The 72,089-nt window shown below is 36.6% G+C and overlaps 1 protein-coding gene, 1 long non-coding RNA gene and 1 pseudogene across 2 annotated transcripts; 1 reads left to right on the top strand and 2 right to left on the bottom strand.

The window, feature by feature from the left end:
- Positions 1–5,469: 5,469 nt before the first annotated feature.
- LOC143682515 (eukaryotic translation initiation factor 2A pseudogene) lies at positions 5,470–7,055 on the bottom strand (annotated as a pseudogene).
- Positions 7,056–24,082: 17,027 nt separating this feature from the next.
- Positions 24,083–28,881, bottom strand: LOC143685144 (uncharacterized). Its single transcript, XR_013176402.1, has 3 exons — positions 28,516–28,881; positions 27,674–27,728; positions 24,083–25,816 (listed from the first exon to the last, which is right to left on the bottom strand). It is a non-coding gene; the product is annotated as an uncharacterized LOC143685144 (long non-coding RNA).
- A 14,607-nt stretch (positions 28,882–43,488) lies between these two features.
- On the top strand, positions 43,489–71,886 carry SERINC1 (serine incorporator 1). The gene is made up of 10 exons (XM_077162787.1): positions 43,489–43,628; positions 59,121–59,282; positions 63,870–64,039; positions 65,008–65,087; positions 65,297–65,434; positions 67,044–67,213; positions 67,322–67,412; positions 68,714–68,858; positions 68,976–69,206; positions 70,381–71,886. The coding sequence occupies exons 1-10, from the start codon at positions 43,590–43,592 to the stop codon at positions 70,514–70,516; spliced, it is 1,362 nt and encodes a 453-aa protein (XP_077018902.1). The 5' UTR covers positions 43,489–43,589; the 3' UTR covers positions 70,517–71,886.
- Positions 71,887–72,089: the final 203 nt, after the last annotated feature.

The raw sequence follows: 72,089 nt of genomic DNA, 5'->3' as shown, positions 1-72,089 counted from the left end.
ATTTATCAATTACATTTTCACATGTTTATAAATATGTTATTTGTAGAAAGAGATAATAAATTCATATCAGAGGTTGCCTCTGGGGAAAATAATTGTTTGGGAAATTGAAGGACAAAGGGGGAAGAGAGGCTTAATTTTTGGCAACCAACAATCAATGCAATTTTAAAGGATAAAGGCAAGATATATGGCAAGATCCAAAATGTTGTACTGAATCACAAGCTACTCAAGCACACTTATTATTATTCCACAATAAAGAAGACATCAACAGATGCAATTAACTATTCAATCCTCAGGCACTCTTCAATCTGCTAATAATTTCTATCACCAGCTTTCAGGCCTTAAACCTGAACTTCTCCATCTTCTGATCTTTCAGTGCCAGTGAAGTTTCTGCTGTTAAGCTGCCTGCCTAACCTTACCTGACTCTACTTTCTTTTTGCTTTGACTTGAAAATGAGTTTCCCACTCTCTGTTCTTTAATTTATTTCCTGTCTGCTATATGTGCATCCTTTGGATCCCATTTTCTGTATTCCAATCACAGTCTATGGAACTTATTGTTCCATCTGAGAAATTAGTGTTGCTTGTAGTGCATAATACATCTGCCATTCAGCTAAAAAATGATGCTAGCTTATTACATTACTTTGTTCTAGTATTTTAACGCCCAACCTCCCCCCAAAAAATCTGTTTTTAAAAAAGAGATTCTAACTCTCCTTTAGGTAATAATTTCAGTGTATAAATTCTTACTTAGCTATCTTATTTACAGCCCATGAAATAAATTAATTCAGTTTTCCTGTTTTGTCTTATTTTATTCTCAGTGAAAATGTTTACCACCCAGCTACCACATTCTGAATGAGTATATTTTAACAGTGTTTCCCCAAGTGTGATCCATGGGATGTGATATATGTCAATTGCTTTGTTTTATTTCAGGGGACAGAGAGTCTTGAGGTCATTTAAATTAATTAAACAATGTTCAATGTCTTTTTATCACTGGGTTTCTCAGAGACTTTAAAATGTAATATGTGTTGCACAGAAAAATAATGAAATGTGACCCCTACCATACAAAAAAAAAAAAGTAATATATGTTATGAATCTCTTATAGCGGAAATTCAAAAGTTATTTCAAAAAGATTCCTTCACTTTAAAGCTGCCCCTTTTTATTTCAGGATTCTCGTCATCAAACAGGGAAAAATAACACCTCTTGTAACAGGTTCTCACATAATATATTTTCCAAAATTTAGCCACACTTATTCTTTGTGGTTGCCTATGTCCCAAGAGCTGATGGGAATGATTCTCAGTTAATATATAAAACAGGTTTTGATTTCTAAGGCAAAATCCACGTCTTTCAATAAATACATAAACTGAGTACATAAAATGATCTTATATGATTTAGTTTGTGTTTTTATCATTTTATTCGCATTATGTTTTAGCTATTTGATAGAGGCAAATAATATTAGAAAATTATTTAAAAGTGCACATGTATATTTGCTGCTGCACATCATGTGGAAGGTTTGCAAGGCAGGAGCAAATGCAGAAATTTGTTCAGGAATTGTTCACTGAGCCCCTCCTTGTTCTCAGGCATTGGACTAGGAGATGGTAGTAAAACAGTGCACAAATTAATTTGGCTTCTACCCTCACAGATCTTCTTAGCAAATGCATTCTATGGTACCTAAATACCCAAAATTCATCTGAAGCATCAAGATATTTGGAAGATCATTACAAAAAAATGACTTTTCCATTTTCAGCCATGTTGAATCTAATGCATTCAGGGGTGTTTCAATTTGTATTTAAGCATTATTAACTTCCATAATTAAAACTTTAAAATATATTTATAGTTGTATAAATTACTTTCATCTAATTTTCATCTAAAGTTCTTTCAAATTATTTACAATTTGGGAGCTAAGCATAATCATCATAATTTGTAATTATATGATCATAAATGCTATGTGCTCAAAATTTTTCATCTGGTTTAATTTTAAAAATGAAGAAACTACAAACTAAAAATCTATAATACTGTAAATTTAATAATTCAGTCACAATCCTTTCATTCTTTTAAGTAATGTCTAAGTTCTGGTGTATCAGGAAGATTTGAAATAATTTAATTCACTTAATTATCATATTTTTTATACTAGTTGTCAGAGTTTTCTAGAGACTCAGAACCAACAGGAGATATCGCAAATATGAGATTTATGAAAGTGAAATATGAGATTTATGAAAGTGTATCAAGCAAATGTGGGGTGCAATAGTCCAAGATCCATTGAGCAGGCCTCAAGGCTGGCAACTCAAATGTAGTTCCTCAAAAAACTCTGCAGGAGAGGCTCGCTGGCTAAAGAAACAGTGACAATTCTCTCTTTTCCCTTAAAACTCCTTAACTGATTGGATCAAACCCAACTGATTGAATCAGGAAACACACCCTTAGTTGATCATAGATGTAATCAGCCACATATCACTGAATTTCACCTTTCCTGTAGTGGTTACCATCTCCCATTCCTCAGCCACATGGCACAGAATTTTGAAGACTGCAGTACACATTTCTGGTGGGGTTTGCTGGTGCCAGTACCTTGTCCTCCAAAAAACAAGGGTGTGTTGTCTGACTGCTGCTGATCACTGCTTTTGGTCACTGATTTGTATTTTGATTGCTGGGATCCAGCCCAAAGGGAAGCCATTATTTCAAACCCCAAAGACACAAGAAGCAGAGGAGTCTTATAAAGACAGTGCCTTTTTTCCTTTTCTTTCTTTTCCTTGTTTGGGAACAAAAATAGTTTGTAAAAGTTACAAAATGATGGCTCCCCTCCTCAACAAGAAAAAAAAAGGAATTCTAGAGAAATGGGAGCATTATGTTTCCTGAGCTAAAACAATGTAGTAATCAGAGTGTGCAATTCTCAATAAAAAATTACAAAACATGCAAACAAACAGGATCATATGGCCCATTCTCAGAAAAAAACAAGAATGATATATAACGATACAGCTTTTATAATGGGTATGATTGTGAAAACCTTGTATCTGATACTCCTTTTATCCAGGGTGTGCTGGTTTGAAAGGATTATGTACCCTAGAAAATCCATGTTTTAATCCTGATTCAATTTTGTGGGAGCAGCTGTTTCTTTTGTTTCCTATTCAGCACCTTAGGTTGGAGACTAGATTATCTCCATGGAGATGAGACTCACCCAATTGTGGGTAGTAATTAGAGGGAGATGTGTCTCTACCCATTCCAGGTGGGTTTTGATTAGTTTACTGGAATTCTTTAAAAGAGGAAGTATTTTGGAGAAAGCTACAGAATGATGGGAAAAAAACAGAGCAGAGTTATGAGAACCACGAGATCCCAGGTAGCCAGAGACCTCTGGAGATGAAGGAGGAAAACATGCCTGGGGGAGCTTCATAAAACAAGTAGTCTGAAGAGAGAGCTAACAAACATCACCATGTTTGCCATGTGCCTTTGCAGTTGAGAGAGACACCCTGAACTTCATCCACCTTTCTAGAGGGAAGGTAACTTCTTGTTGGTGCCTTAATTTGGACATTTTTATAGACTTGCTTTAATTTGTACATTCTCACAGCCTTAGAACTATAAATTTGCAATTTAATAAATTCTCCTTTATAAAAGCCATTCCATTTTTGGTATATCGCATTCCAGCAGCTAGCAAACTAGAACACAAGGTATAGACAGATCAGTAAAAAAAAAATGGATAAAAAGTAAATAGATAATAAGGTATTACGGGATAAAATAAATTGAATAGATTGAAATACTAGTGGTCAATGAGAGGGAAGTAAAGGATATGAGATGTATGACTTTTTCCTTTTTTCTTTTTATTTCTTTTCTGGAGTGATGTAAGGGTTCTAAAAATGACCATGGTGATGAATACACAACTATGTGGTGATTTTGTGAGCCACTGATTGTACACCATATGTGGAACGTATGTGTGTGAAGATTTGTCAATAAAAAATATTCTTTAACAAAAATTCCAGCAGCCCTTTTGCAGAAATGGAAAATCTAATCCTTAAATTCATATGGAAGGGGAAGGGGCCCTTAATACCCAGAACAATCTTGAAAAAGAAGAGCAAAGGACTCATACTTTCTGATTTCAAAACTTACCACAAATGGACAGTAATATAAGCAGCCAATGCAAGGACAAATAAAATGTGGTACATACACCAATGGAATATTACTCAACTGTATAAAGGATGAAGTTCTGATATATGCTACAGCTTGGTTGAATCATCACCAGAATGCTTGGTTTCAGGACCACTTTGTACCTACTAGAAGGCACCAGTGACGTGGATACCTTCCAGGCTCCACCTCCTCCCTTGCCACTTAGATGAAGGAAAATTCAGGGCCTTATCCCTGCAAGGCCATAACTTAGGAAACAGCTTTACTTTCCCAACCTTTGTAGTATAGGAAAACCCATCAGAAGGAAATGGACTTGATGGTGAGCAAAGCAATAAACTCTGCCCACTACAGCATCCTATAACCTAAAATAACACTAATTTAAAGATTTGGCAGGTGATATATAATAATGAAAATGATACTTATCTTTCCTTTTTCCTCAGATACGTATCATTATTTTAATTTCAGTTTCCTTCTCCAGGCCAGGACTGGCAGAGCTCCTGAGTGAGGCGTTTGGTCACATCGCTGGCACAGAGCGCTTTGTTACTACTCGGCCTCACCAGCAGCCCGGAGGCGACATCAGGATGGATAGAGCAAGCAAACCACGGTGTGGCTGCAGGTTCCCCAGAGAAGACCTTGTGCAACCCCAGGGGAGCTGGGAAGACTCATGCTGAAAGAGAAAGCCCCGGAGATTGCTCTTGCGCCCACAATGCATTTCCTAAAGACCATCAGCAAAACCAATTTTGTAATTCAGTTAACAGCACACACCAAGTCGTATGATTTCTGGAGCCATCAGCCCATATTTGTGAGGCCAAAAAGCCACTTAAAACTCCATCTTTTCAGGACTAGTTTTCATTCTACAATCACCAAAACTGGGTTTGGTGTTTTTCTTTGTTTTTGACTCTTCTACGGATGTCTTCCGAAGTGTCCCCCAAATCCCTCCTTCTCCCAGATCTTACTGGAAAAAGGAAATGAGGGCGTGTAAGCAACAGGTAACAGAATTGTTTGCGGCATTTTCCCTTCTCCCTAAGGATCTGGGAAGGCCCCATCGGGCCGCTTCATTCATCGTGACCACCCGGCCGCACCTTTGCCAGGTGGCCGCGCGGGGACCAGTCCCGCGCCCATCCGCCACCGCTGCTCCAAGGGCTGTTTTTTGTTTGTTTGTTGGGGGGAGGTGCATGTCAGGAAATCGAACCCGGGCTCAGGCACCGCAGGCGAGGATTCTGCCACTGAATCACCGTCGCACCGCCCCAAGGACTGTTTTTGTTTTTTGTTTTTTAAATTTTTTTATTAATTAAAAAATTTTTTTTACAAATATGACAAGAAAGAAACACAAACATTCGTATCATATGATCATTTTGTTTCACATATATAATCAGTAATTCACAATATCATCACATAGTTGCACATTCATCATCATGACAAGGGCTGTTTTTGATCACAGCATATCATTTCCTGGTTGTGGCTTCGTATTCTGAGGTGGTTCATCCTCATGCAGCTTGGTTTATTTCCTAAAGCTGGGGGTCCATAAGACGCTGTAACTTTAGGCTCTCACCAGGTACTTCACTTGGAACTGCTTGATAAGGTGTTTTTTTTTTGGCTGGAAATATTCCATACAAAAATGGCTTCCAGGAAACCTGCCAAAGTTCTGCATTTAATGGCATATCATATTGTGCAAGATAGAGCCAATATAATGCCATATCTTGTACCCATTATTAACACGTCACCTGGGAGCACACATGGCAATCAAAACATGATCACCACCTGGGCACCAAGAAAACCATGTAGAATCAGAGGCTGCTAGTTTGGAAATAAGTTTGTAGTTTTTGACATCCCACAGTTGCATTTGTTCCCTCAGATCTCCAAATCCAGCTAGTTTAATATATGTCCCTGAGGGTTATAGAAGGCTGCATTATGTGGACCAGTTCCAAAATCAAACACAGGATCACATTTCAAGTTGAAAATTGTCGTTTTGGCAGGCATAAAACTGTGAACAGCACAAAATTCAGTGGAACAAGAGTTTCAAACTACATAAAAAATGGGGCCATTTTTTGGTAATTGCATTACCGCACTTTCTCCATTTGTTGCAAAGTAATGCAGCATTTGTTTCCCCTAGTAGGACCCACCTGTGCTGTCAATATCTGTGCCACCTTCTACCAACACCGCAGTAGCTCTTTTGTTCCACAGCATTGAAACCTTTTCAGCCTTAAGACAACTTTGATTGGTTAAAGCTGCATGAGGTCTGCATGAGGATCACAGTAGTACCTCCACTGTAGGTACTAACATAATCTAACAAATGAAGGTGCACCCTTACTTCCTGGAACATAAACAGCCACCTTATATGGTAGAGGTCCAGGTAATAACACAAAACCATTAATTTTTTGCAAATGCAATTCATTTTAAATTGTACTAATTGTTGTTTTCAAAGAAGAAAACTTCATTGTTACCACTTTGGGCACAAACAGTTGCATCTTCTGACCAAGATGGACACCAACTTGGCATTTTTTTCTGGATGAAAGATTTCATACATGTCCCAGTTTTCACATCATGAAGTTGTAGACTGGGCACGTCAGCGGTGCCAGCTTTAGAGACTTGGAAACACAGTGCTTTGTGTAAAATGCAGGGGCCATTCACCATGTAGAGTCCTTCTCATCCTTGGCCAGCCAGAGGCAGCATGGATGGCACCTTCTTATCCTGGGAAGTCCATATTATTTTTTAGTCAATGCTTCTTTTTTTCATTTAATTTTGTAACTGTTTTCAAACAAATTTCAGTAAGATGGTGACTGTGTCCTTCAGGAACATCAGCTCTGTTTAGGAAAATATAAGTGATGCCATGACTGGCTAGCCTAGTAAGTTTTAGGCACTTAGCTTTGGAGCAGTAGGTCTCTATTAGTACTTTCACATTATATTCATTTAACAAAGACAGAAATAACACCCAATACATATACATTATTTTTCATAAACCCATGTGTCTACAAAGATAATATAAATGTGTGATGTGGCTTAGGCTTAAAAAAAAAATCAACTGCCAAAAAAGTAAAATCAAAATGTTTTATTTTACTGATATTTGGTCTAAGCATATAAACAATACAAATGTGTATGGTATGAAAAGGTTACATTTTAAATCTAAAACTCAAAAATGAAAAGTTAAATAATGGGAATTCTATGTTAATTTTTTTCTTTTAAAATGTGCTACTTCACTGATTTGGAACACTCATATGATACTTTTTCTTCTATATGAAGTTGCCAGTAACAGGTTGTGGTAGTTAGATTCAGATGTCAACTTGGCTAGGTGAAGGAGCCTAGTTCTAGTGCTGTGGACATGAGCCAATGGCATGTGACCCTCATCTGTTGCTGATTACATCTGCAGTCAGCTAGGAGGAGTGCCTGCTGCAATGAATGATGTTTGATTTAATTGGCTGGTACTTAAATGAGAGACAACATAGCACAGCCAAAGCAGCTCAGCATACCTCATCTCAGGACTAGCAGCTCAGCCCAGGCCTTTGGAGATGCAGAAAGGAATCACCCTGCGGAAAGCTGTTGCAACCCAGAGGCCTGGAGAGAAGGCCAGCAGAGATCGCCCTATGCCTTCCCATGTAAGAAAGCTGCCTTTTCTCTGAAGAACTATATGTTAACTAAATAAATCCCCTTTTATTGAAAGCCAATCTGTCCCTGGTGTGTTGCATTCCCGCAGTTAGCAAACTAGAACATAGGTCTTCACTTCTGTGTTATAAAATGAAGTACAAATTTAAATATGAATCCTTAAATATAGAAAGAGATTTGGTTTTATGTAGTTTCATAGAAGTAAACAGTTTACAAACGTAAGTACTTCCATGAATACATAGAATCCCTATACAGTCATTTTTTTTAGGCAAAGATATTTGCTAAATTCTAGTATTCTGATATACTCATATTTTGCTTTCACGTCTGATGCACTGTAGTTCAGCAGACGTCCATTTATAGCTTTTCAACATGCTATCATCAATTGAGAAAGACACCTGAACAATATTTATTTGAGAATCTTCTTTGGAATTCAATCAAACAATTTGGAAATTGTTTACAACACGGAAAAATGGGTCAGTTTATTTATTGTAAAATAAATTTAACAAAGGCTGTATCAAAATAGTTAACATGTGGAACTACTTGTGAATGTCTTTCCTTGGAAATATTTGAAGTGTTTGAGTGGGAAGCCAAGACAAGGCCAAAGAATGAAAATGAGTCAGTGCCAGTTTTAGCAAATAAAATGCAGACATATAGTTAAATTTGAATTTCAGATAAGCAATGAATTTTTTAATATTTATCAAATATTGCACAGGATATACTTACACCAAAAAATTAGTCACTGTTTATCTGAAGTTCAAATTTAACAGAGAATCCTGTATTTTATTTGGCAACACTACTCAGGAGGAGTAAAAAAGAAAGAATAACCAGAAAAAGGTTGTTAGGTCAGGGGAACGGGGAGGGCACTGCAGCTGGAGCTACGGAGGCTGTGTCTCCCCTCCCAACATGACTCCCGGAACCACCCCTTCTGGATGACATGACTTCCGGAACCGCCCCTTCCAGACACCTGACTTCCAGAGAACCGCCCCTTCCAGACGTCACCTGACCCGCTTGCTTAAAAACTACCCAAGCCATCACCCAGGCAGGGACTAACCTCTCTCCATCTTGGATTTGGTGAGCTCAGCCCGGGAGCACAGAAATAAACCCACCCACTTTAAATTTCCCAGTCTACCTTCCTTCTTTCTCACCCTTTCGCCTCCTAAACCTTTCAGAGGTGTGTTGGTGGCAGTTAGAGGAGGAAAGGAGATTGTATAATGAGTGAGAAATTGGAAAGATGATGTGCTGAGAAATTTAGGAATTGCTGCTTCAATGTCATTTTCCCTTTGCCATCTCCTCAAGAAAACTTGAGTAAAGCCTACACACGACTTTCAATGCCTTTTGAAGTTGAATTTGTACTTCTTTTGGATGGGTCATGTTTCTAAGATAGGAGGAACAATTCCCAATTTTAATAATATTATGCAGTCAACCTTTATTGAACACCTGTTATGTCAGACACCAGGGCTGCAATGTGATGATATGGTCACAAGCTCACTGAGCTTGTAGTTTGGAAAGAGGCATACAATAAGCAAATAACTGTGCAAACAATTATACAATTATCATTGTGACCTGAAACCAAGTCCAATAAAATATGTAACCCAAAACAGTCAAGGAGGAAAAGGTGTGTTTCGAGGAGAAGAGGAAAGGTCCTAGGCTGGAAAGGGCTCAGCATCTCACAAGAACTAAAAAATATCAATGAATAGTAAAGTGTCATGATCCGAGTGGGGTAGGGAGTTAAAAGGGTTAATGTGAAGGCATAAGTAATGGTACAGCCCATATCAATCATCATTTCTGTTTAAATCATATTTAAGTATTTACAACTTAACATAAGCACAGCAATATCCACAAGTCTTTTCACCTTTCGATCCTAAATGCCTGTATTAGAGCTCCTTGAAAACAGGGATCATTTCCTACCAATTTTTTAATTCCCCCATGTATGTGGTATACTTGAATCAGAGCCTTGGACATTCAGGACATTGTCTCAAACACATCCTCAACAGTCTAGGCACACACCTTTCTTAGCATATTCATCTGAGGAGAAGTCACCCACAGCTATGAATTTCAGTGGTAACAACAACTGATATACTATGTCTGCCATAAATAGTCATCCAGTACTACCACATCATTATGATGGCAGGAAAATATGTAATATCAAATTATCAAAACAATAACACAGGGTTTACTGACAGGCAGTGATAAGGAGTGGGGACTCTGGAGCCATGCTAACTGGAGTTCTACCACTAAGTGGCTGAGTAGCCTTCAAAAGTCATTTCATTTCTCCAGGCTTCAGATTCCTTATCTGTGAAATAGAAATGCTAATGATATTTTCCTTCCAGAATTGTTATGTGGATTGAATGAGTTAAAACATGTAAGCACTTGTAACAATGGCTGGCATATAGTACATGTGTTGGATTAATATTATCATAATAACGATTATGGAGGAAAGAGGGCTAGGTGATTACTTTCCCTACCCCAGAATGAATGTCTGGGCCTCCAAATTAAATACAAGACCAGGAGAGAGTTTTAAAAGCCAGATAAACAATCAATTAAAATTATCTCATTTGCTTTGCTTCTGAAAGGGAATATCATACAAGAGGGTCAGCTCTCTTAATTTGATACTCATGTTTCAAAACCAAAGATGCATTATGAAAGATGAAAGTCACTAATGAACAACAACAACAAAAAAGCCACCTTTATTAATTCAAGCACTGCCTAGAAAGAATGTTAAGAGAAAAGTCAAGCTGGTTATAATTTAAAGCCATAATTTATTCCAAACTTCTAAGATTTTTGAAAGAGCATCTATTCTAGAGTATGCTGTCCCTTTGCCTCAGGCAGAACTAAGCCTTGCTACCACAGAAGTAAGATATACATACTTTCCACAATCTCTTTTAAATTACAGAATTCTTAGGCTTATACATTCTGACCCAACCTCCAAATGTTTGAATGTATTGTTTCAAGATATAATTTAAACATCTATGTAGAATAAAATACTTATTTGGAACTGAACTACTTATTCAACGATAAAGACATACAGATTCAACTAGCTATTTTTAGGAGAGATAGTCAACTGTTCTGCTTTCTCAGAGAAAACATTGATTTTATTTGTACAAAAGCTACCATATTTATTGGTCAGCATTAACAATGCCTACATATTTATTGGTCAAACATTGTAATGTCTGCTTTTCATGAGCCTATGTATTGGCCTTAAATGCAAGAGGAAAGTCAAACTGTGAGAGTCAAAAGAATTTATGACCCTGTTGCAAGATGAAGGCATACAGAAGACGGTGTTATGGAAGAAGGATTGAAAAACTGTTAAACAATCAAATATTGATCCGTTTTCAACTAACATTAGCGGCAGGCACCCCTGGAAGAGGTAGCAAGTGCACTAGAAAAAAATCTCATTTTTACTTATAATTATATACAAAGTGTAAAATCCTCTGAGAGTTTGGGAACAACAGACAATGAATGTGCCTATAATGATAGAATTCTTTGCAATCGGGTGAAGTATTTTATTTTTTATTCGATTAACTAATATTCACAACCACGCTTTCAGTTGTTCATTTTTCTGCTTCTTTCCTCAATGGTTGAGAGTATATGTGGGTTTTGTTACTAAAAGAAGCCATATTTTCTGCAAGACTTGCTTCCTTCTCCATCTCTTTAGTCCCAAAATTTTCAAGTCAAAACTGATATCCTGTGGACTAGAGGATGATTTAAATGCTGTGAAGCCTTAAAATTAAACTTGACAGATATTTCTAAAAGCTAAGAGGAAAAACATTTTTAAATACTTGAATGCTGCAAGATATTGCTTACAATTTGTGGCAACCTGTATTTCTGGACTTTTAAATTACATTCTAAGACAAACCATGGATTCATCTTAAGTTTCCAGGACAGCCACTTGTTCTACCCACTCATGTACAGAAGAAGGCACATGTTCTCAGAGCCCATTCTTTAGGCAGGTGGGATTTTTTTGAGATATTTGCATCATACTGTTACTAATATAACCACACTTATCTTATTACTCTCCATCACTGAGGAAGAACAAAATAAAAAATGCCACTTGGTTTTGTGAAATAGAGTTCATTTTAATATTGCTTTGCACTAAAGCCCTTTTGTTCTGGAATTGGAGAATGGGAGGATGGAGGTAAGAAAGAAACTATAAGACAATTTCTCAATAGATAATGTTAAACATTGCTTTTTCCTAGATTTAATGTATAAGGTTTAGTTATAGCTATTCATTTGGTACTATCAAAATACCTGCTGGGGATCTTTTCATAGAAAACAATAATCAATCTAAGCAAAAATAGACAGTTTCAGATTTTGATATTTTAAATTATTGCCAAGAAAATAGCTTTGAAAGTCATCAGAAATCCTGAGTCATCTAATTTTTTATCACCAGAGTCAAGGAAAGGACAGAAAGGGACCCTGTGGTGGTTTAAGCATGTACCAAAGAGAAACATGTTCTTAAATTTAATCCATTCCTGCAGGTGTGGACTCTTTGTGAAGAGGAACTTTTGATGAGGCTACTTCAGTTAAGGTGTGACCCGCCTCAGTCAGGATGGTTCCTAATCCTATTAATGGAATCTCTGTAAGTGGAATGAAAATTATACAGAGAAAGGGGGATAGGGTGGGGAAGCCACAGGAAGTAAGAAGTTGAAACAGAACCCAAAGAGAAAAAGAGACCAGGAGATGCTGCCGTCACCTTGCCATGTGATGAGAAGCCAAGGATCACTGACAGCCAGCCCCAGAATGCCAGTCTCCAGGGAGGGACCATCACCTTCAGGATGCCTTGACTTGGACATTTTCCTGGCCTCAAAACCATGAGAGAATAAATTACCACTGTTTAAGCCAAACCATTTCATGGTATTTGCTTGAGCAACCTAGGAAACTAATACAGACCCTCAGTAACTACTTAGTGTCCTCCAAATCCTTGCTTCTTTATCTCTACCTGCCATCAAGTTCACTCTTACATTCATTCATTTACAAATAGTTATTGAATGTATGTTGTGTGTGTAAAGGCATGTTCAATACTACCAGGGCATACAAAATGATCCTTATGGAATGGCTTTACGGAATTTATGACATAGAGGGGGATTCAAGCAGGGAAACAGAACTAGAAGGGATGATGAAGTTCATTAATTTAATAAACATTAATTTAAAAACTATGTAAAGGGCATGTTTTCATTTTGCAAATGTGGTAATTCTGTAAGTACGATGTGACTAAATGTTGGGTATAATATTTTTGGCTAGGTAGGAACCTCACATGAATTAAATGTGGTAGCAATATACTTCTCCAAAGTAGACCTTAAGGGAAAAAAACACAAGCATCGTTAAAATTTTCAGGTAAATACCTTTCAATGAGTCATTTACTTTTTAAAAAATTTTTTTTATTAATTTTAAATAAAAAAATATGACAACAGAAATACGAACATTCTTAATATCTAATCATTCCATTCTACATATATAATCAGTAATTCACATCATCACATAGTTGCACATTCATCATCATGATCATTTCTTAGAACATTTACATCAATTCAGAAAAAGAAATAAAAGACAACAAAAAAAGAAATAAAGTGAAAACAGAAAAAGAAAATTATAGATACCATAGCCCTTATCCCTCCCGCCCACTGATCATCAGCATTTCAAACCAAATTTATTTTAACATTTGTTTCCCCTATCATTTAATTTTATTCTATATGTTCTATTCATCTGTTGACAAGGTAGACAAAAGGAGCACCAGACACAAGGTTTTCACAATCACACAGTCACAATGTGAAAGCTATATCATTATACAATCATCATCATGAAACATGGCTACTGGAACACAGCTCTACATTTTCAGGCAGTTCCCTCCAGCCGCTCCATTACATCTTGAATAACAAGGTGATATCTACTTAATGCATAAGAATAACTTCCAGGATAGCCTCTCGATTCTGTTTGGAATCTCTCAGCCATTGACACTTTGTCTCCTGTTACTCTTCCCCCTTTTGGTCGAGAAGGTTTTCTCAATCCCTTGATGCTGAGTCTCAGCTCATTCTAGGGTTTTTCTCAGTCCCTTCATGCTGAGTCTCTGCTCATTCTAGGATTTCTGTCCCACGTTGCCAGGAAGGTCCACACTCCCGGGAGTCATGTCCCACATAGACAGGGGGAGGGTGGTGAGTTTGCTTGTTGTGCTGGCTGGAGAGAGAGGCCATATCTGAGCAAAAAAAGAGGTTCTCTTGGGGGTGACTCTTAGGCCTAATTTTAAGTAGGCTTGACCTATCCTTTGTGGGGTTAAGTTTCATATGAACAAACCCCAAGACTGGGGGTTCAGCCTATAGTTTTGGTTGTCCACACTGCTTGTGAGAATATCAAGAATTCAACTTGGGGAAGTTGAATTTTCCCCCTTTCTCACCATTCCCCGAAGGGGACTTTGCAAATACTTTTTTATTCACTGTTCAAATCACTCTGGGATTCATCGGGGCATCACTCTGGAAAAACCAACAAAATCTCATGTCCTACTCAAGGTTCCATGTACTTATGGTGCTCAACCAACTATCTACATAAGTTATATTAGGACATGCACTAGTCAAAATATAAATTTTGTACCAAATAAACATTTTTTGTTTGAGTCTCACACATAAGTTGTAATTTTTAAATATTAATTACCATCAATTTTCAGCACCCTGCAGTGATGATATTCCTTTGTTCTTCCTCATGCAAAAACATTTTTTAAATTTGTACATTTAGTCACTATCATTATACACTCTAGGCATTGCTGGATTATACCATCTCAATCTTTATCGTCTATTTTTCTTTGCGATTTCATTTATGCCTCCAGCCCTCCTCCCTCTATCATTCTCACATTCAGCTTCATTCAGTGTTTTAACATAATCGTATTACAGGTAGGTAGTATTGTACTGTCCATTTCTGAGTTTTTATATTCAGTCCTGTTGCACAATCTGTATCTCTTCAGCTCCAATTACCCAATATCTTACCCTATTTCTATCTCCTGATGGTCTCTGTCACCAACAAAATATTCCAAGTTTGTTCACTAATGTCAGTTCATATCAGTGAGATCATACAGTATTTGTCCTTTTGTTTTTGGCAAATCTCACTCAGTATAATGTCCTTAAGGTCCATCCATGTTGTTACATACTTCATAAGTTTATTCTGTCTTACCGCTGCATAATATTCCATCATATGTACATGCCACAGTTTGTTTAGCCACCTGTCTGTTGATAGACATTTTGGTTGTTTCCATCTCTTGGTACTTGTAAATAATGCTGCTATAAACATTGGTGTGCAAATGTCCATTTGTGTCCTTGTCCTCATGTCCTTTGAGTAGAGGCAACATATAGATGGGTCCTGTTTTTTAATCCATTCTGCCAGTCTATGTCTTTTGATTGGGGAGTTTAATCCATTAACACTTAGTGTTATTACTGCACAGGTAGTACTTTCTTCTACTATTTTGCCTTCTGGATTTTATATGTCATATCTAATTTTCCTTCATTTTATCTTTACTCATAGTCTTCCTTTCTACACTCTTCTCCACACCTCTCTCTTCTGTCTTTTCATATCTGTCTCTAGTGCTCCCTTTGGTATTTCTTACAGAGCTGGTCTCTTGCACACAAATTCTCTCAGTGATTTTTTGTCTGAAAATGTTTTAATTTCTCCCTCATTTTTGAAGGATAATTTTGCTGGATATAGAATTCTTGGTTAGCAGTTTTTCTCTTTTAATAATTTAAATATATCATCCCACTGTCTTCTCGCCTCCATGGTTTCTGCTGAGAAATTTATGCACAGTCTTATTGGGCTTCCTTTGTATGTAATGGATTGCTTTTCTCTTGCTGCTTTCAGGATTCTCTCTTTCTCTTTGACCTCTGACATACTGATTAATAAATGTCTTGGAGTACTTCTATTTGGATCTATTCTCTTTGGGGTATGCTGGACTTCTTGAATCTGTTATTTTAAGTCTTTCATAAGTTGGGAAATTTTCTGTGATAATTTCCTCCATTAGTTTTTCTCCTCCTTTTCCCTTCTCTTCTCTGTCTGGGACACCCACAACACGTATATTTGTGCACTTCATATTATCCTTCAATTCCCTGAGTCCCTGCTCATATTTTTCCATTTTTTCCCCTATAGTTTCTGTTTCTTATCGGATTTCAGATGTTCCGTCCTCCAGTTCACTAATCCTATGTTCTATATCTTGAAATCTACCACTGTAGGTTTTCATTGTTTTTTTCATGTCCTCTACTGTGCCTTTCATTCCCATAAGTTCTGTGATTTGTTTTTTCAGACTTTCCATTTCTTCTTTTTGTTCATTCCTTGCCTTCTTTATATCTTCCCTCAATTCATTGATTTGGTTTTTGATGAGGTTTTCCAAATCTGTTCATATATTATGAATTAAATGTTTCAGCTCCTGTAGCTCATTTGAATTGTTGGTTTGTTTCTTTGACTGGGCCATATCTCCAACTTTCCTAGTGTGATTTGTTATTTTTTGCTGGCATCTAGGCATTTAATTACATTAATTAGTTTATTCTGGAGATTGCTTGCACTTCTTTTGCCTAGGGTTTTCTTGCTGGATGAATTTGTTGTCTGTCTGTTCTTTGACATTCAGTTCAGCTTTATCTGAACCTCTAGCTTAGGTTTTGTTTAACAGAGGAGAATTTTTCAGTTCTTGTTTTCTTGTTTCTTGCCCTGTTTGTATGGTACCTTTTTCCCCCCACACTTAGGAGGGTCTACTTAAGTATTATAGACCCCAGCCGGATTTTCCCAGACCAAACTGGCCTCCTATCTGGAGGAAAGAGTCACCTGCGTTGGTTTTCCCTGAGAGTGAGACCCAGCAGGTTGAAAGACTTTCCTGTGAAGTCTCTAGACTCTGTTTTTCGTATTCTGCCCAGTATGTGGTGCTTGTCTGCCTGCAGGTCCCACCAGAATAAGATGATGTGGTACCTTTAACTTTGGCAGACTCTCCCTGCTGGGAACGTGGTGGAGACGGAGGAGAGGTTGTAGGCTGGTTTTAATGGCTTCAAATTACCAAGCCTTAGGGTCTGAATTCCTTGAGGGAGGGATTCCACCTGAGTTGGGCTTCACCCCTCCCCTGGGGAAGGCAAAGGCTCCAGACAAGCTCTCAAACAACCTTGTTTCTGCCTATGTTTGAGGCAGTTGCAGCCTGAGAAGTCCTGCCGCTGTATCCAAAGGCAGTCAAGCCTTTGTAGAAACACAGCCACAAAATCCTCTGTTTCCTTTTTTTTTTTTTCTTTCCATCATCCCTGCCCCCTCAGGTCTGGGGCAAAAATGAGCGACCTCTGCTTTGACCAGGTTCAACTGAGCTGGGGGCCTATTTTTAGTAGTCAGAACTTATTAATTAATTTCACAATTGGCGTTTAGTTGGGGTCAGCCCCTGCTGCTGGTAAAGTCCCTTTCCTTTCCCCTCTGGGAAGCATCCTGTGGGGGAGGGGCACCGGCAGCTGCAGCTTGGGGAACTCACGGTTCTGGGGGGGCTCGCAGCCAGTCCAGCTGGTCCAGACTGGGGTACGCTGTGTGTTCAGTCATTGACGTGGCCCAGGAGCTGTTCTTTACTGTTTCTGGTTACTTAGTAGTTTTTCTGGAGGACAAACTAAAATGCACACATTGTTAAGCTGCCATCTTGGCCCAGAAGTCAAGTCATTTACTTTTGAATAGTATTGAAATATTGTCTTAAAAGACTGTGCTTTTTCCACAGACAAAAATTAGAGAGATTGAAAGAAAGTAAAAAATCCATCTACCATGTGATGATGGACTCTGTAATTGTTGTCAAAAATCATAGCTCCTTGACAGACTGAACAACAGTCCCCCAAAGAGGCCTCATCCAATGCACGGAACCTGCAAATGTGTGACATTACGTTGCTACAGAGATTTCGCAGATCTTATTGAAGTAAGGCTCTAGAGATGGGGAGATTATTCTGGATAATTAAGCTGGGCCCAGTGTAGTCACAAAGGAAAGACAGAATCACGAGTAAGAGATATGACTACAAAGGCGAGGTCAGAGTCAGGCAGGGCCAGGAAGGAGTGGTAAGGGCTGCCTCCAGAAACTGAAAAAGGCAAAGAAATGGATTCTCCTCCAGAAAGACACAGCCTTGCCAACAACTTGGCTTTACAGCAGTGAGACCTATTTTGGACTTCTGATCTCCAGAACTGTAAGATAATAAATTTGCATTGCTTTCAGCCATTAGGTTTGTAATAATTTATTACAACAGTAATAAAAAATAATACAGGACCTTTCTGGGCATTTTTGTGTGCCATTACGCACTTTAAATATATTATCGCATTTAATCATCATGAAAGCCTTATGAAATAGATATGATCATTATCCCTATGTTTCAAATGAGAAAACCAAGGCAAAACTGTTTAAACAATTTTCTCAAGAGATTTTCTCATTCGCCAGGACTGCTATAACAAAGCGCCAAAGACTAGGGGCTTAAATAACAGGAATTCATTGTCTCATGGCTTTGGAGGCTAGAAGCTGAAAAAGAAGGTATCAGCAGAATCATTTATTCTCTGAATACCACAGCATTCTCATGGAAGCTCGCCGACAATCCGTAACAATCTCCACATCCGGCACGTGGACGTCAGTCTCTTACTGGCTCCTACTGTTGTGTCCAAATGCCTTCGGTTTATAAGGACGCTTGCTCTGTTGGATTAAGGCTCACCCTGATTCAATCTGGCCTCATCTTAACTAATAGTATCTTCAAAATCTCATTTATAAATGAGTTCATTCCTAGGACCAGGGAGATATGACTCAATCATTAACAGGACTGAACTCTTAATCACCACTAGATTTCTTTATGAACAAGCAAGTTAATGTGGACACATGAAGCAGGAGGATATCAACCAGGAAATCATTTTATAATTGAAAAGGGCTCATAGCTTTCTTGGGTTTTATTTTCTATCTTGAGGAAAAGTATGTAATTCACACTATTGTAGATTTCAATGATAGCTTGCATTTTATAAGAACTGTAGTTGCTTTTGCTTCTTCTTGAAGGCTGTATCCCTTTTATTGCTGTTTTCCATTTGTTTTACTTCTGGGAATTTGGTGGTCTATCTTCCCTCCATCTCCTTCTCTCTCTGCACCATGAGCCCCCACCATATACATGCCATATTTAAACAATTTAAGATTGAGTGATTTATTTATTCAGGGCTCCCTGGGGATTGGTGGAGGTGGTTTTTAAAAATAAAAATGTTGTAGCAGAATCTATACACCAATTTTATGTTAAAGTAGAAACTTTAACTGATTTCTTTGTTGATAACAATCTTTTTTAGGAGTAAAATCTAGAAATACATTCTCCAGCATATATATTGGCAGGTTCCTATTTAGGTACCATTTATATTTGGTCAAATATTATATAAAACCCCTACACATTTAGCTTCTATTTTTCCACAAACAAATGAAAATAAAGGAGGTACTTGTAAAACATATTAGAAGGTCTTATCCATGTGTAACTAATTAACATGAAATATAATTTTGACTATTGCTATCAATGGCTAGGTTTTGTTATATGCTTTACTTAATCAAATATTAGAATGTATTCTCATATATCAACTCTTTATAGTTTATGGTTTATCGAGTACTGCCTTTTGCTAAAAATAAAGCCAAAAAATCCAAAAGATTATATGATGATCTTTTCCATGTATCTTCCTTTATTTCCAAAGGGTTTATAGATAAATTAAACAACAAAGCTCAATGAAGTTTTTGCTCTTGTAGAACTGAGAAAGATATATGTCAGGGATATGTTTCCCAAAGAGATAAAAGTGAAATACTGTCTCTTTAAACTTGACATTAAAATATCAAAGTCTCTTCTATTTGAAAGTAATACTTGCTTTTTTTTTTTTTGCTTAAAAGCTAACTTTTCTAGTTCATTGCAGAATGAATAATATAATATTTCTCATAGGCTGCAGAATAAGAATTGTCAGCTAGTATCCAATGGCTATAATTATTACTGATGTGGATGTAAAAAGAAAGAAATAGCACCACTTTCTGACAGATCACAGGTTTAGGGTGAGTTACTGGTGGTTACAAAAATCATATTTCAACTTGAAAAGCAAATAACCTTGCACTGGAAATCTCTGATAAATAAATAGATCCACTCTTAATCTTATTTACACAAATCTATTATGTCCTGAGATGAATCACTAATGTTTTTATAGTTATGTGTATATAATTATAAAACTTTCTAAAAACTTTAAATTATTGAACATTTTATTTTTTGTTCAGGAATGTGAGATTACTGATTTACAGTGTACCAATACTGAGTGTATTTTTTTAACTTCATTTATTTATTCACTTAGTTAGATTTATTGATCATCTATCACAGACAACATTTTTCTAGCCTGAGAACACAGACATGCATAAGGGACCAGATGCCCAGTCTGGTCTGGGAAACAGAAACCCAAAGGACTAAGAATATGATGAAGCAAGTATAGCGATAGGAAACTGTGCTGGGCACACAGAAAATGCATAAGCAGCCATTTTAGCAGAGAGCCAAGGGAAGAAGGGGAAGGTGTTAGGTAAATTTATTACAGGAAAAGCACCTAAGCTGAGTTTTCATGGATGAGTAGGTATCAGCTGAATAAAAGGAGTTGTGGGGGATGGTGCTGGGAATATTTCAGGGAGAAAAGTTCATAGCATGTTGTGCAAAATCCAAGCATTGGGTAATGGCTAAAGCTTAAAACGAAAGGCAATTCACCACACTGTATATCCAGTTTCAAGATGGGAGGAGTAGTTGTCATTTTGTCCCATTTTGTTCCTGGAAGCCATCCAATAGAATGAGGAGAAAAGGGTGGGAATAGCTGACACAATCTTATTTCTAGTAAAATTAGGAGACAAATTAAAATTGGCAAAAAGGTTGAAAAAAATACTGGACAAGAGAGAAGGATACATTCAGGAAAAAACAAAGAGAACTTTGCTTTTGCTATTGCTCTTAGGGAAAAAGCTGCAAATCTGCTTCTCAAGGGGAGAAGGCAGGCCTTACGGATGAAACCTAAATTCCTTATCTGTAATGAGGAAAACTAAAAGTGGCCTTCTCTGGGCCTGATCTGAGTATGAAAAGCAGGAATAGGATTAATTGAAGTCTGATGCAAACAACCCCTATATGAAGGAGAGAAGCAGTCTATCTCAACCTTAGCAGGGGTGGTGAGAGTTGGGGCGGGTACAATCTCTGCTGGCAAATGAGAAATAAAAATCTAAGTGAAACCAACAACACAAAAAACATACCTGAGTTATAGATAGGGTAAAATATGATCCTGGCAATTTCTCTACACAAATCTCCTTTAATTACCAAAACCAGGAAATTTTAAAGTAGGGAAATCAAAAAACTATGAGTGCAGGATTTGTATAAAAGTACTGTAAGAAACAAGAAAAAGAATAAGAGAACAAATGGTAGATGATGACCATGGAACAGAAAAACAACACCATAGAACAGATTAAACTATGTTAACTGTGACCTTAAACAAAGAAACAAACAAATCAACTTCTATGAAGCAAGAGCACAAAGCAAAAATAGTTGCAATAGAAAAACAGAAAATAAATTTTAAAACAAGAAAGAAAAAATAGGTGTGATAACTTAGTGAAGAGATTGAGAAATAACAGAAAGAGAGGAAGTGTGAATTAGCAGAGCCCTGGAACCAAGTAGAAGAAAATGGAGTAAAATAAACTGTAAATAAAGAGTTAGAAAGAATTGAAAGTAGATACTATGTATAAAAGATAATCAAAAGAGATCCAACATAAAAAATAATTAGCATTTCAAAAAAGAAAAGGAAAAGAGCAAATAATTAAAGACAATTCAAGGCCACTTTCCTGAAAGGGAAAAGAAAAAAAAACCTTGACTCTACCCATGAAAGGGTTCAACATGCTGTCAGTAATGTAGAATATTAAATACTAAGATATATCCTAGTAAAATAACTGGTCATGAAATTAATAAAGTCACTCTTTAAAAATATAGGTAAAAAAGATAAGATCACTGATAAGGGGTAAAATTCAGACTGACCTCAGACTTCTTCACAGAAATATTCAATTAGAAAAGGGAAGCTAAGGAACTCCTAAATATTCCTTAAGAAAAGAGAAGGTGATCTGACAATAGTTTCATTCTAGCCAAACTACCTTTCAAATATAAAGGCAAAATGCTTCTAACAAGCAAAAACTAAAGAAATATGAGGAATCATGGGTCCTTTTTTGAATAATCTATGGAGAAGAACCTTGCCAAATCAAAAAAGTAGCTGTACCGCAGATGAAACCACAGCAAATACTGGAAATGTATACTGGCTATATTTTACTGTACAACTAATACTAAAAAAAACACAGTGCTGAGGGTGGCAGAAAATAATTTAAATAACATAGGCCTCAAACCTTAGAAATGACGAAGTAACAAAAATGGAGATAGGAGACTGAGAAAAGAATTGTAACAATGCTGATTGCTCCAACTAGGAGAGTAGGAAGTCAAATGACCTTATTTAAAGCACATTAAGATTAACCAGGAATAGCCAATAGACATTGGACAAGATGATATTAAGATATAGTTGATGTAATCATCAACCTGAACACATCAAAGAAATAGTACCTAAATATACAGTAACCTATAAAAAATGCATGAAGAATATGATTTAAAACTTAAGTTATGGTGGGAGAGTCAAGAGAACTCATTTATAATGAAATTATTTAGTAAACAAAAAATTAGCACAGAGGAATAGTAGAATTAATAAACCTATGTTAATAGATCTATGACTCTTTATAATATACTTTTTCTTTTTTATGTCAATGTAACATTTAGAAAAATCTATTTGATACTTGGTCATAAATTGATAGAATAAGAGATTTTATAGTATTTCTCTGTTATGAGACAATAAACCAGTGAAATCTTTATCACTTGGAAATTCAGATTAAGCTCAAAAAGCAAATTTTAAAAGAAATAAAAATCTTCATAGAAAGCAATGAAAGGGAGACTTTTCAAACTACTATCTATAGGAGATGAATAAAGCATTTCACAGAGAAAAATCTATTCATTTAAATATCTTCATTATAAAAATAGGATGAAGAAAATAAAGGAAGTATGCATTCATATAAGGAAATTTAGAAATATTTATGGAAAGGATGAAGGGAAAATGAAGAAATGACGAGAGGAGCCTGGAGACCTAGGCTACATGGCAGGTTAAACTTCATCCTTGATCCAGGGGTAGAAAATGCAAATCACTTCGGAGTAACCTAAATGTTTGAAGCTACTGCAACACCACATGGCATTGTGAAGTTTGTGCGTCAGGGGAAATGTTGTGTCTCACCTGAAGATGTTTAATTCAGTTTTTACCCCCTTATCAATCCTGCAAATGGTAGGTGCCAGGCACTATTGGTGATCTTTCCAAAACCCACTGTTTCCATCAATCCAACTAACAAAGGGGGGCATCCAGGGATGATTTTCTAAGAAGGGCAAGGAGGCACAATTCGCATCACATTCTTATTAATCTGATCATTTTTTAATTCTATGATAAATTTTATCTTAATTGATGGGCAATTCATATTAATTATTTTCCACCATATTGCAGTGAAGTGTCTTATTATAACAAATTTCAAACTGGTAGAAAGAATAAAATATCTCATTTGACAGGGTTGACATACATTGTACCATTTCAATTATGCAAGAGAAACTTGCCCAGTAATTGAACACCCTTAGTGTGATTACTTTTAAATATTATATTATATTTGCCATTCATCTCAAATACATTTAGTTTTCAGAATATATTTAGCGTGATAATAGTCTGTCAGTGGAAAAAGTAGCTTCTTGAAATCAAAACTTACTAACAACTAATTAAGGCGTACAATGTCACAAGGAAGATAGTAAAATCTGGCAACCATTTCCAAAGAAAATGCGAAGTTGGAGAAAGGAAGCTTTAACGCTGTCAAAGAAACTTCATTTCTTACAAAGGAAGGTGAGTAGTGATTTGTTACAATTTAGGAAAAGCTAGTGACTTAAGCTCCTACTTATTGTGAAGAAAAAATAAAAAATTTTTATTGTTTAGTATCATTTGTATAATCTATGTAGAATGACAATTTTATAGTAACTTTATTATTATTGAGAAATAATTAATACCCTAAATTTTTAAATGTCTGGAGGAAAGAATACCTTCTAGAATTGAGGTGGCCCAGTAAAAGAAACAGAATTTGATTCTGATAAGATCCGAAGCTTTATCTTTCAGAGACTCATGTGAGAATACTGATGAGTGTCTGATATGGTCTCTTGTCTCCCCTTTCCAAGGGTTGTTTTAATCAAGGACACAAAACACATTTCTGTCAGTGGGGCTGAAAACGAGACTGCCAGGGGCTGGGGGGGGGGGGCACTTCTGGAAAGTATTTTGCTCATTAAGGAAAGAAAAGGGACGTTTGGGAGGAATTAGCCATTCTTCTTTCTCTCAAAATGATCATGCTTAAAGTAACCAATCTCCAAAACTTCTGTCCTTCTAGGATAGTCATATACCTCCATCCTCACCTTCTCCTGAGATGGAGTCTTTGGTAAGATAAACAAAAGAAACAGATTCTCTTAACAAAACAATGCTTGGGAGTTGTACTTTTAATAAGATAATATAAGCAAACAAACAAAAAAAGTTTTGTGTGTTTTAATTTTTTGTCTTGTAAAATTGCTTCACTTAGAAGCCCCCACCCTATTTCACTTTGAGTTTCATCTGGGAGAAAACTAGATATAATCATCTGACTGAGAGATGGACCAGGATCAAGAGAATTGGGGTGGAGTGAGGGTGGATTAGAGAACAAGGAGACCAAAGTAGAGGAAGTCTCTAGATTTATTTAGAGATAGCAGCTGATTTTTATAGAACACATACCATGGGCCAGGCATGTTTTACACACTTTGCTTGTTTTCATTTAATCCTCACAACGATGTTAAGAAGAAGGTACTATTACTCTCCACATTTGAAAGCTGAGAAATGTGAAGCACAGAAAACAGAACTTACCCCAAATTGTTACACAGCTAGGTTGGGATGGCTCTAGCATTTAAACTCTGGAAGCCTGTTTCCAGATTTAAGCACTTCTCTGGCATCTAGCCCCACACTCTTTTGTACGGAGATCTGGTGGGAAAAATCCATTCTCTGGACTCCATATGTATGTGGGAGCTACTACTCCATGATTAAGCTACCCCAGGACTCGGTGAGAAAGCTTGAGCACATCAATAGAGCAATAACGTAACTGGATGCCACCAAGCAGCTTAGCCTAGGATTTTCGCAGATGGTGCAAAATGGGTTCGAGAATGTGCAGATCTTAATACTAGGAAATTCTGATACATTATGAAGAAATTAGGACCCTACCACTTAGTCACTGGGTTAGGGACAACCTGAAAGCCTTTCTGAATTTCTGGTTTGACCATTGTTGAATTTAAGCAAATCTTCAAAAGGATAAAAATTGTGAAGAAACAATACTCAAAGTTTTTGATCACTTAGCAGAAAGAGAATGGAAGTATCGCAGCTTTATGTAAGAATTTGCATAGGTTTTATAAACTCTGGTGGAGAAAGGAGGCGGTGGAATGAGGTGTAAAGAACTGGGTGAAAATTCAACAAACACCGGCTAGAGTCCTTTGAGATCAGGCTGCATAAAATGCCAAAGGCCTTCCGGACTACCCTGTTGTTACAATTAATTCTGAAAGAGAAAAAACTGGATCATCTAACTCAGATGAAGAAAAGGAGCAGTATAAGGTGGCTAAAATTGCATTGTGGAATATGTGAATACTTGACATAAAATCAATCTAGAAAATTTCATAATATATATTAGCAGTATGAAAATCTGAAAACTAAAAGAACATAATTCATATATTTATAACTTAAAACATGTGCCCTTCTTTTAAGCCTCTTAGATTTGATTTTTATACAAAACTCAACTAAGATAAAGCAGATGAGATGCTTGGAGTAACTGTCACAGGCTTAAAACTATTTTATCCTGAAATATGTAAATAAATAATGCAAAGAAACAATGCTTACTTGCTTGTTTAGCTGGATCATCTGGATAATTGCCTCAATCTTCTCCTTCAGTGTCTGGAAGTGCCATCCAATAGGGCAACCACCAGCCACCTGTGGTTCCCAAGCACTTGAAAATGGCGGGTCCAAATTGAGATGTGCTGTTAAGGGCATGATGTGTACCAGATTTCAAAGACTGAGTAGGAGAAAAAAAAAAAAACCTCACTAATAATTGCTATATTAATCTCATGTTAGAATGTTGATATGTTCAATAAATTGGGTTAAATTTAATATGTTATTAAAATTAATACACCTATTTATTTTTCCTTTTTTAATGTGGCTACTAGAAAATTTTAAACTACATATGTGGCACACCTTGTATTTCTCCTGGAGAGCACTGATTTAGACATAGTCTTAGTAACATATTTCATAAGAATTTCAAAATCTGATGAGTTTAAAAAGGGAGGTAGTTGTATCCTTTCTGCAGCATAATAATTAGAATTATAATGCGAATAACTTTGAAACTAATGAGCTAAAACTTTTCAAATCCACTGAGATAAATTGTCTTACAGGATGAATAAAATTTGTCCATACATTAAGTTGGACAATTTAAGGAGAGAAAATATCTATTAAAAAGTCTTAATAACATATTTCATAAGAATTTCAAAATCTGATGAGTGGCCAAAGTGATAACACTTTTGGCCAATGAATGGTTTATTTTAACAGGAGTTCTTCAACATACATTCCTTTTTTTTTTTTATTAGATTCCATTACATTTTATCTACTCTTATGTAAGGTCAATAGCTTAACAGACATGTTTTAGCTAACTGCCCTCGAGATGCAAAGTGTTTTTAAAATGCCATTAATATTTCTTCAAGCAGTCATTCCTCCTCAATGATTATAAAATAATATATTAAACATTAGAGACATATCTCAATTCTCTAACCACTTCATTATTTACATAATGAAAATCTGTCTTTTCTCCCCTAAATTTATAACTGCTATGCCTGAAATAAATATTATATATCCTGCAGTCATCTACTTCATTGATATAAACATAGGTGGTTGTCATGGGAATAACTGGTTTAGACGTCACAGGTGAAAGAAAAAAAAGGAAATTTGTGAGGAAAGAAAATTGTTCACTTGCTATATTAAGGTAAAAATTTAAGAGAGTTTTCTACACTCCTCCAATGTACCTTTAAGAGTATATCTCAGTTTCTAAATTTTTTCCTAAACATCAAAGTCTGTCTTCAAACTGACAAAGGCATGCCTTTAATCAGAAAATGGTCACTTCCAATTCTAAGTTTATACTGACCCCTATGGGTCATTCTGATCTATTCTATTTCTGATTTATTCTTATGGAACATGGTAAAATATGTAAACATTTTTGTATTTAGAATTTAATTACCTTAGGATTAAAACTATAAAATCTTTTTTATAGATGTTTTCTCTCCTTAAATTGTCCAACTTAATGTATGGACAAATTTTATTCATCCTGTAAGACAACTTATCTCAGTGGATTTGAAAAGTTTTAGCTCATTAGTTTCAAAGTTATTCGCGTTATAATTCTAATTTCCGACACAAAAAATGACCTGATTATTTTCCTCAAAATCTGTCCTTGCCCCAAAACATATTGTAGATATAGATCACCAAAAATCACCTTTAAAGTTTATATGGAAATTTGTATAAAAACAGGAGACTCAGTACCAAGAATAAGCCTGAATTCAATCAATCCTTGTGAAAGGACATCGATTCTACATTAGAGACCGGGAACTCCTAAAGCAATATGCAATATTCCAAACCATTTATTTATGGATTTGGATGCTGAATTACAGAAGTAGGTGCAAGGCTACAGAACAGACTTTCAGACACATACTCTCCAACAAGTAGAGGGGAAGATTATCTGTGGATGACCACTGAACAGTATAGGGACGAGCATGGCAGCAGCAACCAACAGGGGTGCCAGTGCCATCACTGACAACCTGCAATGGGAGCTCTACAGAGTTTTACACACTTACCAGAACTGTCAGTCTCTGCGTGAATACTGTATGAGATACTTCTTCCTAATCTATGCTTTGCAGAGAAAGGAAGAAAGGAAAAGTCTCAACTTCTTCAGAAAAGAGAAAAGAAGAGTTTCAGCAATGTCTGTTCTCAGGGAGCAGGAACTGGACAACTCAGGAGTAAGTCTGGGGCAGCTCCAAAAAAGTCACAATGCTATGAAGTACAGAATGTTGTTTCCATATTTTTCTATAATACTAAACCCTTCATAAAGAACACAGAAACTTACTATGAGGGCTTTATAACCAGTTTTCAAAAATATCTTTCTTTCATTATTCACACTTGTTCTATAGAAAAAAATTATGAACTCTGCTATATGAATCCAATGAGATAAACTGGGTATCATAACCTATCTTAAATTTGTACTTTAAATATAATTTGAAAGCTAACCATGATAGAAATTAGCTTCTGCCAAATTAGAGTGTAATCTCCAGGGCAGTATAAAGCAGATGTGTATTTGGCCCTTTTTCTCATTTGAGGACAGGCATGGACTGCCATAGAGAATATAAATCTGTCTTTTCCTTTATGCTGAAATATGTTTTAAATGCCATGCAGATAGGTTCTAAAATCAAAATTATTGTTTTTGGTAGATATTCTCCTTACACATACATGACTGATAGCCAACAATTCAGAATAATTGTTCTAGTTTGCTAGCTGTCAGAATGCAATGTACCAGAAACAGAATGGCTTTTAAAAAGGGGAATTTAGTAAATTGCTAGTTTACAATTCTAAGGCCGAGAAAATGTCCCAATTAAAACAAGTCTATAGAAACGTCCAATCAAAGGCAACTAGGGAAAGATACCTTGGTTCAAGAAGGCTGATGAAATTCAGGGTTTCTCTCTCAAGTGGAAGGGCACATGATGAACACAGAGTTTCTCTCTCATCTGGAAAGGGACACAGTGAGAGTTCCTCTCTCATCTGGACTGGCACATGACAAACACAGTGTCATCTGCTAACTTCTTCTTCTGGCTTCCTGTTTCACGAAGCTCCCTGGGAGCTTTCCTTCTTCATCTTCAAAGGTCGCTGGCTGGTGGACTCTGCTTCTCGTGGCTATGTCGTTCTGCTCTGCTCTCTCTGAATCTCCTTCATTCTCCAAAATGTTTCCTCTTTTTAGGACTCCATAATCAAGACCACCCAAATGGGTGGAGACATGTTGTCACCTAATCCAATTTAACAACCACTCTTGATTGAGTCACATCTCCAGGGAGATGATCTAATTGCAATTTCAAGCATACAGTACTGAATAGGGATTAGAAGAAACAGCTGCCTTTACAAAATGGGATTAGGATTAAAACATGGCTTTTCATAATACATAATACATAAATCATTTCAAACCAGCACAGTAACTCACTTAGTTTTGTAAGGGTAAATTTTGTACTTAAATTGTTCTGGGAATTATATCGGTTAACATAGACTTTTATGAATACATTAATGAAACTTTCATTATGAGTAGGATGAGTTTATAATCCTGGCTTTAAGTTTTTCTCAGGTTAAAATTATCACAATTATGCTGTACTTGAAGCTTCAATTCACTTTATCCGTGTTTTAGAGTGAACCCAGACTATTTACTGAAGAAAACTTTCAGCTTGCCAACAGGATTCCAGAATTTTCTCTCAGCACACTTTTGTGCATATTCATTTCGACAAATACCTTGGTCTTATCCCTGAATTTCCTGAAGAGATTATTAATTTTGAATCCCATTTATTTTTTATTAAAATTATATACAATTATTATTAAAGCTTATGTATCATTCTTAACTGACAAGAGCACTTGTGCTAACGTTCTTGCCAAAGGACATAACCTTGAGCTCTCCAGTGCACCACCCTGATCACAATCTCAGTTCTGAAAATGATATTCTTGGAGGATTGCCAGAAGGCTATGCTGTCCAGCCTTTCTTCTATCAGTATTTCTATACTATATTCTACAGAATATTACTTCTAGAAGACATTACCACATGTTTCATGGGAAAGCAAAAAGTTTTCCAAGGCCAAATAAACTCAGAAAGCATTAGATGTGCAAGAATTCTTAGGTAATTTAAAATGCTATAAGAAGTAGCCTGTGCTTCTACTTAGTAGCTGGTATGTACTGGAAAATCCATGCTTTGAGTTGTGTTTGGGTTCAACTCTAAAAAAGCAATCATTTTAATGTTCTTTTACAGCTAGCAAGGAGAAGAACAAGGCTGCTTTCTACAACTTTGGAATTAATAAAAGAGTCCCTATAATTTATATAGTTAGGTCTGATTAGTATTGTATATACAACTTAAGTAAGCAAATTCCACTCCATTTAATAAACAGTCTATAAGTTATATTAACAATACAATGTTTTATGTGTTTCAAGGTTGAACATGACATTCCAGAGAGGTTAATGAACTCTTCTGTATTTAACACTGAATGAATATTCCAAAAAGAAAAAAACTCTATTGAAACATAGGAAGGACTTATGAATATTTCCGAATCTTATTGAGTGGAACAAGACACAAGATTTTGTACAAATTTACATTTAAGAAAAAAAAAACCCTCGCCCATATGTTTAATCAATTTGTTCTTTATGACCCTAAACTAAACAGCATATAAATGTTTTCCACTAAGAAGCTTATAGTCAGATTTATGACACCTCTAAAACATGGGCAGAGCCCTACAATTCTAGTGACCACATTATTTATCATCCAAAGTTGATCTTGACAACCTGACTGTTAAATATATGCATGGAAGAGCAAAGGTCTAAGAATTGAAAGCCAAATTTAAAGAAAAGAACAAGGTAAGAAGATCAACCCTTCCAGATATCAAGATTTATTTTAAAGGAATTATAATTAACACTAGGTGTTAAAGATACAAAGATAGGCAATTCAGTCCATAAAACAGAACAGAGTCCAGAAACACTCGTGGTCTGGAAACATTATTTATGACAGCAGTGCTATCGCAGATGAGAGAGAAAGTATTGCAGATGAGAGAGAAAGGATGGATTTTCTCTAATTCATACTGGGAAAATTGGCTATACATGTGGAAAACTAAAATATACTTGGATCTAGCAGCATGCTGAAGCCAGATCAAACATCCAACTGTTAAATATTCGAGAATTTTGCAAACATGTTATTAAATCATTGGTGGTTTGAAAATAGCTGTGGTGGGAATATTTACAGCATAAAAATTAGCAAATTCTACATATCATGACTTTTTTTCCCAGAGAGTCTACTTTCCAACAGACCAGTGATTGGATCTCTTCTTCAGCTCCAGGTGAAGTAAAACCCAAATGTGAAGAGATAAACTTTAAAACTTCAAAGAAAATACCTAGAAGAAAATATCTTTACAATCTTTGGGACTGGGAATAAGTTCTCAACAATAAATAAAAATCATAAAAGTTAACAGACAAGTTTCTAAATTTAACTGCTTTGTAAGGATAATAAAAACTATGATGAGGTGTTGTCAAAGGACATTGAAAAACATGAAAGAATAAACAGAGTGGGGAATGAAATTTGCTATGCACATAATAAAGGATTACTATCAAAAATATATATTAAAACCATCTTCAAATGGATGAGGAAAAGATGAATAACCCAGCTGATAAATGGGCAAAAGACTTGAAAAGGTATTTTATATACAAGAGGATATTGAAGTGGCCATTAAGCAAGGAAAGTTCTGAACTTTACTGGTTGTTCTAGTCTGCTAGCTGCCAGAATGCAATATACCAGAAATGGAACAGCTTTCAAAAAGGGAATTTATTAAGTTGCAATTTTACAGTTCTAAGGCTGTGAAATTGTCCCAATTAAAATAAGTCTATAGAAATGTCCAATCTAAGGCATCCAGGGAAAGATATGTTGGTTCAAGAAGGCCAATGATATTCAGAATTTTTCTCTCAACTGGAAAAGTACATGGCAAACATGGCAACGTCCACTTGCTTTCTCTCCAGGCTTCCTGTTTAATGAAGCTCCCCCAGGGTATTTTCATTTCCAAAGGTCTCTGGCTGCATGGGCGCTGGCTCTTGTCATTCTCTTAATCTCAAGCTTTCTCCAAAATGCTTCCTCTTTTAAAGGATTCCAGTAAACTAATCAAGACTCACCTGGAATGGGTGGAGTCACATCTCCCACTGATCCAAGGTTAATACCCACAACTGGGTGAGTCACATTGTTCTGGAGATAATCTAATCAAGTTTCCAACCTATACTACTGAATAGAGAGAGTAAAAGAAATGGTTGCCTCCACAAAATGGGATTAGGATTAAAACCTGGCTTTTCTAGGGTAAATAAATCCTTTCAAACCAGCACACTAGTTATTAGGGAAATATAAATTAACAGCATAATGAGACATTTCTCTTCTACCACATTGGCTAAATTAAGATGTGACAAATCTAAGTGTTGACAAGGCTGTGGAGCAGCTCTCATTCACTGCTGAAGAAAGTGTATGCTGAAGAAAGCTCATTTTGTTAACAACCACTTTGTAGACCTATTTGGCAGCAGTTAGCAAATTAAAGACTGGGTAACAAAGATTGTTAATTGGTCCTTACCACTTATTCATTATGATCATCCCTTGGGGAAGGAGAAGGAGTAATTAGGAGTAATTCTGTTTGTGATTTTTTTTTTCTTGAGGACAGGGTAAATTCATGGTTATGACAGTACTACTTTTGTAGGTCTAAATATTGCAAATTTTTTAAATGTTGCAGTTTAGTGAGTTACCAAACCATTAAACTATTTGATTTAGTGAGCCAAATAAAGGACAATTTAGTGTCCTTTATTTTTGGACATGTGCATTTTAAAGTGTCTGCTAGGCATCTGGATGGATCCCCTTACAGAGATGAAAATGTGGATCTGGAATTCTTTCTTGAAATTTTCTTCTCTAGGAACACAACTACTTCTTACTTGTTTTTGCTAGATCCTCTTCTGATTTTCCATAATTGCAGATTCCCCCCAAAAGTCTTTCCAAGGTTTTTGGAACAAATTTGTTATATGGAAAATATGATCTTTATGGTTATAGCATGGCTAGATTGTTGGCTTTGTATGTAAGAGGTTATTTTCATATGAATAACAGGATTGCCAATTACTAAAGGACTGTCTGAGGAAAAGATGAGAATTACAAATGAATAGGAGATCTCTAGCTGATCAACAAAGTTAAAATGCTACATGAGCTCTGTATTTCTACAAGAGGATACAGAGGGAATCTTGGCTACAAACAGAGGAGGAGGCATTATGAAGACAGAACACAGAGACATTTGAAGATGCTTCAATTTTGGATTGATGTGCCCACAAGCCAAGGAGTGGGCAGCCTCCAGAATCCGGAAGAGTCAAGTACCTTAGTTGGTTTCTGGAGGGAGTATAGCCCTGCCAACATCTTGATTTGGTGATACTGATTTCAGACTTCTGGCTTCCAGAACTGTAAGATAAAAAATATCTGTTGTTTTAAGGGGGAAAAAAAATGCTGTGTGCTCTTGGCTCTGAGCAGCAGTGGCCATGGCGGGAGAATGGCCCGGCCGCCTACTGTCTTACTTGCGCGTCTGCTGACCTCAGTCTGTCCATCTGGCTGTGGACGTCACTCTGAGGCCCATGCCTGCCTGCCCTCAGCCCCTTGGTGCACAGCGCCCAGGCTGGAGCTGGTGTCCTGCCTGACAGCCTCCTGGCCCCCGCGGAGAGAAGGTGAGCGAACAAGTCTGAGGGGTGGCAGGGTGGGGTGGCTGCGGAGATGGTCACCAAGTAGCGGATCCAAATGGCCAAGGAGAGGCACAGCAAGCACATCCCAAAGCGCAGCAGCACTGCCGAGACCTAGAGGAATTTCTGCGAAGGGAAGGCATCTGCAGAACCCTGGTTATTGGCTTTCTTTGTTTTTGTTGTTTGTGGCTCTGCAATTTTCTAGATTTTATCAGGATGGGCAAGTGAAGTGACTGACTTTATTAAGATGTTTCCATTCTCCTGTGCATTTTAACTTGAATGCATTCCTTAAAAACAATTAGGTAAAGCATCCTGCCTCTGAATGACTTTTCATGTCATCTTTCATATCTTATTCCAAGATTTCTTCACCATTCATTATGAGTTTTCTAGTCCATTCCACAGTGCCTTGCAAAAGCACAGGAATAAAGCAATGAAATTTGATTGTTAAGCTTCAGTAGAGGGTCCTACTGAAGCCAGTAAAAAGTAAGTTTATCTATGTGGTTGTTTAAACCAATATGCAGTATGGATTGTTGGATCAAATCTGTGTAGACAGAGTGGCCTAGATTTTGTTAACCCTAATATGTCATTGCAATTGGCTTAATCTAAAATTTGGGATCTATGGTTTTATTTAGCTAGGCATTTTATTACTCTCTCATGAATTAAAAGCACATTTCCATGGAGGGCCAAGTAAAACTGTCCTGTAACAAGGTGTTTTATAAATGGAACAGCTACACACAGCCTAGTTTGACCACAACCTTTAGCAGCTGAAAAAATTTTGAAATTTTTAAAATGCCTCATATGAAGGGAGATGCTTATAGCCACAACATCTACTTTAACAATAGTCTTTCTATGACACCACCTTGGATTTTGCATTAGTGAATATGCTAACCTAAGATGCCACAAACACATGCACACAACAACCACCTTGATGGAGCATTTTGTAACTTCGTCATTGCAGTTTCAATAAAAGCTACCATGAAGCCAAGTCAGGGAAGGCTGTCTATGTCAGCAGTGATTCCACCAGAATTATTTTAATATATTAAAGGGTTTACTATGATAGACAAAATCAAAGGAAAAAATACTACTAAAAATGAATGCCTCATCAGGACATGCTACTGAGCCCATACATCTTGGCAGATTTGAAGGTGTTATGTACCCCAGACAAGGCCATGTTCTTTTAATTCTTTCCTGTGGGTACAGACCTGCTGTGGATGGGAATTTTGGTTAGGTTATTTCAATTGATCTGTGACCCACCCCATTCAAGGTGGGTCTTAATCCACTTATTTGAGTCCTTTATGAGATGATAAATGACACAGAAAGAGCTCAGAGGAAACACCCAGAGAAGTTTGGAGAGAACTTAGAGAAAAAGGCCCCAGAGAGAACTTAGAGAGAGAAAATCTCTGGAGAGGTTCTGGAGAGAGAACCCACAGAAGCTCAGCGAGGAGGCCCCTAGAACCATGAGCTGAAAACAACGAAATTGGGAGCAAAAGACCAGTAGACATTGGCCATGTGCCTTGCCAACTGACAGAGCAACCCTAGATGCAAGCAGCCTTTCTTCAGAGAAGGTATCGTCCTGTTGATGCCTTAATTGGGATATTTTCATGGCCTTAGAACTGTAAATTTGTAAACTTATAAGCCCCCATTGTAAAAGCCAGCTCATTTCTGGTATATTGCATTTCGGCAGATTTAGCAAACTGAAACAGCCTATTACTAGCACCTTTAATACCAAAAAAGGCACATCGACTAAACTAAAAGTCACACTTAGTTTAGAAATGCCTTTAATGGATTTATGATTAAAGTGATCTTAGTTACTAGATACATTGGACAGGGATGATATCTGAAATTAACTAGATTTAATAATAAGGATTAATCTTTTATCTTCCTCTTTTGTGATTTTACAGGTTTTGATTGATCAAATTTCCTTTTTACTAAAAGGGGTGAGGGTGATAAGGCTGGTTTTGGGTATTGTTGAAAAACTGCCAAGTATTGGTGAGGGTGATAAGGCTGGTTTTGGGTATTGTTGAAAAACTGCCAAGTATTGGCAATTTATATTTTTAGTTATAACTTGTGAGAAAAAAGGCTGAGGTGTCTATTAATAAATTGGAAAAAGCTGCTACTGTGTGTTCTGTTCATAGTCTCAGGAAATCTCTTTCAAATAGTTAAGAGGAACAGATGGGAAATCTGCTAGCTAGTCTATACACAGTGTAGACCTCATAGAGAGTTTCTAATACTGGAGTAGGAGGAAAAGTAAGGGAGAAGAATGGTTAAGGACAGTAACTAGTCTAGTGAGCTGAGCTGCTCCAAATGGAGAAAAGGAATCAGCTGACCTTGGGCCAGCAGGTTTTTAACCCCACTGTTACCTGCCTTTCTTACCCTGTAAATTGATCCCTATAGTTCTTTCTTCCCATTGTCTTGGTTAACTAAATCTATTTTATTATAAACTTTGAAAATGAAAGTTCTTGCTCTAAATTCATAGCAGGTACCTTAATTTTTGCTTTGAGCTGAACCATATCAGAATTTCCCTTGGTTTACTATAGATAACTGGCTTCAAAATGTTATATTTTTAAAAAATGTACAATGTCTTGATTAATTTGACAGTTAAATTGTTATGGATTAAGTTGTTTCACGTATGTAAAATTGCATTCCCTTTGTGCTTCATGTGTAGTTTACCAGTTAAGTGCATTTTATATTAAGGATGGATTATGCATGTTTGAGTAGGTGAAACTGTATCTTATTTGATTTATTCTTAAAAAATAAAGTTTCCTGAATCTTTTTTTTAATGCTATGTGAGCCTCACCCACACAGTATCAAGGTGCCTGGGAAGTAAATTTCCATGTTGTGGAACACAAGATGATATCCTTCCAAAGGATATATACCAGGAAATGTTATGGAACCTTGGGAAATCATCTCAGAAATTAAAGTAGCCCTTTGGGGTCTAGACTATGTCCATTCTACATTGTCAAGCCAAAGAAGCTAGTCTGTCTTGGTCAAAAAAAAGGGGGGGGGGGTTGGGGGGGGTGGGAAGAAAGCCTGTCTGCTTGTCTGCTATATGCTATGCAGGGTGACGTCATTTATAAGACATGTCATATCATTTCATCCTCACCACCTTAGAAGGTAGATAAACTACTGAAAAGGATACTGAGATTCTGAGGAGTCAAATATCATGGCATTTTCACAACTTACAGTGGAAACAGCAGAGTTTAAAACTCAGAACTTGGGGAGTAAGGGAAGATATGGGAATGACATTAACAACCTAAGTGAGAAGGTAAAAATTAAGTCAATAACTTCTCCCTTCCTGATAATTCTTCCAGTGTTAATTTTTTTGGTTCAATATTCAGAACTCTTTAAGTTCTATAACATTTCTCTTTGGTTATCTTACTCAGTCCCAATCTTCAACTATAACTTCAATGTAAGCTACTTTAAATTTTATCTCTTATTAACTCCTGGTCTTCATGCTTGTATTTTCAAGGGCTGAGGAATAGCATTTCGGTGACTGTAAATTCAACATGTCCAAACCCATAAGCTTTTTAAATTTTTTTATTTTGCTTTTGGAAGACTTCAATTTATTACTGTTGCTAATACTTTTTTATTGAGGTGATATGATATAACATGAAACTTTAAAGTGAACAACTCAGTGGCATTTAGCTCATTCACAATGTTGTGCAACTACCATCTCTAGTTTCAAAACATTTTCATCAAATAACCTAATTACATAGAACCTAGAATAGAGAATAAGATCTCGTTATTTTGTATAGGTTAAGGTAATACCCCAATAAATTACAGAGTATTTTAGGCAGAAAATAAAAAAGTTTTTCCAAGGTCCCCTGGAGGGACTGGGGGAAAACGTAGAGCTATTAATCTTCCCCACTTGAGTGATTCCTGATATCCTCTTAAGCATTAGGAACTACAAATTTAATAAGCCAAGCCCTCAATCTTGGGGTTTGCCCCTATGAAACTTATCCCTACAATGGTGAAGCTAAGCCTACTTATAACTATGCCTAAGTGTCAACCCGAGAGAACCTCTTTTGTTGCTCAGATGTGGCCTCTCTCTATATATATAGCCAATTCTGCAAATAAACTTCCCCTCCCCACCATGTGGGACTTGACTCCCAGGGGTATAAGTCTCCCAGACACTGTGGGACATGACTCCCAGGGTTTTAGTTTGTTAATACCTCCAGAATGCAATATACCAGAAATGAGTTGGCTTTTATAAAGGGAATTTATTAAGTGTGGCATAATTTTATTCTCGGCCTGGTGGCTTAGTCTCTTTCTCTCCCTCCCTCGCCATTTTGGCACGTCCGGTTCTTCTAGACCTCTGAATTACAAGCCTCACCAGCGACTAGTGATGATGCAGCCTTGTCTCTTTAACCCTATTGGTCTTCTCCTTAGTCCTCCACCTGCCCAACATCCTCTGCTACGGGTACACTCAGGAACAGCATCTCTATGGTCACAGTCACTCATCCGTCCTCCCTGTGTGATTGGCTACCCTCCCCTGGAGCCCACGCCCTAACTCCACCTCTCCTCAAACTGTATATAATCCAGGGCTCGTCAAGCCTGGTGGTCTTTAGCTACTGGCGGCCCTGGCATAAGCGTCTACCAACAATAAAGCTACCTCGCTTCATGCCTTAATTGGCTCGGCCTCCAGTCCTTTAGACCCGCAGCGAGGTCTCCTGCGCGCGCCCCTTGGACCCAGACCCCCAGCTTGAGCCCCTTTTCTGCGTGCGGCAGTGTCGTCTAGCAAGCAGTGAGAAGCTGAGGAGTAGAGGGTCCCCGATAGTTTAGCGGTTGGGCCAAACCGCAATTAAGTTACAAGTTTACAGTTCTAAGACCACAAAAATGTCCAAACTAAGGCATCTAGGGAAAGATACCTTAACTCAAGAAAGGCTGATGGGTCTGGAACACCTCAGCTGGGAAGGCACATGGCTGGCATCTGCTGGTCCTTTGGCTTTTGGTTTCAAACAGCTTCCCTGGGGGCATTTTCTTTCTGCATGTCCAAAGATCTCTGTCTCTGTTGACTCTGAAGCTTTTTTCCAAAATTCTTCCCCTGAGAGGACTCCAGTAAGCAGCCTACCTTGAATGCATGAAGACATAATCTCCATGGAAACCACCTAATCAAAATGTCCCCTCACAACTGAGTGGGCCACATTTCCACAGAAATAACTTAATCAAAAGTTTCCACCCAATAATATTAAATTAGGATTAAAGAACATGGCTTTTCTGAGGTACACAACAGTTTCAAACTGGCACACCCAGGGTTGAACCTTGCACTAGTATCATGGGATTGAGAATGCCTTCTGTTGCACAAAAGGCAACATGATATTTGTGGTCACTTAATTTATAGGTTCAGATTCGTGGAAAACACAGACTTCAGTGATATAAAAACAGAATGTATTAGGAAAGTAATTAAAAGGAAATAATTTCAAGAGAGTAATTATAAGAGCTTTCAAAAATAAGGCACAGCTACATCACTAGATGAGATGGTACCAACACCTGAAAGTGCTGGAGCTTCTCAGAAGCAGCATTTCAAGTGTCATTAGTAAAAATCCACAGCAATCTTGGAGACAGCATTCAGAGCCTCCTTAGTAAAAATTCACAGCAAAGCATTCTTTTCCTGGATAAGATTCTGATGAGACACTCTCTCTTTCTCATAAGATTATCCTCTCTTACTTATAAGATTCTGTTCTCTTAAGATTCTCCACTCTCTCATAAGATTGCCTCTCTCTTTCTTTTTCTGTTCTTTTCTAACTGCTTGCATACAGTTTTTATGATATCTTCACACAATGGTGGCCAAATTCCAATTAGCTTACGTGACTGGGCCCAGTTGGGTCCTCTGGGAGGTCTTCCTGGGACCTAGATATCTTTATCAAAGTACACCTCTGTGCTGGTTTGAAAGGATGTATGTCCCCTGAAAAGCCATGCTTTAATCAAAATCCCATTTCATAAAGGCAGAATAATCCTTATCCAATACTGTATGTTTGAAATTGTAATCAGATCATCTCCCTGGAGGTGTGATTTAATCAAGAGTGGTAGTTAAACTGGATTAGGTGATAACATGTCTCCACCCATTTGGGTGGATCTTGATAAGTTTCTGGAGTCCTATAAAAGAGGAAGCATTTTGGAGAATGAAGGAGATTCAAAGAGAGCAGAGAATGCTGCAGCACCATGAAGCAGAGAGTCTATCAGCCAGAGCTTTGGAGATGAAGAAGGAAAATGCCTCCCGGGGAGCTTCATGAAACAGGAAACCAGGAGAGAAAGCTTGCAGATGATGCCATGTTCGCCATGTGCCCCTCCAGATGAGAGAGAAACCCTGACCGTGTTCACCATGTGCCTTTCCAGATAAGAGAGAAACCCTGAACTTCATTGGCCTTCTTAAGGTATCTTTCTCTGGATGCCTGTGATTGGAAATTTCTATAAACGTGTTAATTGGGGCATTTTCTTGGCCTTAGAAATGTTAACTAGCAACTTTTTAAGAGCCATTCCATTTCTGGTATATTGCATTCTGGCAGCTGGCAAACTAGAACAACCTCCTTTCAGGAGGATAACCAGTCCTCCCAGCTAGAGTGCACATTTACAACTGTTTCTTACTAAGGTCACATAATAGCAACATTAGTTGCATGCAATGGCAACATCAGTTGAACAAAATAGACTCTACAAATTTATCTTTTCCTTACACCTTCTTGACAAAAAGGGGGAAAAGAAATGGAAGAAAATAAAGTTTCAGTGGGTAAGTGATTTCAAATAGAGTCAAGAGGTCATTCTGAAGGTTACTCTTATGAAGCGTCAACCAGATATTGCAAATTGCCACAGTATGCCAAGCCCCAACCAACAGTATTCCTGAAAATCCTAAAGAATACCCTGGGCCCTGTCTAGGACCCTATAAATGTTTTACCTAGTAAGTTAATTTTTTTAGAAACCTAAGGCCTCCAGATTGTTGCTATGCCAGATAAGCCCTAAAACCCAGAGGTATCAGTTTCTCCAAGAACATCAACCAGTTTCATTCCTCTACCCCATAAGACCAACACCCTTTCCAGCATGAAGAAGTTAAAATGGTCATTGCCCAGATATCCCTAAAGACTGAGAGAAAGATTAAATGAGAGGGAGGATGTGTAACCGATAAATTCAGATATAACAAATGATTATGACTACTGACTCATTATATAGATATTTCTCTTAGTTTCTAGTGTATTATAATAGCTAGAAGGGAATTCTGAAAACTGTTGAACTATAATCCAGTAGCCCTGATCTTTGATAATGATTGTATAGCTATAGCTAATAGCAAAAAAAAAAAAAAAGTCAGTTGCCCGTTTGTATGGATCTACCTCTGGATGTTTCATTCTGTCCCGCTGATCTATATATCTATCTCTGACAATACTACACTGTCTAAGTTCACTTAACTTTATTTCATGTCTTTACATTAGGTAGAATGCCATACTAGGGGTCAATAAGAAGGGGGGGCGATAAGAAGTATGGGATGTTTGGGATTTTCTTTTTTCCCTTTATTTCTTTTTCTACAGTAATGAAAATGTTGTAAGATTGATGATTATAATGAATGCGCAACCATGTGATGATACTGTGAACCACTGACTATGCATCGTACGGTGTATGATTATATCACAATGAAATTACATTTGAAAAAAACAAAACTTTTTCATCACCACACAAATGAATCTTCCATACCCAATAAGCAGTTGCTCCCCACCCACCACCAGCCCCAAGTAAACACCATTTTGTCTTGTCTTTAACCTTTATTAGATATTTCATGTAAATAGAACCATGCAATATGTGACCTTTTGTGTATAGCCTCTTTCACTCAGCACAATGTTTTTCACATTCACCCACACTGTAGCAAGTATCAGTATTTCATTCCTTTTTATGGCTGAATAGTATTTCATTGTATGTACATTCCTAAAACTGTCAGAAGGATGAAGTCTGACTCAGAAAGTTGCTTGAATTGTACTTATTTTCAGAAAAACATAACTGCAAACACCTGCAAAGAAGCTAACTGGCTAAAAACTGCAATATCTGCAGCCATTGTCCCTCATTTCAGGTTAACCTCAAAGTCCAAGGCCAATGAAATAACAAGAACCCATTTTGATACTAACCTCAGGTTCCTGCCTTGCACTACAGGGGAAGTCCCCTTCCCAGAAAATGCACACTAAGCCCCCAACACTAACTTTACATTTACTCATTATAATAGTGAATTCTCCATGCCTGGGTTGGATTTAGACATTATTTTCTGAACATGCAATGTACATGGACGTACATTCTAGCATGACCAGGGACTGTGCATGCTCAAAACAAACCAATTCGTCTACAATGTGTGAATATATCCCAATAAAATTGTATTAAGAAAAAAACAAAAACCTTTCGTTGAAAAAAAAAAACTCTTGAATTCTTTGGTAATGTTCTTACCTACTTGCCCCAACCATCTGCGTGCACGTCTCCTGATCGCCTACAAAAGCATCCCTCTCACCTCTTTGGGAAGAAGGTGACTTTTGGACACGAGTGCCCTCTTCTCCGTTGTTTGGCCAATAAAATAAAGCGCTTCTTTGCTTTACCGAATTGTATTGGTGCGAGCCACACGGAACAGGAGATCTGCTTCGGAGGGTCCGGCCCATACAGGGTCAGTAACAAACTATTATATTTTATTCCATCCAATTCCTTCCTTTCTACTCCCCATTGTTACCTGAGAGGAATACCTCGGTGAAGCGGTGGCGAAAAGAACTTCGTCGGTGTTTCAGGTGTCTTTCAGAAGCCAGTTTTTCAGCAGGAACAGCACCCTTTCAGGTGGGCTCAGCAGGAGCAAGCTGACCACTTCCTCCAGAGTTTTCTACTTTTCTACTGCTGCGGTTGGGCACAGTGCGCATGCACTGAGTAGACCATATGCCTCCAGACTGCGCATGCTTACACGGAAGTGGTTTTATGTACTGCGCATGCTCATACTGAGGCGGCCTGTGTCTATACTGGGCATGCTTATACTGAGGGAGCCTTATGTCTCTATACTGCGCATGCTTATCCTGAGGTGGGCTGTCGTCTATACTGCGCGTGCTTATGCTGAGGTGGCTTTATGTCTCTACATGCGCATGCTTATGCTGAGGTGGCTTTATTTCTCTATACCGCACATGCTCCCCTCCATTTCCCCTTGCAATAATTGGCCTAGTCATCTTGTCCCTTGACCGAACTGTGCGTGGTTTGGCTCAGCACATTCTATCTCTAGTCTCAGCCCGAACCTCACAGCCTCCATCTGACATCCTCCTCCACCCCTTCCTACCTACTTTCTACCTAAACACTACGAGATAATGCTTTCAGTCTTCTGGGTTGCCTAGATCTTAGCCCACCTCTACCCATCCAATTTTTGTTGATTTTATAAGGCACTTATTAATTATGTCAATGAAAATTGTATCCTTTGTCAATGAGAAAGTTGTTTCTGTGTGCCTAATGCTTCTCCCAGAATAGATTTAGGGACAGCTCACTATGAAATTATGATCTAGAATTTCTGTATGAACACATTCTTCTCAGATGTCCACTATCACTTAGTAAGAGCTTCCAAACATCTCAACAGCTCAATAAAATCCGTTAACATGGTTGGGTTCTTGTAATTAGTATGTTTTCTTATCTACTTAAAAATTTTTGACTGCAAATTTCTTGTAACATCTTAATAGGAAGAGAAATTAAAATATGCGTCAGTAACAAACAAATGGATGGAGATAACTAACAAAACCTGTCCAGGGCAGTGAGCTGCAGGAATAAACTGTAAATGTAAGTGGAAAAACAGATGCAAAGGGCGGAGGGGAGGGGACAGGGATAATGGGAAATAAATGGAGAAGATGGGACGCATGAACATGGAAAAAGAGAAAGCAAACGCCAGCCACCACCTCAGCTCTACCCTCTACTGATGCCCAAATTCTAGTAAACAGTCCATAAACGTGAGTTTTGCTCAGGTCTTTTTCTTAGTGTGTAGGGCAGCAGCCGTAACGCAGTTCGACCTCTCCACTAGAGCTCCTCCCGGACCTGACTTGGTTTCGCTGGGAGCGACCCACTTACGGTTGCGCAGGCGCAATGCCAACGCAGTTCCAGCCCCCCTGCCCGCCCACGCCCAGGTCTTGGGGGAAGTGACGCGCGGCTGGGGGGGTGGGACGGGATCTGCGCCGGAAGTAGCTCGCGGGTGGTAAATAAGTCCTGAGAAGCAGGAAAGACGGTCTCCATCTTGTCAAGTCCTACGGCGCTTGCGACGTTGTGGAGATGGGGAGCGTCCTGGGGCTGTGCTCCATGGCGAGCTGGGTAAGGTGCCTTCTTACGGCCTCTGGGGAGCTAGCGGGAGAGGCAAAAGAGAAAGCGAGACGAGCCGGGCCGCGTGAGGCCTGGCGCGAAGCGCGGTAGCCCCACCCTACGGGGAGTGTCTGCTGTCCCCATTTTCTGCACATCTCCTCTGGCCACCCCAAGTCAGCCTCGGAGCGCTAGGTCTTGCGCAGAACTGGCTAAGGTGGTGGTCAGGTGCAGTGGAATTCGGATGACACGATGTAAGAGATAAAGAGGAGATGTGAACACCTTTCCTCCACCCCTCCTGCGTGAGCGGTGCTCTCCATTCTCCCGGGCCCCTTTTCGTTGTTTTCTCTTGTGTCGGCCTCGACCATTTCCACAAAAATCTTCCTTCGGCCCTGTTCTTTCTGTGGGGCACCCCATCTCTTCTTATTGACTTCCCAGCGACCTCAGATTGCAGCACTGTCATTCCTGGACGCATGTCGGCCTCTTTGTTATGTCGCGCAGACTACGATTAAGTGCCAGCAATTTTCGGATAAAATTTGTTTATTCCCTACTTGGGAAGGCATGCATGCAGTTATATTCATGTATTCATTTTAAAGTAAATAGTCCTGGATCTGCAGCTAGACCTCGGTTTAAAGATAAAAAAGGAATTACTGTATTTCTCAATGATTAATGTATCTGGTCAGTTCTGTGGTGTAGAATATGCTGTCGTTCGACATAGAGCATGCGTGTCTAATTTGAAATTTCTTGCTGAATTAGATGAACGTTGCATTTTTATTTGCTGCTGTGTTGTACAAGTGAAACCATTTTCATTATAGTGACATAATTTTTTTATTCAGGTGGCACAGATAAGCTTTAGTTTATTTTGTAGAGGATGACCAACTGCTCTCCAAAAGAACAGAACATTGGTATTACAGAATAAAAATATTTGTAATTTTGGGCTAGGTAATCTGGTTTCTAAATTCCCTGTCTAACAATTGACTGTATTTCCCAAATAATTCCATTGTATGCATATGTGGAATATTTTTTTACATGTACCGCTTTTCAAAAAGGTTTTGATGTAGCTTGAACAATAAATGTTAAATTCTAAGATTGTAAGTGGAAGTCGTTACTCCAATCCCAGGCCGTTGTCTTGATTACCTTGTATTCTTGCCTCTGGGCATGGAAACCTGGTATCTTTTAACTCAAAATATTAAGAGTCTACTTGAGAGGAACAAATAGGTCAAATAGGTGACTCAGATGACTGTGGTATACAAAGGAAGCATATTTAGTGTGGCAGATAAAAAAGCAATGCAGAGTAATAAATGATTGTTATTACGTTGTTTTCTTTGTTTTTTTCCTGGAATATGTATAGTTTAATTTTTAATTTCATGTTTTGTCTAGTTATCATGTTGACATGTAATAGTTGAGCTATAAGAAAAGGGATACACATTATCCATTTTGTTCTTGACCTCTAGATCAGTGATTAGAAACTTTTTTTGTCTTGGGGACAATTATAGTAAAATAAAAAATACTTTTAAAAGTTTGCACTTGTGTTTTAAATCAGAAGAGTAGCTTAAGTGAACGCCATAGGGAAAATTTTATTCTTTTTACTATTTTTACAACTTAGATCACCATTATTGACTAGAAGGATATCAGTGAGAAAATTGCCACTGCCTTTTAATCATTGTAAATATAAATATCCAGGTATATTGGAGAGGTAGTAATTAAGGGGCAGCTTTTTTTCCTTCCACAATTAGATCTGGCAGATAGAGAAGTTAGGCCGCCCAAGATGCTCATCCTTGCTCTAGATCATTGTGGTTAATGTATGAATTGATTTTATAGTATGCAATTTGGGCTTTCTTTTCCCCTTCTCGACTTTGTGTCTCTTTTCTCTTTTTTTCCCCTGAATTTTTCAATTTCAGAGTAAGTGAATAGCAATAGGAAAAAAGTTTGCCTTTTCATATACCTATCCATGTCTTCTTTATTTCTAACAATCAGTATACTCATTTACTTAAGAGAATATGGTAAATATAAAATTCATTCAAATTTTCAAAAAATGGCATTATACTTGAAAATTAGAAATTAAATTTTATCGGTCAAGCTAGAATTTTAAAAAATAAAAAAACAAAATCTTGTTTTTTATTTGCTGAGGTTTCTGCAGGCTTCATCAATTTTTGTAGTTTTCTCTTTTAAATTATAAATACTTGTAGAAAACTTCTGAGCTATGAAAAAGAAAAGTATAAATTACATGTTATATACTGTATCAATTTTGCATTGTTAATTTTTTAATTTTTTTTATTTTTATTTTTTTGTCTTTAAGAGGCCCAGAATTAGATCACTCAAAGTCCATGGTTGGTGGTTCTATTAATATTAATTCATGCATAAGTGTCGGTTTTTGATTTGTGAATATTGGTGATTACTTTAAACACTATCATAAACATCTGTGGACCTCCCACCTAAACCTACCACTACATTACCAACAATTTATATCAATTTACATTCGTTCCCCCATCCCAGTCCCAGCAGTGGATTAGTGAATAGAATTGATTTTTAAAGTGACAGGCTTAAAAAAAAAAGTCATATGCAATGATTTTTTTCATTTTGTAGTCCAAGATATTTAATGTAGGTAAGTTGTTAGGGATAAAGAGCTAATGATTACCCGTTCCTATTTTTTGCCAGTCTCTGCTGGATTTTTATTTTTTTAGTATGCCTTGCTTTTTGTATAAATGAATCATAGTTGCTATGAATAATCAAGGAATGCAGAATACAAAGAAAGTAAAACTGTTACATTCCTACTACTGATAGCTAGCATTACTTCTCTGTCAATGCTTATATATGAGTGGGTGGATGAATAGTCAAAAATACTTTTGTAGAAATGGTAACATGCAGAATAATTTAAACAGTGCATTAAATTTAGCTTTTCTTGAATTTAACAAAGGAAAATAAAACTAAAAGAATTATTGAATGTTAAATAAATGTTTCTTCATCAATAGTGTTCCTAATAAGTTTGTTCTAAGAAAGTGGTTCTGTAGCAGTGGGTCTCAGCTGGGCATGGTTTTGCCTTCCAGGTCATACTTGGCAATATTTGGAGACATTCATTTTGGGTTGTCACAACTTGGAATGGCAGATGCTACTGGCATCTAATTGGTAGAGGCCAGGATATTGCTAAACATCCTAAATGCACATACAGCCACCCCAACAGCAAAGAATTTTTCAACCCCAAATGTCAGTAGTGCTGAGGTTGAGAAATCCTGGTCTAAGTCTAAGAAAAAGATTTTATAAAAACTTGATGTTGGAGGGCAGTGCAGCGGTGACCCAGTGGCAGAATTATAGTCTGCCATGCTGGATACCCAGGTTTGATTTCTGGTGCCTGCCCATGCAAAAAATAAGAAGAAAGAAAGAAAAATTGATGTTGAAGTACGTTTTTAAGAACATTTTAATTTTAGGCTTACCACTATGAGTGATGAAAAAGATCAGCATTCACTTATCCTTCTAAATCCCAGTTCCTGTTAATTGTATAATTTTTAAGTTTTTCTCTTCAAAAGTATAAATGCACAAAGTTCTGTGCCCCTTATTATAAAAAAGCAGTACACCATTCTATTTCCACTTTTTGAAGGCACTTCCTTCAAAAGTAGATATTTACCTCCACATCCTGAAACGTGTTGATTTTCTTTTTGTTTGTTTTAGACATGGTCCTCTGATGATGAAAAGATGAAGATTTACCTGTCTTTCATCTGTCCGTCATCCCCTACCCCACTACAATCACAACAAACATTCATGTTGTCCCTCATCTTTGCATAATACTTAAAATTTCAGTTAAATCATCATTGTGACTATTTAAATGAGCTAATTTATGTAAGGCCATAGTAGATGCTTATATTTCTTAGCTATGTATTATTTTTATTATTGTGTAATACTATTCATAGTTCAGCCATGTAATAAGTATACAGTGTGTCAAAGATAAACTGAGGCAATTTAAAAATTGAGTTAAAGTTTATCTGGACAACAAGCTGTTAGTTGCATTGGACAGGATCATACTGAAAGTTACGGTGGAATTCTGAAAAAAGCTCCACCAACAGAATGGAAAGGGAAACTTATATAAGGGCAAACATGGAAGTAAATAATGAAATCTGATGGTCTGATGTTAAGTTTCCATTTTACATAGGGGATGTTATGGAGTGGGGAGCAGATATACATTGTTAAGTATAGTATTCTTGCCCATTCTGATAAGCTATCTCTCCTAGACCAAATCTGCTTTATCCTCTGGTGTTGCTTATCTGCAGTTCTATAGGGTGTGTTCCGTTGTTCCATTTTCTTGGAGCACTCCCTGCTGGTCAGTTGTTTTTGTATTCTACAAGGTCCCATACAGGTAGCCATTTTATTTTATTTAACACGTGATTTCTCTTTCTACATACAGCTTTTGTATTCATTCAGTTGTCTGCTTTATTTTGTGTGTCTTTACGTAATTTAACCCCAACTTTCACCCAGCTGTATACATCTCTAAGTTCAGATGCAAATGGTGATTGATGTAGTTATTTTTTTCTGGAAGATAACCTCTTCCAAAACCTTGTGACCTGCTCTGATGTGTACTGGTTGTCACTACATCCTTAAAAGTGAGGATTCTTATCCCTTCTCTCTCTGTCTGAAACCCTTTCCTGGGTTACTTGTCTTGTTCTTTCTTAGTTTATGCCCGTGCTTGGTGTAGTGCTTCCTGAGAAAGGAGCATAAGAAATACACTTTTTTGGTCATAGATTTCTAGATTATAAATCATCATCCCACAGAATTTTGAAGACATTGCTCTTTTGTAATCTGAATTGCACTGTTGTATATTGCTGTGGGGATTCTGAAGTCATTTTAGAAACTCCTTTTTGGGTGACTTCCACCTGGATGAATTTCTTGAGTTCTTTGTTTCTTGTATTTTCTCTCTTCTGTTTTCAGATATTGGCTCTCTATAAGTTTCTTCTTTCCCATTTTTCATCTCCTTTGGCTTTTTGCACTGCTTTCTGAAAAATTTCCCTGATTATTTCCAGTAATTCTATTAGTTTTTAAAGCTCTGCTAATATTTTTAATTAACAAGTGTTTTTCTTATTCTCTGTTCCATTTTAATTGTATTCTCTGCTTGTTTCATGGGTGCGCTGTCCTTTCTTATATCTATAAATTGTTAGTGCAAACTGCCTGCATAGTTTGCATCTGTAAAGACTGGAAAAGCTTCACTAATTTCAGCAACACAATTCAATTCAGTTCTGACTCTACCTGTAGTCAGGCCAGACCTGGCAAGTTAAGGACCATTTTCTTCAAAATTGCCTTTTAGTCCCAGGAATAACCTTGGCAATGTGATTGTGTTGACCACATAGGAAGTTGGTATCATTGCTTCTTCCACCACTTTCACCACAACTAAAATACAGTCTTTCCAAGGCTTGGAGACTCAGCCTTTCTGTGTGTTGCAGTAGGCACTCCTTGAAGATGAGGAAAACTGGACTGAAAAATGAAAAAGCTTATGTTTATAACGTGACCCAAAGTGTATCATTGTAAAGAATTATAGCTAGGCATGTTGAGTGCTTTCATTGTTGTGATTGGACTAAATTCTATGAGCTTGAATGGCAGAAACGTTATTATACGGAGAAACTCAGAATGATGGAATTGAGGGCTCCATCTCAGGAGTCCCATAACTATGAAGTGCATTTGTTTTTAATTTTCAGTTAACACAGGATAAATTTTAAAAGCTGAGTCATAAAATATCATTTTTCAATAAATTTAGAAGACGTAATTTTTTAAGTATAGTATTTTCACTTATGAAGTATCTTTTCTCCTAATTCTACTCCCCAGTATTATCTACTGTTAATGGGGTTTTGTGTGCATTCTTTTGGGGTGTGTTCATAAACAGCAAGTGGTTTTTGGAGGAACCATAATTTTATTTTCCCTTTTAATGCTGTCTTGACCCCCTTGTTCTAATTTGGTTATGTAACTTTAACTTCTCTTGGTAAAAGAAATGCAAATTTTATTGATTATACATTTTTCTTTAATCTTTATTTCTACCAATTTTCTCTGCAAAGAACATGCTTCTATGTACATTGTTTTGAATTTTTTCCACTATTTTATTGAATAATTCCTATGAATTGAAACTGCTGGCACAAAGGATATGTAGAACTTACATTTTGAGTGAAAATTCACAATTCCTTTTTAATATAAAGCAGCCCTCATGAGTCCTGTTTCCCAGTATTTGTGAATGAGAGTTTCCTATTTTCTACAACTGCACAAATATTACTTATTGGTATTTTTAATCTTTGACAGTGTGATATTACAAAGAATATCAAGATTAATCATCATCGCATCATTAATAGCCTATTGTATTTCACTTCCCTCTATGTTCTCATTTTTCTTGGAGTAGTTACATTTCTCTTGAAGTACTCGTTTATGAGGAATGATGTTAGTCTTTTGATTTTCATGCATTGAACATGAAGTACTGTGTTTTCTTCCCAGTAATTCATTGTTTTATTTTTGCTTGTACTGAAGTTATATAATAATATATATAACATATATAATAATTTTGTGTTGTGTGGCTTTTGAGTTTTGTATTCTTAAAAACATTTACATTAGTCACATACATATGTTTGTATTGTCTTCTGTTTTTAAGAGTTATTTTTGTCATTTCTTTATGCATGAGTCATTACTTTGGTTCTAAAGCATTACATTTTCAAACTTAAAAAAAAAATTTCCCGGCGGGCCGCGGTGGCTCAGCCGGCAAAGTGCTTGCCTGCTATGCCGGAGGACCTCGGTTCGATTCCCGGCCCCAGCCCATGTAACAAAAACGGAGAAACAGAATACAATAAAACAAGAAAATGTTTAAAAATGTTTCCCTTTCTTCCTTCCTTCCTTCCTTCTATCCTTCCTTCCTTCTCTCTGTCTTTCCTTAAAAAAAAAAAAAAAAAAAAAAAAAAAAAAAAAAATTTCCCTTTAGACATTGGTTCGAACTTAGGGGCTGTGCTGGTTTGAAAGGAAGTATGCCCCCTAAGAAAAGCCATGTTTTGATATAAATCCCATTTGTTAAAGGTAGAATAATCCCTTTTCAATACTGTATATTTGAAACTATAATGAGATCATCTCCTTGGTTGATGTGATTTAGTCAAGAATGGTTGTTAACCTGGATTAGGGGATGACGTGTCTCCACCCATTTGAGTGGGTTTTGATTAGTTTCTGAAGTCCTATAAAAGAGGAAACATTTTGGAGAATGAGAGATTCAGCGAGAGCAACACTACGAAGCAGAGAGTCCACCAGCCAGCGACCTTTGGAGATGAAGAAGGAAAATGTCTCCCGGGGAGCTTCATGAAACAGGAAGCCAGGAAAAGATGCTAGCAGATGATGCCGTGTTCGCCATGTGCCCTTCCAGATGAGAGAGGAACCCTGACCGTGTTCGCCATGTGCCTTCTCGTTTGAGAGAGAGAAACCCTGAACTTCATTGGCCTTCTTGAACCAAGGTAATCTTTCCCTGGATGCCTTTGATTGGACATTTCTATAGACTTGTTGTGATTGGGACATTTCCTCGGCCTTAGAACTGTAAACTAGCAACTCATTAAATTCCCCTTGTTAAAAGCCATTCCGTTTCTGGTATATTTCCATTCCAGCAGCTAGCAAACTAGAACAGATTTAAATCTGTTCTAGTTTGCTAGCTGCTAGAATGCAATATACCAGAAACAGAATGGCTTTTAAAGGGGGAATTTAATGAATTGCTAGTTTACAGTTCTGAGGCGTAAATATGTTGTCCTGACTAAGGCATACAGAGAAAGGTACCTTAGCTCAAAGAAGGTTGATCTGGGAAAGCACGTGCTTGCGTCTGCTGGTCCTTGTTCCTGGTTCCATTGCTTCCAGCTTCTGATGCCAGTGGTTTCCTCTCTAAGTGTCTGTGGGCATTCACTTAGCTGCTCCATGACAAAGCACTGGGTTTCATCTCTTAGCTTGGTGTGCTATTTTGAAAAGATTTATGTATCCTATAAAAGCCATGTTTTAATCCTAATCAATCTTGTGGGAGCAAAGGTTTCTCCTAATCCCTATTCAGTACTGTAGGGTGGGAAATGATTAGGTTATCTCCACTGAAATGTTCCAATCGTATTAAACTTGATAAGTTGGAGATGTGTCTCCACCCATTCTACGTGGGTCTTGATTAGTTTACTGGAATCCTATAAAAGGAGACATTTTGGAGAGCATTCCCTTTTGAGAACGAGGAGAGAACCGCAGACAGAAGGGCGAGAGAACCAGAGTCCACCAGACAGCAACCTTTGGAGATGAAGAAGGAAAACACCCCCCGGGGAGTTTCATGAAGTAAGAGGCCTGGAGAGAAGCCATCAGACACCACCATATTCACCATGTGCCCTTCCAGCTGAGAGAGAAACACTGAACATCATCAGCCTTCTTGAACCAAGGTATCTTTCCTTGGATGCCTTAGATTAGACATTTCTATAGACTAGTTTTAATTTGGACAGTTTCACAGCCTTAGAACTGCAAACTAGCAATTTATTAAATTCCCGTCTTTAAAAGCCATTCCATTTCTGGTATATTGCATTCTGGTAGCTAGCAAACTTCAAAACGGCACAGTAGGTAAAATGTTATCAACAGCATAGCATGTTAATAGAGAAATCTTTCTCAGAAGAGTCAGTCAGTGTGGCACATTTCATTGTTTTACTTTAAGAAATGACCACAGCCACCCCAACTTCAGCAACCACCAACCACCACCGTGATCAGTCAGCAGCCGTCAACATCAAGACAGGACCCTCCCAGCAGAAAGATTACAAATCATTGAAGGCTCAGATGATAGGTAGCATTTTTTAGCAATAAAGTATTTTTAAATTAAGATATTTAGTTTATTTTAGACATAATGCTATTATTGCACACTCAATAGACTATGATATAGTTTAAACATGACTTTTATATGCACTGAGAAACCAAGAAATTTATGTGGTTTGCTGTATTGCATCAAACCTGCAACATCTCCAAGGTACAACTATAGTATACATATTACCTTCAGGACTTTAGAGTCATTTCCACATTGTGTTCTATCTTATATTAGCCTTATATTATATTCCCTCTTCCCACTACACCCCCATATATATTCAGGTTTATCTTTGAGATTAAATATCTTAACCAGGATATGCTTGAGCTTGAACCGTTATCCCTTCCTTTTTTGCAGGGGGAGGCGCATGGTCCGGGAAATGAACCTTCTTTTGATCGATATAATTCAGTTCTTCATCCAAGGAAGTTTTTCTTGTGTTAGGTCTTTGAATGCTCTTTTATTTAGAAGATTCTCTATTTTAAGGACACCAGTTACCTTTATGTTGTCTTTGTTTTCCATCCATGTTATTTTTCCTGGTTTTTGCTTTAAATTAAGATATACTTTATGTACAACAAAATCCATACTTTGTGGTATACAAGTCTATGAATTCTTACAAATGTATACAGTCAAGTAACCACTGTAGAACAGTTTCCTCACCACCTTAAATTCCTCTTTCTCCATCCCTGGCAACCTGTTTTCTGTCCTTAAAATTTTGCCTTTTCCAGAATGTCATATAAATGGAATCATAGAGGTTTTGAGTCTGGCTCCTTTTACTTAGCATAATTCCTTAGAGATACATCAACATTGTCTTGTCTGTTAGTGGTATGTTTCTTTTTATTGTCATATTCCACAGCTTGTTTATCCATTCACCGTTTGAGAGGCATTTCCATGTTTTGGTGATTATGAATAAAATCACCATAAGTATTCACATACAGGTTTTTATTTCACTTGGGTAGCTATCTAGGAGTGGAATTGGTGGGTCATATGGTAAATAAATGCTTAACTTTATAAGATACCTACAAACTGTTTTCCAGAATGTGTATACCATTTTGCATTCTCACCAGCAAAGTAAGAGAGTTCTGGTTGCTCTATATACTCATCAATACTTGGTATAGACAGTATATTTGATTTGATTTTAGCCATTATGTGTGTAGTGATATTGAGCATTTTCTCATGTGCTTATTTTCCATCTATGAGTCTTTGGCAAAATACGTGTTCTCAAATACTTTGGCCTTTTTTTAAGTTATGTTTTCTTATTACTGAGTTCTGAGAAATCTTTACAAATTCTAGATACAAATACTTTTATTGTGGTTTGCCAATACTTACTTTGAGTCTGTTGCTTTTTTTTTTTTTTTTTTTTTTTGGCATGGGCAGGCACCGGGAATCACACCCAGGTCTCTGGCATGGCAGGTGAGAATTCTGCCTGCTAAGCCACCATCGGACCACCTGAGTCTGTTGATTTTTGCAGTATCTTTTGAAGAGCAGAAGTTCTTAATTTCTTCAGGGGATTGTGTTTTCTATATTGTATCTAAGAAGCCTTATTATTATGTTGGCTAGGACTTCCAGCATGATGTTGAATAAGTTAGAGCAGGTATCCTTGTCTTGTTTGGGATAATAGTGGGAAAGCATTCAGACTTTTGCTTTTAAGCATGGGTGACAATTAGATTTTTGTAATCCTTTATCAAGGATTCCCTTTATCAAGTTAAGGATGTTCTATTTGTTGTTTGCTTAGAGTATTTATTATGAACGGATATTGAATTTTATCATTTAGTTTTTCTGCACCTGTTGAGATGATCATAATGTTTTTGGTTTGTTTTTTGTTTTTTTTTTTTTACTCTATTGATAAGGTGAATTTCATGATTTTTCAATATCGCACCAGTCTTGCTTTCCTGGATTAAATCCCACTTGGTCATAATGTATTATCCCTTTTATATATTGTTCATATTATTGGATTCAACTTGCTAAAATTTTATTAAGAATTTTTTTTTACTCTGTTAATGAGAGATATAATCTTAACATTTCTTTTAATGACTTTGGTTTTATGCTGACCCCATGAAAAGAGTGAGGAAGTGGCCCCAGCACCTCTTCAGTTTTTTTGAAGAGTTTGTGTAGATTTTACTTATTACTTAAATTTTGACTAGAATTCGCTGGTCTGTCCATTTGGAACTCAGGTTTTTATCTACAAATTCATATTCTTTAATAGTTTCAGTCTCTCATGGAGTTTGTCCATTTTATCTACATTCTTAATTTGTTAACATAATGGTGCTCATAGTTTCAATTCTTTAATGTCTGTAGGATCTGTAGTGATGCCTAATTTATGAAATTGATGATTTGTGTCCTCTTTTTCTTCTAATCTGGCTAGAAGTTTCCCAATTGTAATGATCTTCAAAAAAGAACAGTCTTTTGGTTTCACTGATTTTCCTCCCTTGTTCTGTTTTCTAATGAGTTGATTTCTCCTCTTATCTTTAATATTTTCCTTATTTAGCCCACTTGGGGTTTAATTTGTTCTTTTAATAATTTCTTAGATGGAAATTTTAGATCATTGATTTGATCATTGATTTTTCTACTGTAGCCATTTTGTGTTATGAATTTCCTTTTAATCTATTTTTTAACTTTACCCCGCAATTGCGAGATATTTTTATTTTCACTCTATTCAAAATTCTAATTTCTTTTTGATACTTTAGATCTGTGGGTTAATTAGAAGTATGTTACTTAATTTCCAGAAATCTTTCTGTTGTTGACATCTAATTTTATCATGTTGTGGTCAGAAAATACACTTTGTATGACATTAATCATATTTATTGAGATTTGTTTTATGGTCTGGAATATGGCCCTCTTTTGGGCATTTGCTTTTGAAAAATAAATAAATAAATCTATACTCCTCCTCCTCTTGGATGGAGTGTTCCCTAAATGTTAGTTTGGTTGATAGTTTTGTTCAAGTCTTCTACAGCTTTACTGATTTTTTTGTTCTTTTTTCAGTCAGCTTATTTAGAAAGGGTTAGTGAAATTAAGCATAAATGGATTTGTTTATCTTTTAAGTTTATTCATTTTTGCTTCGTGTATTTTGAAGTTCTATTAAGGTATTTATAAGTCCTTCTGTAAATTGACCCTTCTTCATTGTGAAATAACCCTCTATCTCTGGGGAGATTCTTTGTTCTGAAATTGACTTTGTTTTGTAACGCCATAGTATGGTACCATACTATGTGTCTTTATATTTAAGTGGGTTTCTTATAGGAAACATGTAGCTGGCTCTTTGTCTTATCCAAAGTGACAGTCTTTGCCTTTTAATGGAGGCATTTGGACCATTTATATTTAATGTGATCATTGATATGTTTGTGTTTAAATCCCCTGTCTTTTAATTTGTTTTCTTATTGTCTTGTATGTTCTTTGTTCTCTTTTCTCCACCTTTTTTATTTCTAGAAGTTTGAATTGGGTCTTTTATTGGTCTCTCAGTGTTCCTTTCCCTCTGTGTCCTGAGCTTAAAAGGTATAGCTACACCTTCCAATATGCTGAAAGGAGGAATAACAGGGGAAACACGCATCCTATTGAGGATGCTTCCTTATATTCCCAAACAGCTGAATGGTGTGTATTGGCCAGAGCTCATTGGCATGTCCACAGTCAGCTGCAAAAGAATGGAGAGAAATGCTGTATTTGGGGCTGAGAACACTGCCTCTGAAAGCTAGGGGTCCATAACTAAGGAGAAAGACTCTTGGACATGGATACTGGGAGGCATATAGCACCCTTGTGGATAGAGATCCTCCTGCTTTCTCAGTGGCAGGTATAATCAACCCCTGAGTTTCCTTCTACAAGTCCAGTTTTGGTAGATACTATGTGGTATTTTTAAAAATGAAAGTAGAAGGCAGTGCTTCTCAAACTTGAGTGGGCATCAGTGTTTCCCCGCAGGGCATGTGGAAGTGCAGACGGCTGGGTTCCAACTTCTGAGTTGGGTGAGTCAGGGTGGGGCCTGAGAACTTATATTTCTAGCAAACTCCCAGGTAAGGTGCTGATGCTGCAGGCTAGAGACCACACTTTAAAAACTGCTGGATAACATTTCAGGCTCAAAGGAAAGATATTCCAGATATGAAAGGAGACTAAAATAGCTCAAACAAAACAGAACACAAGATGAGCCTGAGAACTAGAGGGCAGAAGGAAAGGGACACACATCCAGCACCACTCATCAAGCTTCTCTCGGTCTTCCCAACCCACACTTCCAACAGGTGTGGATATGACTGTTCACATACTGTGTGCCAGACAGTGTCCAAAGCCTCTATGTTTTTTATTTTGTTTTATTTTATATGTAAGTGCCACTTGTAAGCATTTTTTTCTTAACATTTTTTATTGTGAAATATATATACAAAACTATAAATTTCAAAGTACATTTTAATAAGTAGTTATAGAATGAATTTAAAAGTAACAGTATGAGTTACAGTTCCACAATTTCAGGTATTTCTTTCCAGCTGCTCTAAGACACTGGAGACTAAACAGAACTGTCAGTGTAATGATTCAGTAGTCATACTCATTTGTTAAATCCTTCTTCTCTGATACAACTCCTCGTTTGATCCTTCCCCCACTCTTTAGGGATATTAGGATATTAGGGCAATGACCATTCGAAGTTCTTCATGTTGAAGAGGGATGTTGGCATTATGGGGTAGGAGGAGGCAACTGGTTGATGCTGTTGGAGGACTGGTAACTCTGGGTTTCAGGGCTTATCTGGCCTAGAAACCATCTGGAAGTTTTAGATTTCTGAAAAATAAACTGAGTGAAACTTTCATAGAGTCAAAAAAAAGGTATAGCTATAAAAACTATTATAATGTCTTTATTAATTCATTCATCTGTGTCCTTTAAAGGTTGGAATCTGATGCTTTACATGCTTCCTTGTTTTTAATTGTGTGCCAGACTTTTTAAATTTTACCTTGGTTGGTGCTGGATATGCTTATATTTTAAAATTTATACTCGAGCTTTTCTTGGACATAAGTGAGTTGCTTGAAGAGAGTTAGATCTTTTTGTTGTTTGCTTTTAAGTTTTGTGGGGCTAGAAAAGTCTTTAGTCTGTGGCTTGTTTTTCCTTAGTAGTGAGTAAGAGCATTCTGATTACTGTGTCTGATGCCTCATGAATTAGAAAACTTTTCCACACTGAATGTGGGAATATGAACTTTGGTCAGCCTTCAAATATGTGCTGACTCAAGTTGAACTCTCTGCACATCTCCAAACTCTCTATGTGTAGCTTTCTCCTCTTAGGATTCTCCATCTTTTTTTACTCCCCAATCTCCCCACTCAATCTCCTCAATTCAAGCAGATTTCCGGACTCCTCGATATCCCTCCTGTATAGGAAACTCCCTGAGGAGCATTCTGGTCAGTCATAGGGCTTACATTGTTTCTTTCTCTCTCTCAGAGATGACTCCTGTTTTACCTGCTATTCATTTTCTAAAAAACATTGCTTCGTATATATTTTCTATGTTTTTAGTTGTTTAAGTCTGGTCATTTATTCCATCTTAGCCTGAATTATAGTAATTATTTCAAGCCTTTTTCCATCAGTTTTATTTTTAGCCATGTCTGTTTTGCCCCTTACTAGTTAATTTTAATTCTGTAGGGTTGTTTTTCCTCTTCTCAATTTTTTCCTTAGTTCTGCAAACTCATTTTCCATCTTGTTCTGTTCTTTTATCATTTCATTTTTGATCTCTTGCCTTTTTATTTACTTTGTTTTTTTCCCAGTAGCTCAAATGAGACACTTGTGGGGATTTTGTTTTTCCTGTTTTTGTTTTATTTCAGACTAGACTTGATTTTTCAAATGTCTTTTTTTTAATATTTTGAGGGATTATATTTATTTTTTGCTAGAGCATGTTTGCATAGTTGCTGTGACATTTATTTTTTAATATTATTGCTTAATATAAGCAGCTCTGTCTCTACCTTATATTGGTTCCTAACGTTTATCTGGCTTCTGTCATATCTCTTCTCAGACTGTCTGAGGCTCTTTTCTCCCAGAGCTGTATTTCTAGGACTAGAATACCCTAGCCTATCTGAAGTAACAGCAGAGCTCAGCACAGATTATATACTGTCCTTATGAGAATATTTAGTTTGCTTTTCTGAGATAGTTAAATGCCTGAATCAGTGTTCACCTCTCCTGGTCAGGGAGTGGTCTTGTTCCCCTGGAGTATACTACTAGTTTAATGTGGAGCTCTTTTGGAGAAAGTTAACCTTCGTTGTTCACCTATTCTGTTTTGCCTGACTCTGATATTAGTTTTAACTATTACTGTCATCCCAACTTAAAAAGGGAAAAGATAAAAATTACAATTCACTTATTTTTTTCCTTGTATTTGAGAATTCTTAGTTTTTGTGGGACTCAACAGTGTGGTTTCTGGGGGCTACGGAGTATGGGGTGGGGCCTACGGGGGTGGGCTTAGCAGCAGTGCTACTCATGCATATGTCATTTCTTTTCTTGTCTAAACTTTGCACCTGTGATTTTCTGCCTTTGTTGTTTTAACTTATTTTATTTATGTATGTTGATATGGAGGGCAAGGGCTTCTTTGTTTGCTCTTGTCTTTACCCGGAAGTTACTAGGTTTTATAGTTTAGAGATGTATGTAAACAAACCTTTGTCCCTTGGTATTTACTTAAACTTCGACCCTTTTATTTTAAACAGGTAGAATATAAATTCTCATTGTATCACTGTAAACTATACTGATGTTAATACTGTTTTTTTTCTCAGATACCGTGTTTGTGTGGCAGTGCCCCATGTCTGCTGTGCCGATGTTGTCCTAGTGGAAACAACTCCACTGTAACTAGATTGATATATGCACTTTTCTTGCTTGTTGGAGTTTGTGTAGCTTGTGTAATGTTGATACCAGGAATGGAAGACCAACTGAATAAGGTTAGTCTTTTTCTTATTTATTGATTAGCTAAAGCTGTAGGATGTATATGCACAAAACTGATTTCTGTGTATAGGGAATAGAAGATGTATACATGTGATATGTACAAAGGTAAGAACACACGTGATCACAGTTTAAGCCATCCACAGTCTTTTGGGAAGATAGGCAAAAACATTGTAAGGTAGCTTGTTAAGTTCTGTGATGATAGTACAGAAAATGTGTTGTAGTAGTACAAGGAAAAAAATAATTCTCCCCAGGAAAATGTCAGAATATTGCTGGGCCTCTTGGAGAAAGGGACATTCTAAGAATGTGTAGAACTTTTATATGCAGAGATGAAAAGTAAAGACATTTAATGGGATAAAGCCAGAAAATTAGGAATGAATCAGATTGTAGAGAGTCTTGAGTGTCTTGCTCAAGAATTTTCCCTTCTTTAGACACTTGAGAGCTGTCAGAGCTTTTTGAGCAGAGTGTCTGTTCTAGTTTGCTAGCTGCCAGAATGTAATACACCAGAAACGGAATGGCTTTTAAAAGGGGGAATTTAATAAATTGCTGGTTTGCAGTTCTAAGGCCGAGAAAATGTCCCAATTAAAATAAGTCTATAGAAATGTCCAATCAAAGGCATCCAGGAAAAGATACCTTGGTTCAAGAAGGCTGGTAAAGTTCAGAGTTTCTCTCTCAAGTGAGAAGGCACGTGGCAAATGCAGTCACAGTTTCTCTCTTGGCTGGAAGGGCACGTGGTGAGCAAGGCATCATCTGCTAGCTTTCTCTCCTGGTCTCCTGCTTCGTGAAGCTCCCCGGGATGCATTTTCCTTCTTCATCTCCAAAGCGCTGGCTGATGGACTCTCTGCTTCATGATGTTGCAGCGTTCTCTGTTCTCTCTGAATCTCTTTTATTCTCCAAAATGTTTCCTCTTTTATAGGACTCCAGAAAGTTAACAAGACCCACCCAAATGGGTGGAGACATGTCATCGCCCAATCCAGCTTAACAACCACTCTTGATTAAATCACACCTCCAAGGAGATGATCTGATTACCATTTCAAACATGCAGTATTGAATGGGGATTATTTTGCCTTTATGAAATGGGATTTAGATTAAAACATGGCTTTTCTAGGGGACATACATCCTTTCAAACTAGTACAGTATCTGTGCTTTAGTAAGATTAATCTGGTGATTCCAAAAAATAGAAGTCAAGGAGATAAGTATGGAGGTTGTTGCAGTGGTATAAAGCAAAAGGTATGGAGGCCCTGAAATAGATTTTCTGATCATATCACTGTTTCTGCCTGACATTTATAAATATTGGCAGTGATGGAATCATGTATAACAACCATGTTCCAATCCTACCCAGAAAGAAAATTAAGAAAAAATAGTATGTTTGTTAGGGGGTTGTTTTAGTTTGCTAAGTGCTGCCAGAATGCAGTATACCAGCAGTGGATTGGCTTTTATAAACGGGATTAAGTACAAGTTTACAGTTCTAAGGCCATAAAAATATCCAGTAAGGCATCCAGAGAAAGATACCTTGATTCATGAAAGGCTGATCTGAAAAGAAACAAGACTGGTGTCTGCTGGTCCTTTAGCTTCTGGTTTCAAATAGCTTTCCCAGGGGTATTTTCTTTTTGTATCTCCAAAGGTCTGTGTGTGTGTCAGCTCTCCTTCCTGTCTAGCTTCTGTCAGCTCTCTCAGACCCTGGTATCTCCTGGGGCCTCTGTATTTCCAAACATCTGCATCCGCGTCTCTTCTTCTGAGGTTTCTCCAAAATGTTCCCCTTTTAAAGGACTCCAGTAAGCTAATCAAGACCCACCTGGTTTGGGCGGAGTCACATCTCCATCTAATCAAAAGGTCACACCCACAATTGGGTGTACACATCTCCATGGAAACTACTAATCAAGAGGTTCTACCCTAAACAGGTCTGGCCCTACAAGATTGGATTAAGATTAAGACATGGCTTTTCTGGGGTACATAATAGTTCCAAAACAGCACAGGGATTTTGTTTTCTATATTATGTTTTTAGGGTGTGGGAGCAATGGAAGGAGATGAGGTTTATAATCCATGGTGACTTGGGAGTACTGTATCACATACATCTATGAGTATCCAACAGGAAGTAGAAAATGTGAGTGTGTAACTTAAAAGAGAAATCAGTACTAGAGATTTTGTTTTGAGGATTGTATGCATAAAGAGTTGAAGGTGGAGGGTTGAAACCATGGGTATATATGCCACAGAGGACCACTCAGGGTGAGCAGAGCTAGAACTTTGAGAAAATCTCTTCTTTAAGAAGAACCAAGAGAATGTACTATTGGGCAGGCTTTAGCAGAAGAGACTTTTAAGATTGACAGGACAGTGTCTGTGTTAATGACCTGAAAAAGTAAATTCTTTAGAGTGCTAGAGATAGAGATAGAAGGTGGAGGGAGGTGGAAGTGCAGGAAGAGAGAGATTCAGATGTCTATGAGGAATTATATCCAATCGGCCAAAACTGTTAATTTGAGGAGTTTTCCAGTGAACATGGTAGCTTTAGAAGGAAATTGGGTTAAGGAAAGGATTTTTAGAAGAGAGGAAAGTTAATAATTGTATTTTGATAATAGTCCATCAAAGAGGAAAAATGAGAATTTGTAAGAGAGAAGGTGATCAAGAGAAAAAGTTGTTAGCTTTCCTCCAAGAAAAGATGAAATATAATACAGAGAATGTGAGGTAAAAAGAGTATGTTTATGTCAGTCACATGATCGCAGTCTTAATAAAATAGCATAGTCATCTGTTTGGGTTTGGCTTCGGGGTAAGGAATAATGATAAAAGTTTGGGGGTGAAATTATTATGTGAAAACATCTAACATGATTCTTGGCATATAATAGATACTCATTGAATCCTAGTTATGTATAAGCAAAAGACATGCCAAGAGGTGTTATCGTGGTTTTGTCATGCTACGATTATGAATGCTGTTGTTGGTAGAGGTTAGTTCTTATCAATTATTTCTGCTTTCTGAAGTCATCAAAAGAATTGCATTCCCTGTTGGAGATTGAATCATTTCCTCCCTAAAGAGATGTTCAGTCTTAATCTGAGTTCCTGTTGGATGTGAACTGATTTATAAATAAGACCTTTAAAGATGTTGTTATTGGTTAAGGTACGGACTCACTGTGAATCGGATCTATGAAGATACTATTGAGATGAGGCCAAATTGAATCAGGATGAGTCTTAATCTATTTAGCTGGAGTTCTTTACAAGACAGAGGTTTTCAAACACAGCCAGTCAGTAGAAGCCAGAAATCAGCAGAAATTAGAGGAGCCAGATAGAAGGAGAGAGAGAGATCAGTATGAGAAAGAAGATTGCCGAAATACTACAGATTCCAGAAAGCAAGTCCTGCCAGTACCTTGATGTTGAAAATCTAGCCTCCCCAGCTGTGAGACAGTGAATTCCTGTTTAAGCCGACCCATTGTGTGCTATCGGTCATAGCAACCCTGGCAAACTTATGACACCTGGCCTGCTACTGATGTGTTGTCCCCTATGTGTAGTTCTGGCCAGTGAGTTGTGAATGAAGTGATACATATCAACCTCTCTTTGCGGTTGCAAGACCTGCTTTCCTTTTCTTTACAATCAGGACATCACTTGAGAAGGTGGCTTCTCTACCAGCCTGGATTTCCAAGTGAATCTGTAACATGAGCTAGAAATAATACCTTGTCTATTTTGACCCTCTAAGACTTGGACGTTGTTACAGAACCAGCTTAACCTGACTGATCTAGATGGTTGGATTAGTTTAATGCTGGGAATTAGAAAAATGTTTGTACCGCAGGTTTATAAGGGAGTGAAAAAATTAAGGAAGCTGGTAACAAATGTGTGTGGTGGGTAGGTAGGCTTTAAGTAGGACCAAGATAAGGCTAGGCCAATAAAAGGATATAAAACCTACATTAGCCTAAATATAATTTGTTATTCGTTTTAAAAAAGCAAGTTAATAGTTACATTTTAGTAACTATTGCTTTACTATTGCCTAGAGAAAATAATTCTAATACATTTGAATAATGTAAATAACTCTGACCAGTATTCCAAATGATTTCACTTAAAAAAAATAGGTTTTTTTGCATTATGATTCCAATGTGAGTCTCTAAAATAATCATCAGGATTTCCAAGATTCTAAGTTAAAAAATTAAACTACCACCACTCTTTGGCAATCTATTCATTATCAAAAATAGCACTTTTAGAATAAGCGATCAAAAGTTTAAAATGGATTTAAGTAGTGTCAGCTTTGGAAAACTATTATTGCTGTTTTAGTACTTAGGTACAAACTTAGTAAACCTCTATGATTCTTTACTTTATTGATTTTTTCTTCCCTTTTCTAATATATACAATTCAGTATGTCATAGTAGAATGCAAGTTTTAAACATTTAGAATATGTCTACAAGGCTAAAGCATCCAGTTTAGGGTTGGCATTAATAGTCTGTTATTTACTGACATGGAAGTTTATCTTTTCGTTATTTTAGCTGATTAAAACTTAAATTCACTGTACTAAAGCAAACTTCTGTTTTCTAAGCCCTTACTTAAACTAACTGATTACATTGAAGTTTTCATTTTACATACTGAAAAACTTAGATCACAAACTTGTTTTCTAGATTCCTGGATTTTGTGAGAATGAGAAAGGTGTCGTCCCATGTAGTATTCTGGTTGGCTATAAAGCTGTGTACCGTTTGTGTTTTGGCCTGGCTATGTTCTATCTTCTCCTTTCTTTACTAATGATCAAAGTAAAGAGCAGCAGTGATCCTAGAGCTGCAGTGCATAATGGGTAAGTTTTTAAATAAACTTCGGAATAGTCTGAGTAGCCTCTTTACAGTAATGTTGAATATCTGAAAAAAACAACTTAATGATAGAAAAACACAATTTATAGATTTTTTTTTTAATGACAAGGTAATAAATACCTTTGCCCTTACTAGAGCACGTCTGATTTTGGAAATATTAGTATTAAGTAATAACTTTGTGACATTTATTGCCCTGATCTCATATTAAAATATATATATTTTTTAATATTTATGCTAAAAAGAGGATTGTGACATCTTTGACAGTTAATGAGGAATCCTCTTGTAGCTTTTGGTGGATCAGTCCAACTACATAGATTAAGCTCAGTTCCCAGAGCTGCAGTATTGCAGGATGAAAAACTTGATTCCTAAACAGGGTGACTGATTTTCTAAATGGTTAAACTGGAAAACCTAGAAAGAAATTTCAGTCCCTGTATCAGTCTCCCTTACAGAGAACCACTTCTAGTACTGGTGATTTAATTGTTATCTCTGGTTTTTGTTTTTATTTTCTTCCTTATTAAAAACATTCTCGAGTGCTTGCTTATCTACTAGCTTAGGTCACCAGTGACAGGAAGAACAAGAAAGTAGAATTTAATATTAAAACTCAAGTTGATTTAATTTTATTGTGTTCATTTTATCATTGGCTGTTTTAAATTATTAGAGTTTTGAATAGAGGCATTATATGTCTTATTATGTAATATAAACCTTTGAAATTGAACTAATAATATTTTAATAATAATGAGTTAGTGATAAACATTTCTAAAACTGCCTTAAGAGCAGTTAGATATAAATCTCTTCCCAAAATTATCAGTGTGGATTACCACAAAAAAAATAGAACCGATCACATAAAGTGTAGCTGTTCTTTAAGATGCTCTTAAAGGATTTCATAAATGAAATTGTTGAATGAATGTATATGAATTAAAAATTGTGGGGTGTTTTGTTTGTTTTTGGTTTTTAGATTCTGGTTCTTTAAATTTGCTGCAGCAGTTGCAATTATTATTGGGGCATTCTTCATTCCAGAAGGAACTTTTACAACTGGTATGAAATCTTTTTTTTTAATTGCCTGATACTGGTGTCACATAAGGAATCTGAAATAGTGGCTTCCAGGAACTATAACTATGCTCATTTTGTTTTTTCTCCCCCACCCCCCAAGTTGGAAAAATCAAGATTTGTTTATCTGAGATTTTGAAAAGGAAATGGTAAAAACTGAATCAGCTTCTCACTTCTGTGTATGCTTTTTCTTTCAGTATGGTTTTACGTAGGCATGGCAGGTGCCTTTTGCTTCATCCTCATACAACTGGTCTTACTTATTGATTTTGCCCACTCATGGAATGAATCATGGGTTGAAAAAATGGAAGAAGGAAACTCAAGATGCTGGTATGCAGGTAAGCTTTTATCTCACAGAACATTTTCAATATAGTTGAACTTTGAAGATGAGGGCAGATTCGTAGACTGTAGATAAATCATAATTTTTGTTTCTAATTTCCTGTAAATATTATTTTAGTCTAAAAATCTGTAAGTGACATCGTATGATAGTGTATCAACAGTTTTACTTGTTGAAAAATCTAGTAGTAAGCCAGTTATAAGCATACCCAAGAACCAGGAAAGAAACCAAAAGAACCTTGGCAACTAAAATAGATATTCCAATGCCTATTGCTGAAAACATGCGTATTTTATAATTTTCATTGCACATTTATTTTTATTTTAAACATTTCTTAGCCTAACTTTCTAGCCTACAGAAAGTTAAAATAATAAAAGGGTGAGAGAACTAATAGAAATAAACATATATGGTACAATTTATAAACAGCAGTAAACAGAAGAAATACAAAAAGCAAATCTGGGGCAATTTATGATGAATTGGAGAATGTGAATGTTCCATCTAAAAGGTATAACTTCAGCTCAACCCCAACCATAGTTCCCTTAGGGAAATGTGGACCTAGAGTTGATTTTTTTTTTTCCCCCAAAAGAAGCTAGAGCGCCTCAGTGGCAGAATTCTCTCCTGGCATGCCAGAGACCTGAGTTCGATTCCCAGAGCCTGCCCGTATTTAAAAAAAAAAAGGTAGAAGTTAGAAATACAGATTTCTATCTGTTTTCTTCTGGGTTTCAGCAAAAAAAAATTTGAGCGAGCCAAATCTAAAATCCTTGTTGGCCTAGTATACCTCACACACAGCTATTTTCTAATGTTCAACCATATTGATTAGACTTAAAAGAGTTTGGTGCTCAGAGAAATAACTTTTAGGTATTTGGAAAATTCACTTAGGGTAGAATACATCATTCTTGAATGCAAGATCTAATGCAGGCATTTCTGTTTTGTTCCCTGCTGTATCCCCAGGGCCTGGAACATTGTAGGCATTCAATAAATATTTGTTGGATGGATCCCTGGCCAGTGAGGCAAATCTAGATTAATACATGTATATTGAGCACATATTAGAACAAAGACTAAAATGTATTGTAAGTGTTGAAATTAACACAGACGAAACTTAGATTGTCTTACTAAATAATAATGACTTACTCTTGCTTAATATATTTTTCAAAAAGATTTGAGTTGAAAAAAAGCATCATTGTTTTGTGGGCTTAATAGTTAACAATGAAAATAAAGATTTTATATTTCTTAATGCCCTTGTTTACTTGAGTGAATATGGTTCTTTAAAAACCTTAAGTAATACTCCCCTTCTACTTACTTTTCTTTAATTTGAAAATAGCGGCTAAATATGTGAAAGTGTTTTGTAAATTCTGAATAAAGATACTAGTACTAATAAAAATCATATATTAGTATGTTACTAACTTCTTGTCCTTGATAATATATCCGTAATAATGAGCTATGTGTAAAGACTATGAAACTCCTCAGTGAGAAAATTCAGAATTAATTTTCTTCCTTATTTTTATAGCCTGCATAATGCTGACAATAGTAGTTGCTTAAAAACATTTTTTAATAAAATGATAATCTGTGATGGCTGATGGCAACCTAATTGTCCAATTATATTTTTTTCACAGCCTTGTTGTCAGCTACAGCTCTGAATTATCTGCTGTCTTTAGTTGCTATAGTCCTGTTCTTTGTCTACTACACTCATCCAGACAGTTGTTCAGAAAATAAGGCATTCATCAGTGTGAACATGCTCCTGTGCATTGGTGCTTCTGTAATGTCTATACTGCCCAAAATCCAAGTATGCTCTTTATTTCAATACTTCTTTTGAAACCTCTACATTTTCTGAATTTTTTAAGTCTTGAATGATGTCAGAATATTTATCTGTGTTGCTTAATTCTCTCTGTAGGAATCGCAGCCAAGATCTGGTTTGTTACAGTCTTCAGTAATTACAGTCTACACAATGTATTTGACATGGTCTGCTATGATCAATGAACCAGGTATATTTTGTTTGGTTTTGTTTATTTCATTTGAAAGGATCCTGTAGTTTTTTGTCATAGATGGTCATTTTGTGAAATGAAGTCATTTAAAAATTAAGCTCCTGAGAGGAATAAAAATTATAGAAATGATGTCATTTTCTAAGTATTGCTCTGATTATTCACTTAGTTTCTTCCTTAACTAGCAAAATTATTAGGTCATAAGAAATAAACCTGATTTGCATAGTGCATGAGATAGTTATATGTAGAAAGAAAAGTTATTCAAATGCCTATTAACTCAATGGTAGACAATAAAATATTTTCACATCAAGTTATCCTTTTTTGGCTGTGACTACCTTGCAATTGAATATGATAATTTGGTTTTGTAATGAGTTTCTTTATAGGCTATGTTGTAATCCATGGGAATAGACACCAATATAAACTGTTTGAGAGGAAACAAATTAGTGAGAAAATAATTACTGTTTTTAGGAAAAGAAGAAAACTTTTCCTCTTAACTAAAAAAATAAAATCATAAAATACAAACTCTGCAGATAATTTGTCATTAGCTGAATTTTTTTTTTAATGTATAGTTGAAAAAGCTTCCCTACAGTTTTTCCCAGGTAGGTAGTTTGAAAAAAAATTACATGTAATTTGCCTTAGAGATTATCTGATTGGCCTTTAGATAAGAATTATTTTCATAAATAATTGACATATCTGGTTTCATGGGAGGAAAAAATATCTTTTGGAAACTTCATTGAGTACCTTACCAACCCTCCTTTAACTCTTTCTTACACAAGAGTAAAGGAAACTAACCTGAAAAAATATTTGGTCATTATGCCTCACTGATCATTTCAATAGCACATTTCCTAGGATTCTCATAACTAGTTGTATGTGTAAGCTGTCTTTTTATAACAATGCACTGTTACAAATTGATAACCTCATGAAGCCAGTAATGTAAAGTAGAAAAACTGGTGCATGGTGTTTTAGAACATCTGAGTTTTGTTCCCAACTCTAATAGAATTTTACTTATTTCACCTATTTCTGTATCTATAAAGAGATTAGAATACCTATCTTGATTATTGTACAAGGTAGAAAATAAAGTGATTTTATTTTTCTAAGAACTTTTTAAAAACAGCACTATAGAACTTAAAGATCTCATTGTTATAAAATATCTTCAGATATCTTTTTGTTGTACTGTATTCGCCAGTAAAACCTTTTGAATTTGCTAGGGTATTATAAAATTTTTAAAAATCCCAAGTATGCCCTGGGAAAACCTTATTTTTCATATTATTCTAACATTTTAATTTGACCTTAATTCGTGACAGAAACGAACTGCAACCCTAGTCTACTGAGCATAATTGGCTACAATACAACAACCACTGTCCCAAAGGAAGGGCAAACTGTCCAGTGGTGGCATGCTCAAGGAATTATAGGACTGATCCTCTTTTTATTGTGTGTGTTTTATTCGAGGTAAGAAAAATTATATGTATATATTAATATTTTTTAACAAGAGTTAAACAATTTGTGAATTGTTTTTTAAGAAAATGCCCTTTTCCCTTCTCTCTTCCTCAACTGTATCTCATGAAGCATCCGTACTTCGAACAATAGTCAGGTTAATAAACTGACTCTAACAAGTGATGAATCAACATTAATAGACGATGGTGGAGCCAGAAGCGATGGATCACTGGAGGATGGAGACGATGTTCACCGAGCTATAGATAATGAAAGGGATGGTGTCACTTATAGTTATTCCTTCTTCCACTTCATGCTTTTCCTGGCCTCACTTTATATCATGATGACACTTACCAACTGGTACAGGTACTTATATTTCATGAAAACTTTGAATGGAGAATTCTGATGGCTTTTTCGTGATAGCATTGTAAACCTATGTGATATGAAGTACTTTTTAATCCTTCAGTATATTTCAAAAAAATGTACAGCTAAATGAATAGTAAGATCAGTGAGAAATGCAAACTTTACTTCCTTGATTTAACAATAATAGAAACACTGAAATAGTTTTAAATCTTGAGGTTAAAATTAAAGAAAATTTTATGAAACTCAGACATTTCTTGTGGGAATGCTTTTATATCACTTCTCAGCTAAATCATAAATCTTTTTCTGATTAGAAGAAGATAGTTTATAAAGTTCAATTTTTAAAAATTTTCACTCTAAATGATTACTGAAAGATTTGAACTAAGGTTCAAGTTAATCTATATGATTTGGGCAGTTACGTTTTTAATAACTTTTATTTCATAATATCCATCGACAATTTGTAAGAAATCTTTCAGTATCAGCAAAAGATGTAGAAAAAATACTATTCTTTGCCTCATTTCTCTCAGAGCAGTCTTTACTGATATGTATTATTTAAAATAATATGTTCTTTAAATCCCTACACTGCAGCTTTTAGCTATCAGAATCCAGGTAGTCCTTATAACAATAAGCTGTGGCTATCAAGTAATAGATTTTAAGATTTTAAACCTAAAAGATTTTTTATTAGTTTCATTAATACAAATCAGGTAAGCCTGGGATGTGTCTTCTTCCCAGTCTCATAAATCTGAGAAGGCAGTGGAAAAGGGAGGAGGGAGGGGGAGTTATATATACTTTCAACATATAGCGGGCTATATATATTCTTCAAAACAGAATAAGATTGCTAAGACTTTTACATAATATTAACATCTTATCCAGAGGTCATGTTTTCATTTTTTTGCCGTGTAATAAACTACTGTTGAGCTAGCAGTACAGAGAACCTCTGAGTATTATGTAGAAGAGCTGCTTGACAAGTCTGTATACTTTATTCCTTAGAAGAAAATTATTAGTTTTTACTTTCACAGTAGCTGTTTTAAAGCAGCTTGGAAAGCAAGGCAGCAAATTAGAAGCAGCAATGATGTATCTGTTATCATAAATTGTATAAAATCAGTTCTGACTAATGAAGTTTAGTAGCTTGGTGGCTGATAATCCCCCCCCCTCCCCTTTTTTTCCCCTTCCATTATAGGTATGAGCCTTCTCGTGAGATGAAAAGTCAGTGGACGGCTGTCTGGGTGAAGATCTCTTCCAGTTGGATTGGCATCGTGCTATATGTTTGGACACTGGTGGCACCACTAGTTTTAACAAATCGTGATTTTGACTGAATGGGACTTCTAGCATGAGAAGTCTCACATTGATCACTGCTTATTTGAAATTAACAGTATTCCAAACTTTTGTAAAGTCTGTGTGTGTGCTTCCCATATAACTTCTACAGTGTTGGTCTGGCATGAATTAGGGTTGACTGCTTGCCATTTTATTCAATATTTTCTTGCATATTCCATTGATATGTGTTAGACTTAATTGCAAGGGAAGAGTTTTATGAATATGGTGGTAACTTAGAAAAAGTGAGCATTGTTAGGTTTATCCCTCCTCTGTTCTTATGAAATTAGAGTAAAAGTTAAACTGTTTGTTTTTAAAATTATGTTAGCGCTTAAGCTACTTTAGAAAGTATAAAAGGAGATGTGTGGCTACTTTTTGAAATCTTGATGCTTTAATTTACAGGACCCTGCAGAGAATGTGGCTATTCTTAAGTTATATAGAACAAGTCACTTCAGTACCACTTTTCTGAAAAATCTTGTTAGGTTTTCCCTTGATGTGAAGATAAGGTTGGGACTGTTCAGTGGACAAAGTATAGGTTGTACATGGAGGTTATGATGATACACAGCCTTCGTGAAAGTCAGATTGGCAGAAAATCAGAAAGAAAGTTAAATTGCAATCTTCCTTTAGTAGGATGGCTTTATCCCATACCTACATAATGAACTTTGTGTTGGGTCATGATAAATACATGTAACAAGTCTGGATTTAATGGAGATGGTAGGAGCTCTGAAGGATATAGACAGACATTTTGAAAGGATAATCATGGGTTAGAAGGAAGTTGCTTAAAAACACTTTAGAAGGTTAATTTTGAAAAAACAAAGGTGGTAAACTTTTGACAGGGCAGGAAGAAAGTGCAAAAACTAGGCTTCAATAGGTGTTGCAACAAAACGTAGTACAATATTCTCATTTTAAAATGAAGAAACTGAGCCACAGATTTATATTGATTATATAGCTAATTAGTGGTAAAGCTAGGAAATTCCAAGTCTGCCAAAAATGGTATTTCTGGCATTCAAAAATAATTTTTATTCAAAATACATGCATAAAAGTTTTTATATGCCATCAGTGGTGGATAATTGATATGATGCTGGTACATGGCATACCCTCTTTGTCTGAGGCCAGGAGAGTGATGGAATGCTGTAGAATAAGCAGTATACTGTGCAGTTCAAAAGATGTTTAAAATGCTTTTGTATTTGCTGCCCTGTAATTGAAATATGTAGATTATTATAATCTGTCAACCTGAAAATCAAGCACTATGACAGTTAACTTAGAAACATTTAGTACTTCTATATGTCATGTGTGTCTTAATGAAGCCTTTAAAGTAAACATTTGCTTTTTAAAATATTTATTACTGTATATGAAATATAACAATTCAATTTAATTCCCCAGCCTTATTCTGTGTGTGTTAATAATGTATTCCAAGATTTTGAATGGCTGTGTTCTATCTCTAAATAAATGAGTTCAGAGAAACTATAATGCATTATTTCTTCAGCAGGTCAACTTTAGGTGACTAGCATACTTAGACATACTTTCCTCCTTCATGAAACAGAGCCTGGCTCTAGAGGGTTAACTGTCCATTTTCTG

Source organism: Tamandua tetradactyla, chromosome 5 (assembly GCF_023851605.1).
Source record: "Tamandua tetradactyla isolate mTamTet1 chromosome 5, mTamTet1.pri, whole genome shotgun sequence".
Taxonomy (NCBI): Eukaryota; Metazoa; Chordata; class Mammalia; order Pilosa; family Myrmecophagidae; genus Tamandua; species Tamandua tetradactyla.
This window is presented reverse-complemented; position numbering and strand designations above follow the sequence as displayed.

What these genes read in the sequence shown, in the direction of transcription:
- SERINC1 (XM_077162787.1), top strand. Translation starts at nt 43,590, where the DNA reads ATGGGGAGCGTCCTGGGGCTGTGCTCCATGGCGAGCTGG. An exon ending in TGGAAGACCAACTGAATAAG is followed by an intron (nt 59,283 to 63,869) that starts GTTAGTCTTTTT and finishes CTTGTTTTCTAG; the next exon opens with ATTCCTGGATTTTGTGAGAA. An exon ending in CTCAAGATGCTGGTATGCAG is followed by an intron (nt 65,435 to 67,043) that starts GTAAGCTTTTAT and finishes TTTTTTTCACAG; the next exon opens with CCTTGTTGTCAGCTACAGCT.